The sequence below is a fragment of the Tyto alba genome, unplaced genomic scaffold, assembly GCF_018691265.1.
Source record: "Tyto alba isolate M040663 unplaced genomic scaffold, T.alba_DEE_v4.0 Super-Scaffold_23, whole genome shotgun sequence".
Lineage (NCBI taxonomy): Eukaryota > Metazoa > Chordata > Aves > Strigiformes > Tytonidae > Tyto > Tyto alba.
In genome coordinates this window covers 15,588,979-15,661,067 of record NW_024881297.1, presented here as the reverse complement: position 1 = coordinate 15,661,067, position 72,089 = coordinate 15,588,979, and the positions used below count along the sequence as shown (strand labels likewise).

Here is a 72,089-nt window from a genome sequence, read left to right as displayed (position 1 = left end):
AAAAGAAGCATGAAAACTTGGAATTGTGGATGACAGAATAGCAGTCAAGGCATGTTTCACCCTGTCAAATGTCACCCTATGCGCACTGCCACCTCTGCCTAGGGCTGAGAGCCATCACCCCAGGAGATGCCACAAGTACCCAGCAAACTGAAATAAATAGTAGCCCAGGGTGAAATAAATGTGCACCAACGTATCAGGTGTGCATATGGGAGCTCACGGGGTGCTTTCTCATCAGGGTACAACTAGCCAGCTTCAGGAAGGAGCGTAAGTACAGCTAAAGCTGGAGCACCCCCTCCTCTGGCAGGAGGGGTGTGCTGAGGGGGAATGAGCACAACTGTATTCCTGATGCTGATCCTGGGTCTGCAGTTCAATGATTGCTAGCTAATTACCCATCTTTACAAAACAGATAAACCATTTCAATCCTGATGTGACCCAAACCCCTTGAGCTGAGTCGTCTTCCCCCCAGAGCAGACCTCGGCACTAGATTTGCCGTCCACCAGAACATCACTCCCATCACTGCCCCAACATGGTGCACTGGGATGGCAGCGCAGCATCACTTCTTCACCTGTTCTAGGGGCTGGAGACATGGTCAGCTTGTGAGTCAAAGGGAGCTAAGGCAGAGAACACATGCCCAGTGCTGAAGATGAAGATGGTGCTGACACCTTAGGGGAAGTTCATATGAACAACCAGGCCAGCCAGGCTGTGACTTGCTGAGTGAGTTCAAGACAAGAATGTCCTGAACGGTGCAGTAACATCCTGAAGAGCCACAACTCTCAAATCCCAAGCAGACTGGCAACAGAGTGGTAAGTGTTAAGACTGTCAATATCAAATTATTATACCAATGTTCTCAACAAGCTCATATTGGTTAACTTCTGCACTAGGAAGGGATTGAGCTCAGCCCTGTGAGAGTCACCTGCCCTACCCAAAATTTATCCTGTCATTGGCAGTCTACACATGCTTGCTGCAGGAACTAGCAAGCTCTTCCAGCAAACCCTGTGGCTCTGCAGAACGGCCAGATACTTGATTTTAGTAGATTTAAGAATTTTAGCAATGTAGAGATTCATTTAAAATCATACATAGAACACGTGAAATCAGGCCTCAAAATCAGGTCTCTTGAGGCTTAAACTACTGTCCCAACTACCGAAAGATGTTTTTCTTCAGTTTCTCTTGTATCAGTATAGGAGAGCAGAAACCTACACTGTACCAATTGGAATTAGGAGCAATACATACAGGCTGGTAAGGGATGTTAGATGTCTTATGCTGCTGGCAATTACAGTGCAGGTAATTACAGAATTAAGATTACAAATCTGAAGAATTTAATGTTCTGTGTTTATGCAGCTATATTTGAGAATCACTTTGTGTATCTGAATATTATGGGACAAAAGCATAAATTAACAAGGTACCTACTGTTCAATCTTCAGCACAAGTTTGAAAGTTAACATCAGCCTCTGGATATCGTGCATGCATTTATTCTATAACTGATAATGTTTAGTTCTGTATATCTTTTCTTGTGAGAGCGTGAAGCCCCTAGGCTTTTGGTTAATAAAGGCATGTATCCTGGAGTGAAAAATGAAAACAGGGTTATCATCAGACTCAATCATCTAACATTTGCAAGCTCAGCAAAGAAAATCTGTTCAGATGTGTGAACCATGGTGAAAACAAATACATTGACAGTTCAAAATTGATTCTAGATTTTACACAATTTATGGCTAAGAAGAGGCTTCAGAATGTTTCAATAATGTCTGGTGTTTGCTTTGCTTTCCAGTATTAATGATTTCTCATTTGCCATGCTTTTCTGAATTCTGAATTGCGTCAAAGAAAAACCTTCATGGTTTAGATCTTATCAGTGTTAGAACTAGCCAAATGTCAGTAATTACAGCTAGAGGTTAAAAATTAAAGAGCTGACTTGTCCGTCAAAGTTTCTGACATATCACATGGGCATCACCCTGATGTATGGAATTCTGGGTGGCTTTTCTGTCAGGCCTGCATAAACTTTAACTGGTACCTAAGAAACATACACTGAATTGTTTCTCCTTTTCATTGCCAGAGACGTGTCATATAAATTGATAAAATTCAAAATGCATATCTACAATACAGAGTATATTCAGGAAATAATTGATTTTTATGCATAGACTAAAAGTCAAGAAATATTGTGGTGATGTTTTCTAAAACTAGAGTTTTGTTAGCATTATATGAGGTGCTTCAATCTTCTATTTGTCACAAAATAACAGTATACTTATGAGAAAAGTGACATATTACACAGGAAGAAAAAGCATGTACTTACAACAGGTAAGCAAATCATTAATTTGTTAGAATTTCATTGATTTTTAGTTGTAATCGACTGAAAATGCCGTATATGACTAAGAGAAAATATCCACTTTATTTGACAACTTATATTTTTAGCATCTACACTATTTATGGGAAAAGCTTCTGTTGATTTTACAATATTACTATATTTGGGGATGTTACACCATTCACATGAATAATATTTTTGGTTTCCTGTATTGCTTTACATCTCAGGGAATCCAGAAGTCCTTTACAATTATGTATAATATTTACTTAATCAAACAAATAGTTGACTGAATTTTAAAAAGCTGTATTTCAAGAAGATTAGTAGCTAATTTTACCTAAAACCAGTTGGCTTCATAAGCCACTATTAAAGTTAAACAATCATTTTGAAGAGTACATAAAATACCATTTATTTTCTCTTACTCTGCTCAGGTATTTTGCTGGAATGTGTTGTGGTTTGAGCCTGGTCAGCAGCCAACCACCCCACAGCCGCTCACCCACCCTCCACCCCACACCTGGGAATGGGGGAGGGAATTGGAGGGGTGAAGGGAGACTCGCAGGTTGAGAGAGAAACAGTTTAATAATGGTTATAACATGAAAACAATAACAGAAAATATAAACGGATGATGCACAACACAATTGCTCACCACCTGCTGACCAGTACCCAGCCCGTTCCTGGCTAGCGATCCCAAAGTACCAAGATCCCACAATCGCAATCCTGGAAGCGAGGGAAAGCGAGAGAGAGAGCAAGAGAGAGAGCGAGCCCCTTCCCAACTGCCCCTTCTCTACGTAGTGAGCATGACGTTCCATGATATGGAATATTTCATTGGCCAATTTGGGTCCGGTGCTCTGGCCGTGCTCCCTCCCTGCTCCCTGTGCACTTGCATGTGGGCAGGACATGGGGAGTTGGAGAGACCTGGAAATCTCAGCAGCAGCTGAAAACATCAGTGTGCTATCAGCATTCTTCTCATACCAAACCCCATGCTGAATACAAACCATAACACTATTCTAGTTACCAAAACGAAACATCAACTCTATTCCAGCCCAAACCAGGATAGAATGACAACAGTTTTTAAGTCTAGTTTTTAATAGTTTCCATAAAATGCTTTTGTGTCCTTAGAAGTTTGTATCTACACCTGTGGTGGATGCAGAAGGCATCCATGCTTCACTGGTGACACCACCCATCTGGAAGTACTGGAGAGCTTGCATGGCAGCACGGGAAGGCATGGCTGGGGCCTCCACCCTGCAGCTACAACCAGGTCATGGTGCTCTCTGGTTGCTCCTGGGCTTTGTCTTGACTCAGCTCCTGAGGCCTCATGGCGCAATACCGTATTTTGTGGACTTAATCGAGTCTTGGTACAGGATAATCGGTATACACTGTCAATGGGATAACAATAATTTAGGAAGACAAACGTTAATACGTGTCTTCTTTTATCACAGAAATAGTATCCTGTTGTTGAAAACCCCAATGTGCAATGTAGTAGTGTAGACCACTGAACCAAAACGATCTTCAAAAACCCATGGGTAAAATATTCCTTATTTAAGAGATTCAGTTACGAAATAAGTTTAAAAAAGCATAATATAAATTCAGATTTCTGCTAGAAAAAGATGAAGAGTGTAAGTAGCACTCATATTTAGAACATATCCTTAATATACTGATCATACGTATTCCTGGTCCTTCTCATGTGTCTGGATTTTAACTAATTAATCATGACAGGCAAAGTTTTGAACCTGGAAAAGAAGAACGTCCTAGAAATGCCTTAAAATTAAGGGTTGAGGATCTCACAACAAAAGACATTTTCAAATCTAGACCTCTTTGTTCTGTTTCATTAGCAGGCTTAAGCTTTTTTTGGCTCAGTTTTCCAACTTGTGAATCCCAGTTCTATGTTTATAAATATGTGCTTAACTGAATGAGAAACTTTGTGTTCAACATACTGTTACTGATTCCCATATTAGAACTGGATATTGAGTGAAAACACCCCAAGCTATTTTTTGATCTTATGGTTCATCTATATGGTGCACTGCTAGATGCTCAAGAGCAATTCCGTCACGCATTTACAAATTCATTTTGTAAAATACAAAAACAAAAAACAAATCAAGAAACAAATCAGACCAAAAAACAACTGTTAAAGTTTTCATATAAATTATTCCATGCAATGATCTGTTATATTGTTTAGTGGATATTTTCCTGCAGTGTTTAAATTATCTTGGAATTTATCAAATTTAAATTAGAATTATCTAAAACTATAACTGCAGTTCTAGTTTTAAATTCTGTTTTCTTAGCTTCATATCTTATTGTGAATTCATGTTCTACTTTGCTAGATTGAAAGATTTTCCTAAGCAGGGCTTTACAGAGGAGATATCCTGTTAATTTGAGGACTAACATGTTTTCCAGATTTCAGCTCATTCCTGAAGCATGTTTCTGAAACCTCTTCAGTTTTATTTTGCTCGTTCTGAAGTGCAAACAGCGGAAATGTACACAGCAGTTTTCTCATCAGTGCTGTACAGAGATGTCTTCTTACAGAACAGTGTTTTGCTTGTATACCTGGAAAATATTAGGGTCACAGGGTCATACTGCAAATTCACAGCAATTCTTTACAAAGGTACACTTTTCTAAAATACCCTCTTTTAACATGACAAGACTTACATGAATTTCCTGACTTGCTTAAAATTAAATGTGCACTCACGCATTTCCCTAAAATGTGAAACAGATTTATCAGCACAATAAAAAGCCCTCTGTTATCCCACCTTACCATCTTAGGCAGGGTTTTATGCAGTGACTGAAAGAACTGTGCTTTCAGGGCCATCAAAGAGAAACAGACTAATGAAAGGCTGTGGAAGGAAAAAATGTTAAGTTAGTACCTCAAAGATGTGCTTTCTTGTTGTTTTCTTTTTTCTATCGCTGTTCTTTTTCTTAGATCCAATTAGATCCAATGGCTGACGATGGATAGAATGGCACTGTGTCCTCAACATCACTATGGAAATAAAATGAATCAAGAAAATATTTTCTTCAGGCCAAAAAAAAAATGGTAAGTGTACTACAAAACAAAATCTATTAGCTTCAACCGATTGCTGCAGGAGCCAAATAATTTTTCAGGCACAATCCACTTAATGCTGTAGTAGCAGGTGTCACGATCTACAGCAAGAAACTAAACAGTTTTTAGTATATAAAAGAATACATAGTCTGATGTTGGAAAGTAATACATGTTCCCGAGACAAATATCAGGTAGAACCAAAAGTGGTTGCAGGAAGAACGGCATTCATAGAAAGAAATGTATATACTGTAGACTATAGCATAGGCTTTTGGTGTTCTAGAAGGACCACTGAAATGATAGGCATGATGAAATCAACTCCTGTGGGAGCAGAAAACCTAAAATTCCTCATGTAAGATTGAACTGCATACAATTCTCCAGCAGTTGCTGAGTTAGGGTTGTATTATGTGACCAACTCTGGGCATGTGTTTCCTGGAAGACGCTGGTTATATCCAGGCTGTGGGAAGATCTAGAGAGCACGTGCTGCTGTCCCCAGTGCCGTGACCCATGTCATCAGCCACGTGACGCGGTGCAGTAGCACAGTAGCTTGGGAGACAGGCTGGAGTTCAGCCATCAACAGCTTTCAATGCTTCCTCTTCACGCCCTCTTGTATGTGTTCTGTGGCTCTTGATTATATGAAGATCCTGATAGGACAAAGGTAGGCTGATGACCCTGTAATGGTCAGAACAAAGAAAGGGCTTGCCTTGTTGTCATGGCTTGAGCCTGGTCAGCAGCCAACCACCCCACAGCCGCTCACCCACCCTCCACCCCACACCTGGGAATGGGGGAGGGAATTGGAGGGGTGAAGGGAGACTCGCAGGTTGAGAGAGAAACAGTTTAATAATGGTTATAACATGAAAACAATGACAGTAACAGAAAATATAAATGGGCAATGCACAACGCAATTGCTCACCACTCGCTGACCAATACCAGCCCGTTCCCGGCTAGTGATCCCAAAGTACCAAGATCCCGCAATCACAATCCCAGAAGTGAGAGAGAGAGAGACTGAGAGAGAGCCACTCCTCTATATAGAGAGCATGACATTCCATGATATGGAATATTTCATTGGCCAATTTGGGTCCGGTGCTCTGGCCGTGCTCCCTCCCTGCTCCCTGTGCACTTGCGCATGGGCAGGACATGGGGAGTTGGAGAGACCTGGAAATCTCAGCAGCAGCTGAAAACATCAGTGTGCTATCAGCATTCTTCTCATACCAAACCCCATGCTGAATCCAAAACACAGCACTATTCTAGTTACCAAAACAAAACATTAACTCTATTCCAACTCAAACCAGGACACTTGTGTTCTCTGGTTTTCCTTTTTTTAAATTTTTCAATTGTTCATTAAATTGTTTTTTACAGTCATTTTCCATGACAGTACAATATGGTATTTGTACAAACGTGCAGCACTCTAGCGTTTAATAGATTGCATCATATTATAAAAATGATGCTTAATATTAAAAAAGTATTTCAAATGGTATCTAGTGTGACCTAGTGACACGGAAAATGTATTTATATAAACAAGATGGAAAATACAAACATAGAAGTAACATTTAATTGTACCATTCTAAAATTAAGAAAAAAAAAAAAGAAACAAAAAAAACCCCCAACAACAAAACAAAACAACCAAATTTTGTGGTATTTATGTGATATGATGTTACTCCTAAACTAACCACAGTTTACGATGTTAGAAGTTTTGTATGTTGACAAACAGTATGAACGGAATAGCTGGATGTTACAATATCCTTATCATTTTGATATTTTTCAACCAAATTAGAATTTGAGAAATTCAGAGAGTAACTGACTAATTTTCACTTATATGTTACATACTGATAGACAGAAAGCTAGCTACATTATCCTTCCAGAAAGCTTGTCCGGCAAAAATTTGCTCTTGGTCTTTCTTCTTTTCCTTGATACTGTTCCTTTTTTTTTGAAATCTGTAATTCTGTAACCTAAAATACACACATTTTAAGATGCAGCGTAGAATTATTTATGTGGTCAAATTGTATTATTTCCTGTTTAAAGAAATAAGTACCTGATCAGGTCACAGATTCCCTATAATGAAGAATGTAACAATAAAAAAAAGCAAATCTGTTATAAGATTTAAGTTGCTTTATTCCACTTAAGTGTGAAATATCCATCAAAGCTGCTATTTGCTTTTGTTTATTTGCCTGTAGATTATGTTGTATTGTTGTGGAATTCAAAAGAAAATTGACACAGAATTCTTTGGACATCAATCTCCAAATAATCTTTCACCTTTTAACAGTAAGGTAGCTGGAAGAGGATTATCGCCACTAACATTTTCTCACACTCAGGAATTAGTTCGGGTTGAAGAAGCCTATATATTCACAGTTATAAAAAGACCATTCTGATAATCTAATGTGACTCCTTAGCATAGTCCAACAATTTCTTCAGCACACCAGTAGCAAGTGGCTGAGCTATAACGTTATTTCAAGTACTTATGTAATGTGTAGGATAAGAAAGAGAGAATTTATTGAAATCTTCTGAAGAAACTAAAATATACAGTAGTAAATCCTGCCTTTCTCATGACAACTTAGACCATGTCCAAATAGTTTGGAGCATCCCACAAACACTCAAAAGTCCTGTAGCAACAAGATAGCTTAACATCACAGGACTTGGCCCTGAAAGATTCATTGCTGTAAATAATTTTTAGTTTCAGTAGTTTGTACCCTAGAAATAAAAATGTCCAAAAGATACTGCTTGGGCTTTTGGTAGGGTGTTTTGTCAGTTTGGTGAGAAACAGCTGATTTTTGATGGCCTGCCAGAAGGCCATCCAAGATTGCACAAAGTGACTATAAGGTCAAATGTGGAAGCAGAGTAAAAGAAGAAGAAGAAAAATTTTAAAATCTCTCAACAATGAGAAGTGTCCAAATAAAAGATGATGATTATGGTCATAAATCAGACATCACCATCACCCTTAAGTCAGCAACTGTCAAAAAAATTTTCCTTTGCCAGAAACATGCTCTTCATTTGTGAGTGCCCTTCATGTGTGGGCCAAATACATCTCAGGGAAAGGAGAAACCAGAAACCTGAGAGACTGCAAGCAGAAGCTGTGAGAAACAAGGCACAATTTTGCCCGTGAAAATTATCAAGAATGGTGGTTTAAGGCTATCCATTTAGGACTGGCTGCAACTTTCCTAACAAAAAATGTTTTCTTTTTTTAAATAGTAATTTGATACACTGATTTGTTAAGGATGTCCTGAATCGTCTCACTAGGTGCAATTTTCTGTGAATTTAGGAGCAGAACATTGTCAAAGGGTTACCCTTCCTGTCACTAATGAATAGGGAAAAGTAAGTATAGGTGGGGCGCAGCTGTATTTCTGTCTTCTAGAAAAAGGTAACAAATCCTTGGCATAATTTCTCCCAGGGAAACACAGGACAACCTACGTGACTCTGCAGGTTTGTGTTGGGATATCGAGTGATGGACAGCCATAGCTACTTTTATTTTATTTTGTCTTTGTGTGGGGGGGTGCACCTTTCCTGCTGCTTACAGCTAAGAATTAGCTGAACAAAATGCCACTGAGAATGAACCATTGGATCTGAAATATATTGTGATTTAGCAAAATCATGGTGATTTTTTTTGTCTAACTGGGAATCATAACGTGGTTTATAGGACCAGCAATTTTCTTGTGAAAAGCTTGGAGGCATTCTATTACCACTGCAAGCCTCATCTTGCTTCTGTGAGTAGCTCTCTTGCAATATATTGCCCATTACTGCTTTTGCAACGTGCTGAACAGACCCATTCTCCTGTTAATCTTTTTTTTTTTTTTTAATTCTCCTGTTAATCTTTTTCTTCAGAGTTTTTAATGCATGTATGAGTGTGTCAGTTTTGAGGCTGCTGCTTGCTGGCTGTCATCTGCATGAGCTTCACAGATCATTCCTTTTCTTCACAGCTGAAGATCTGTGAGAAGATTCAAGTGACTGCTGACATCCTTTCAATTTGTCTTAGTCTCAACAGGGTTTTATCTTGTTGCTTCTTAAGTTCAGCAGAGCCAGGAAAAAAATGGGAAGCACACTGTGCACTTGAAGTCACAAGACATGTGGAAGGGAGGAGAGGAAGCACACTTCAGAGACATTGGTACAATGCAAGAGAGAGATACATCCAAACGTTTAAATCATATGTAACTGGTGAGCTGCTGCTGCCCTGTTGTGTCTTTCTCCTCATAGCAGTTACGTTCTTTTTATCCACAATGCCTCTGAAGCACTGACTGTCCTCCAGCTGACCAGTCTACTACACTATCTTAATTGAAGTTCTGACTACAACTACAACTCAAGTTTTACAAGAGTACTGTGGAACTGGAAGCAAGCATCTAGTCTCTATCTAGATACTAGGAGCAGGGCAGCTTGTAAACTGATGAGTAGAATCAGATCTTCTGCAAGAATACATTACAGGAAAAACTGCATGTTTTCCCCCTAGTTACTTATGTTCTTTCTCTTATAATCTCGATTCATTGCAAATAGAAATTTTACTACTGGAAGTCAAAGATAATATCCAGAATGCATAATTTTGCCATTTAAAGAAGATTGATAAAATAGCCTACCATTATTGAAAGACAAGGATTTATTTCATATCTGTTGTAATCCTATTGACTTCCTTTTTATTCATATACATTTTCCTCATGATGTGGAATTCACTTTGGAAACATTTTTCTCAAATATAAGTGAAGGCACCTTCACTGAAATTAGCCATCAGGGAGTTACTCATAACTTGCACTAAAATATAATGTATCTCTGAATCGAAGCCCTTTAAATATTTGGAAATATTATTATCACCTTCAGCATCTTTGGGCCAGGTCCTTTGTCAGTAACTGAAGGTAAATTTCTTTCTGACTTTTCAAGTTACTTCACTGTAGTAATGAAAAAAATCCTTTCCCTTACCGCACAGGAATCTCCCATTACAGCAGGATGGAGCAGTCATCCTGTTATGTCATCTGTTATCCAGAGCAGGATATGGTAACATAACTTACTAGTCTTTGAGTTCAACAATCATTTATTTATTATGCTGTAAGTATTTACAGAAGCTGTATCTGATTTATATAAATCTCCAAGTGTATACTCCTTTATGAGAATTTCTGGTTGTAAATTCCATATTCCTCTCATTGTGTTTTCATTTTTAATTTACTACATTCCCCCAAAGGCTTTCCTTTAACTAGTTTGCTTGTTGTAAATTCAGCAGTGATATTCTTTAAATAAACAGAAGCACAGAACATAATTTCCTGGTAACACTGTTTAGAAAATGGATCAGAATAAGGCCCCAAAGCTATTCTGATGATGAATTAATTATAAGATTCCAGGAAAAACACAACATTGACATTTTACAAGTTTTGGCATGCAGCCTTGTATAATGGTACACACTTAATAAAGTTGTTGTGATGCTTATAGCATGAATAAAGATTTAACTCTCTAGGAATCAAAAAGTATTTCAGCATAATGTAAACTTAAATGGTAACCTTCTATGCTTATTTCTCCATTTAAATTATGGAAATAAAGATAGCTATCTTTATTATGCAAACAGAACAAGAGTGGATCTTAAAATACTGAGCCCATGTTAAAATATCTTGACTGGCTTTTTCTCTTGAGTATAAAATTTCAGCAACTTTTGCTTTAACAGTAAAAGTTTTCTGTTTTTTTATCATTAGAATGATCAAGAAAAAATCATAGTAGTTCATGGTTTTCCTCTTGCTATTTCAGTAACAGTTTGTTCCTTTTCTGATTTACATTTACACATTTTCAACTAGTCTGTCTATAATACTCACATACTTCTGTATCTTTAGCTGAGCAATTCTCCCATATTTAAAACTCTCAAAATTCCTGGAAAACCAAGGTATGTTATCCCTGTTGTGCAGTTTGAGAACACAGACGAATACACCCAAACCCGGAATGCCCACGGGAATTATCATTGCAACTACTACAAATTAGATTACCAATACAGCTTTCAGTATTTCACCTAAAGAAAGCTGACTGTTCTTGGCAGGAAGGACAACAAAAAATGTAGATGAGAACCGCATGTAATGAAAGTAAAGCCCTTTAGCACTGTTAAAATTTTTACTAGATGCTTAAGTTCTTTTGAGAAACCTTCACCACTAAAGATGCAGATCCTCAAACGCATTTCTTAAATGTCTGCCTCCACACCTCTCACTGTAGGAAAATTACTTGAACATAAGACTGATAAAGTAAGTTTCTAGTCCTGTTTTCAGAATACTTGTACTGGGAGCTCGTGTGCTCTGTGCAGGCAGGCACAGACACCTCGCTGCTTCGAGGTGCCATTCTCTCACTGACTGGGGAAACTGGGACCGCCGGGCCCCGCTCCTCGCCCCCCGGCGCCGCCATTTTGTGCGGCCACCGCCCCCGGGCGCGCTGGTCCCGTTCCCGCTTCCCCCTTCCAGCCGGGTCGGGCCCCGGCCCCCGGAGCCGAGCCGAGCCGAGCCGAGCCGAGCCGCGTCGCCGAGAGGGGCCGCGGGCGGCGATGGCGGCGGCTTCCAGGGCTGACGGAGCTTCGCCCGGGAGCGCGGAGCTCGGGCTGTGGGCAGGGCGGGCCGGCGGCCCGGCTGCGGAGCGCCCGGCTTCCCGCCCCCGCTGCGGCGTGTCGGCAGCTGCCCGGGGGCCCCCAGCGACCGGCCCGGGCCCGCGGCGCTGGGTGGCAGGAACCTCGGAGGCTCCCGGTAGTTAAACTCTAATGACGCGAGTAGGAAAATTCGAGCGCAGGGTTGTGACTGAAGAGAAACGTGGCTTACAGTTGCTGAGGAAGGAAGCTGAAACTTAGGATACAGTGGTAGGAGTTGTTTGCTTTTCCCTCTCTTTGAAGAAAGCAAGATGGAGTAGTCGCGTCTATTTTTGCCACTTTTGTTAGTGTAGGAAGCATTCCTCAGGCTTTCTCAAGTTGTAGGAGCTGTACAGGGTCATTAACATTACACTTTGCCTAACTTAATTAACTATTTTGAGAGCAGGAATGTATTATAGCAGGAAGATGGCTGTGATATGCTGCAGTCTGTTATCATGTTAATTGGGTTAATCCTAGGTTGGTTATCTTGCATGATTTGTGTGGTCCATAGCCTAAAAATCTTGACCATACGTGGACTGTCACAGAAATCGTGGCCTCGTTAAAGTCTGTGAGATAGGGGAGCTGAATCATTTGAGTGTGACTAACACCTGTAAGATCCTTATTCACATTCAGCACCATAGGAAGGGGGGGCTTTATAGTAGCTCAATATTCTGCTGTTTCTGCATCTAGCCCTGGCCAAGGAAGCACCAGAGACTGTGAGTAATAAAAATAAATTTGCTAAATTTTTTAATAATATTATAAAACCCAAATGATGTTGCGACAAGGGTTTTAATTAGCTCTTGTTCTAATTTGTCTGCTTTTTTTTGACTCTGATATTACTTGGGCTTGGAAATAACCTTGATTCTGATGATACTGATTTTCAGTCCCAACACTTCCTGCACAAAGCCAAAATACTACATTATACATTGAGTTGTTACACAAATTATCTGGACAAAGGATCTCCTTCCAGAGAACGACATAGATTATGGGAGCCTGTGCATGAATTAATAACTGCATTATCTTCTCCTTGGACACTGGATAACTTGGATTGTTACTTAAGTCAGAGTAGTAGAAACTCACATAGGCCAAGGATACAGATATTTTTGGCTTCTTGGCAATGGGCTGTTTATAACATTATCTCAGATTTCACTGTGAATTTCTGAAGTTTTTTTTACCCATGTTATCCATAGGACAGCTTGGCAGAAATTGAGTATTTGGCTTCAAAATCTGAATCGGTAATACTATGTTAATTGCAGGTTTTTCTGATGAACGTGTTAGATGTAATGTTTCACAACCATGCTATGGCATTTTTGATGATGCTGTAAGTAAGAACTAAATAGCACATTCCCACAGCAAAAATTTTCTGAGCCACAGTCAACCCTCCAATAAGCAAATATAAGAAATTGAGATTTTTTTTTTCCACTTATTGCAGAGTTAAATTAGTATCAAGCATCAGTACAAACAGTCCTTTATTGCAGTTGCACTCCTTTTAAACTCTCATTAAATTTGTAATCTTTTTCTGTCCCATGGGGGTTGAATCCAACCATTCCATCACCGTTTCAAACATTTGTTCCAGCGGGTGTTGCGTAAACAGCCACATCTTGCTTGCCACCTTTTGAATCCTTTCTATTGTTTTCAAAATCTTACACATTTCTATATTTTTTAATTTCTCTTTCTCACTACTATTTATCAATAAGAATCTCAGAGAAAATGCTGTTTCTTAATGAGCTCAAGGAGCAGACATGTTTTGATTTCCTATTCAGTTTAACAGTCTCAATATTTACCTTTTTTTAGTATGCTTAAGCACTCATATGTATGCACACATACATTCTGTCTCTTTAATGTTTTATGGTTTTCTGATAGTCTTCCTTTTTCCTTCCACACGATTATTTGATACCACACAGTATTGGCTTTCATCAAGGAGAAAAATGAGGAGTGTTTTGGTTAAATGACTACTTGTAACCTGGAGTTTTGGATGTCGTTACAGTCTGTGTTCTACAGATTGGTGTAACTCTGAGAAAGGCACTGCAATTGCATCTTAGGTTTGCTGAGGTACCTCTGTAAGCAAACATCAGTTTACCCTCCATGTTTATGATTGGCCTGCATGGTGAATATAAGCTATGAGTACAAGAGTAATGTTGGTTTTAGATTAATTTTACAAGAAATTGGCTAAACATTTTGGTGTTTAGAAAATTATTAAGAAGATATCAATATATTTCTATTAATTAAAAAAATATTGCACTACTGTCAGACAGCTATTAGTTCTAGTAAAAGGATATAAAAGAAAGAGCTCTATGCGTCTGAGCAATACATTTATTTCTCAGTCTAGGCTCTCAGCATGTTCCATTTACACAAGAGAAAACCCTTCAATTATAAGATCCTTAATTTACCCAGGAATTTTCGTAAGGAAAATGATTAATTACTTTATGCAATCAGTTTTACAGATAATCACAGTTCTTTATTTAAACTGAGAAAGCAAAAGGGGATCTTATGAATAAAACATAAAGGAAGAAAGAAAAAAAAGCTTTTAGTTTAATCAATATGAAGTCAGCATTGAAATATTTCTTCAAATATACAAATCTTGTTAAAATTATGCCTTTGTTCATATTAATTATGGAATTATTTTGTGTTAATACAGTTGGAACATGGACTTTAGCACAAATTGTAAACAAAGCTTCTGTTGAAGTGGCCTATTGTTGTATACTCCTGAGTATTTTTATTCAGTTCAGTTGACCGTAACAACCAGAACCACATTGCACATGGAAATAGATAACCAATACTGAGAAGCAGAAAAGGGTTCTTGTGGTTATGCATACTTGACGTTTTCAGTGAGCTGTTGGCTTTTATGCTGTCCAAAACAGTAGTGGGAAAGACTTTATCTTCTTGAGAGAACCACGACCTTAAAGTGAGAGGTGTAAGTTGCATCCACTGAGGCACGTAGCATTTTCTGTAGCTCTTAAGCCAGTGTCTTCTCCAGAGTTTGCATGTTAGAGCGGGTTTACACAAGCAAGCAGAGGAGTACCTGCATTGGCTTTTGTTAGCTAGCTACTGTTCAGGTCACCCAAGAACTTTGTGTTATGAACACAACCATAGATATCCAAGTAATTTTACTGTGAAAACCAAAAGTACTTATGGTTTTAGATGGCAAATATGCATCCTGCTTCAGAAGTGCTATTTGGTACTTGAGTGCCTAAATTCTGCAGGCCTTTGGTACTGGTAGCCTAAGTAGCATATGAGTGAAGTATTCTAGACACTGGAAGAAAATAGAGAAAGAAAACTTTCCCACATTCTGACCATCCAGTTCTCATGCTATCCACCATTTTATCTGATGTAGCTGAGTAATTAATCTGGTACAGGGTGTATTTGGTGTTGTTACTACTAGTGGACCAGGAATTTAGGTGGCCAGAGACAGAACAAAGCAATGTGCTCTTCAGCACTAAGGTTTACACTGCTCTTACTGGAACAGAGATGTAAGAAACATCAGCTCATGTTTTAGAGGATGATACCTGTTTGCATTAAATGCTATGCAGAAAGAACAGTTTCAACTGTAATTAGAGGTGCTGCACAGGGGGAGATTTGAAGAAATGTGCCTAGGTTAGGGGCAATAGCATTCCTAACTACCCAGATCATGTTTATGCATCTTGGATTGAACACATAGGGCTCTTGTTTTGGTAGATAACAAAAGTAGCTATTTGCAGTGGTAGATGGTGTTGCCATTCTGCTGCAGCGGTGTCCTGCTTGTAAAGCATTCTGAAAGTCTTGTTAAAGCAGTTAGGTTTCAGCTGAGAGGCATCTTGCTTGTGGCATGGGCATTTGTCATCCTGTAGCTCTGATGGACAGATAATGTTTCGCTCTTATTTAAAATTTTCATCTACAGTGCAGTTGTGCCAATTGATAGAGTTTCTTTCTGGAACTGTGGACTGCTAGGATTTTTTCTTTTAGTAAGAATTGATTATTCTTCTAGCTTTTCCTAGAAGGAGTTATTCATATTTAAAACATTTCTTACCAGAATGGATATCTTCTCTAAGGAATACTTTGGTACGTTGGTTTTCTGTTTTTGTATTGACTCAGCCCCTGAGGATAACACTTCTATTTGGAACTATGGCTTGAGTGGGTTTGTAGGCTCAATTTAAACGTCAAATTTGAGTGATGGGGTATGACAATGAAGAGAGTGGCAAAAAAAAATTGTCTGAAAGCTATTAAACTTTTTGCAGTGATGATTGCCTCAGTCTCTAAAAGAGAAAGAAAACTACCTGTATTACCTAAAAAAAAAAGAAAAAACTCTCATACCTGTATTCCATGAATTATGCACAATTTTGCATCTATCCATTACTCTTTCCATTCTGGGAACATATGTTAATAGAGAGCATGCTATTGATTTATTAACTGTTTACATAGTCACCATACATAGCAGTCCTCATTTTTTTTTTCCCCAGTCTCTAGCTCACAGAATACATTTGGTCATTTGGTGCTCTCTCTTCTTTCTTTTCCAGTTTGAGAAATCCTTTACGCATGCTAGGGAAGAAGGAAGTGCATGGTGAGTTACTATCTGTCCTGGTTTGGGCTGGAATAGAGTTAGTGTTTCTTTTTGGTAACTAAAATAGTGCTGTGTTTTGGATTCAGCATGGGGTTTGGTATGAGAAGAATGCTGATAGCACACTGATGTTTTCAGCTGCTGCTGAGATTTCCAGGTCTCTCTAACTCTCCATGTCCTGCCCGTGCGCAAGTGCACAGGGAGCAGGGAGGGAGCACGGCCAGAGCACCGGACCCAAATTGGCCGATGAAATATTCCATATCATGGAATGTCATGCTCTCTATATAGAGGAGTGGCTCTCTCTTAATCTCTCTCTCTCTCACTTCTGGGATTGTGATTGCGGGATCTTGGTGCTTTGGGATCGCTAGCCAGGAACGGGCTGGTATTGCTCAGCGGGTGGTGAGCAATTATGTTGTGCATTGCCCATTTATATTTTCTGTTACTGTCATTGTTTTCATGTTATAACCATTATTAAACTGTTTCTCTCTCAACCTGCGAGTCTCCCTTCACCCCTCCAATTCCCTCCCCCATTCCCAGGTGTGGGGTGGAGGGTGGGTGAGCGGCTGTGGGGTGGTTGGCTGCTGACCAGGCTCAAGCCACGACTCTATCCTTCTTGCTCCTAAGGGAAAGAATAGTATTACTTTACAAGGAAGTGGTCTGCAAACACATTTAAAATAGGAGCTTTTTAGTCCTTTCCCAGCTTGTCCCTCAGTTTGCCTGTGACCTTGAGTCAAATAATCTTTTCATTTTCTTGCCAGTGTGAGTCCCCATCTGTCACAGAGCTCCAGAAGAGCTGAGACTGGAAGCATGCAAGGCTCCTTCTTCATGTCTGAAGAACGCCTCAACTGCCTCTTCTTCCTGATGAGGCAGTCTCCACCAGACATGCACAACAATATCTTCCATGTGTCCTGTCTTTCCATGCTCTCCAAGGAAGTGGTATGGTAACCTGAATCTTGACCCACCAAAGCTTGGTTTGTGTTATCTTCAACCAGCTGAGCTCTGCTGATACTCCTGTGCTCGATATAGGATACATGGTGTGTGTTCTTACTCCCCCATCACTGCCTCTACTGTTGCCTCGTCTAGACCAAAGGTTTTGCAGGTACCAGTTCTGCCTTGAGAGATGCTTACAAAGCAATGGGTATACATACTACAACATGTATATTTAATTCACAGTGAAAGCTGATGACTGTGATGTTTTTGAAACAGGAAGTATGAAGCTTAATTCTTCTGTGTGATCTCTCTTTGGTGAGTTCTTGTTTTAATTTTTGCTATTGGTGCTCTCAAACTTTGCTTTATATTTAATTAAAAAAACCCCAGGAGTGATTCCTAATGATTTGATCTAGATTTTTGTCACTCAGGTCTGGGTGATGCTGCTAAAAACAAAATGAGATGCTAGACAGCATAGATTTTAAATTGCTGTTTTGTCTTCTACTAACATGTACTTTTTGTTGATGGAGGAAAGATAAGAGATGAAAGATCTAAGGGCTTGTATACTAACATTTTAATTTAAAGAGCCTGCATACGGAGCTTAGTCTGAAACTACACTGTAAGACACACTTTTGTATGTTTTATGCATTAACACACCATCTGCTTTTCATGGAAGAAGAGGGTACAGGAGGCTTTTCTGTAGCAATCCTTTTTAAACTAAACAAACCATGCTTTATATTGGCATAGTCCTTTGAGGAAAGATGCAACATTAATTGGAGAAAGCACCTTAGACAATTATTGCTTTATAATTTTCAGAAGCCTCGGAACCTTATTTGGTGCAAACCAAAAAAAAAAAAATTACTGGAATAAATGGATCTGCACAGAGACCTACTAAGTTCAACCAATTTTTTCCTTTGTACCTGTTCCACGTAATACAGAAGAGTTTTGTGGATTTTTTTACTGCTGAAAAAAACTGCCCTAGCAAGTTTTTTTGGGGAAAAAAATAATGTAAGGTAAATGTGCCAGCGGCTCGTGAAATAACCGTAAACAACGTAACCCTATTTAATATACAAATCTGTTTCCTTGAAAGTATTCTACCTACAAGTTTGGGATGCTGAACTCCTGAAGGATCATCTGAAAAGCCACACCCAAGTGAGTGTGTTGTAAGAATACATATGACCCTATGTGCCAGGTTAGAATAGCAGAGGAAGTGTAACACTGTTATTTTTGAATACCAGAATTGGGAAGTTCCCAATTCCCATGTTAGTATGTGTCAATCATGCTGTGTATATGACATCAGATATTTCATTAGCATCAAAATCTCAGTTGTAGTTGCTGCTTAACAGTTCCTGCAAGTTTTGATTTTGGTTTATGGTTGTAGGTTGCACAAGGCGATCATTGGTAACAATGTAACAAAGCTTCCAGAGGTAACAGGGACAGTAACAGACAATCATAGTAGGGGAGCAGTAGGTAGCCACATCTATCCTGTTCTCAAGTATGGAGGTAAAAAAAAATGTAGAAATAAGCTGTTGTGAAAAGGATACTTGAGAAGATTATGTATCAAAAAAGGGAATGATCAATAAAGGCTTTTCTTAGGATGTTGTGACAAATGGCTAAGTGTTGTGAAATGTGGGCAGGCAAAGAAGAACGAATTAGGGATTCATTGGTAATTGAAACTGTTGATAAGGAACTGTCATTAAGGTCCAGAGTACAATCTGATAGCAGAGGAAGCTATTCATATAGCTCCTCACACTCGGTTCATTAGCAAACAAAATACTGATCCAGGGAACTGCTAAGAGAGTGGACATGTTTGCTCACAGTCAAAAAAAAACAAAACAAAACAAAAACAACCAAAAACATGTTACATAAAGATAATGGAGGTAACAGTGCAGTGTGTGTAGCATAAAAAACAAATGTGCTTTTATCCACATGGCAGAAAGGGGAAAAAGTCCAGCATACAACAGAACATGCAGCAAGCAAGTTGTTGTTTATCAGTCAAAATACAGGGAAGAAAGAGCACTTTAAAATGTTAAATTATATATAAAGATTTGCATGAGACTACATCAGTGTGCTGGGCTACAAAATGCCAAGATTAAAATGATGCTGAAACCTCAGTTTGACTTCAGTGGAGCTATGATAGTTTACACAGTCTGTAGTCTGACATTTTATATGGTGGTCTGAAAGCTACCTCACTTTCAAAACAGCTTTGTAGGAACACACATTTACCACTCTTATTCTCATGTCCCCCATAAAAGCATACCTTTCATAGAGCTGTAAAACTTAATGTTAACTGCAGATTTGTCACTACCCGCCCCCCGCCTCTTTTGCATCACCTCTGCACTATAAATATTTCAAAGGATAGTGACTGGGAGAATGCAAAAATAGGAATAATTAACAGTGTTCTTAGAAGACAAAAGAGAAGCACAGAATGTATTTTAAAAAATCGATTTCTATTAAGAATCAAGAAAATAATACAGTACATTGCTAGGTAAACAAAAATACAATTAAATAGTCATGATTCTTTGTTAGCATGAAATTTGTCCACAAATTTCAGGATTGCAGTCGTCAGATAAAGCATTTAGCCCTTAGATTCATCAAATCTTTGTGCAGTTATATCAGATAATGAGAATGGTGACTCTGTCCACACAGATTACTATCAAATAAGTAATTCTGATCTAGCTAATAAAAAAATCTGCTCTCATTTAGTGTTTGTTGTCAATGAAATCCATAAGTTCCAGAAAGATTGGGAAGCTTTATGCTACCAAATACGGGGTTTTGGGTTTCATTTTGCATTCTCAAGAACAGATTTTTAACCTAGTCATTACTGGATTAAAACATTATTTATACCAATGTGTGCAGACTAAATACCAAATACATAAATGCATTTGTATATATCGCATTTACAGCACGAGTGCATTTAATTATTTTTTTTTGCTTCCAAGCAATAACTGAGTCAAGAAAGAGGCATGATGTTGAAAATGAATTTTGCACAAAGCTGTGATTCTGTGAAGAACATGATCCTCATCTGAAGAGTCCTTTGATCTGGCAGAATGCTTGTAAGCAGTGAATTACCTGATCAACAGCTAAAGTTCAGTTAAGCACCTCTTTTACATCAATACCTTTGATGAGACCTGATATTTATCTGGTAATGTGAACTAGTATGTCCACACTCTGCTTTCCAAATATACTTGCAGGAAAGAGCTGGATTATGCTGTGAAGTACTGCTCCTTCACCCCCTCATGTGCCTGTCAGCAGGAGGTCAGCAGTGAAGAGCCTGGAAGCCTTCCTGGCTCCTGGATCTCTGCCCTCACACTGCTAGCATCCTGGCCATGCCTTGGCTGACCACCAGTTCTCCCACTCCCGTAGACTGTAATTCATTGCAAAGGGAAGAGGAGCTGGTGTGAATGGCTGGGAGATTGGCTTTGGGCTGGGCTGTGGTGTGCAGCTGCCCTGCTGTCTAGGTGGAGGTTGTGGGCATGCAGAGAGACAACTGCAGGAAGAGGTGTACCAGAGCTCTGTTGCTCTCTCGTCCAAACCTGCATATCTCATACCAGAGACCCTACAGCATGGTGGAAGGACATTTTTGTTGCTAACAGGTCCAGTTGCGGTGAGGTACAGAAACCCAGAAATCATTATTATTTTCTTCTTGGCTTTGGCTGAAGTGACGGCTACCTTATTTGTTTACATAAGTATTTCTGAATCATTTAATATTTGGTTGTATTAACACTGGGAGGGCAGAGTTTAATCATTGTTCTAGTTAGTTTCTGTAAGTTATCTATAGTCATGTCTTGGGTCAGACACCTGCATGTTAGATGGGTGGTCCAATCAGCAGAGGTGGGGTTCTTATCATTAAACATTATCAGAATATGCTGCATAAGTGTTCAGACTACAAAAGTACAAAGAATAAGATGTATTCCCATTTCTTGTGTTTAAGTACTAACCTTATTTGTGTCAAGTGCTTGAAATCACATGCAGTACTATATTGATGGCAATGTCATAAATAAGATTTTATATAGGTGTTTGTGCCTTAAAATGGATGGTAAGGGATTTACATTAGTCACACCAGCCTGGATTAAGGCAGGGACATACAAGGGTGCTCTGGATTTGTGCATCCAAAGAAAAGCTCATGACAATTTCACATAACTACAGCTTTCCTAGAGGCCAGGTTGCTGGTTTAATTCATTTACTCATTTATTTGGGTTTAAAAACTCCACACCAAAAAGTGTCCTTCCAGTCTCTGAGGCCCCTTAACAGACACTTGAAACAAAATAAAGGTGAGTTACACTATTAATCACTGTTACATGAGCAGCACTAGATATTTAGGAGTTTCCTTGTTTGACTTCTAAAGTTTCTTAATAAAAATATACCTGTTTGGGCAGAATTTGTGTTAGTGGTCATTGGCCTTATTCACCTTTCTTCTGTTTACACTTAAATTGCAATTTTGAAGTGAAGAAAACAACACTTAAAGCATGGAAACTGTTGCCATTGCTCTCCATTACACTGTGGATGCTACCCAGTGTGTAAAAGTTACAAAGGGAATAATTATACAATTTGTATTCTTTTTAGGTCCAAATTAGCAGGTGCTTTGAGGTAAAACATGGATGAATTTCCCATAACCAGACTGATGTCGCATACAAGATAGCTAAGAAGTGCCTGCGGTTATCTTCAAATGAAGTTATATTAGAATTGTGTCCAATATTCTTTATTACAAGGTGAAGACACTCAGAGCAAATAGAAAGCAATGGGGTTTTTTATTCTTCGTAGCCTTTGTTCAAGCTCTGCTTTGTAATGTTACTTATTTTTTTTATTTTATAAAAATTAACTTTTGAGAGTGATATTTTAAACTGCTTATAACCTTTTATTTCCTAACAGTTAGTCCACGTTTTAAAAATACAGGGACTGTGTGTGGTGGGTTTTTTTAGCTCTGAGTACATGGCAGCAGCCAGCTGCATCAAGACTGCTGCGATGTTTGGTGGTACCAGCCAATGACCTTGTCACCAGAGCCAGCACACCCTCACACCGCCTCCCATTGCACATAGTCCACACTGTTCTGCCCTGCATTTTTCCCTTGGATGATGGTATGGCTGTTCTCACTTCCCAGTGCAATAGTTTTGAGAAGGCCAGCTCTGATACACATTTACACTCTAACAGTTGTCTACAAGGAAGAAAAATATCCTGTGCATCCCTACTTTCTTTTCATGGTCCCTGTGGTCAAACTGTACTGCATGTCATTCGTGTCATATAGACTGTATCTATAATTATCTGCTTGATCTTACTTTACAGGTTCCCAAGATCCAGGTCAGCCACTCATACTGTGTACTCAGTTTCCTTCCTGTAACGAGAATGTGGCTGTTTATTCTCTTTTTTTCCTGAAACTACTTAGATACGGATTTTAGAGTACAGCTTACACACCCACCCTTAGTTTGGATGTGTAATTGTTCCTATATATAATAATAGGGACATTCCTGTAATAATGCAGGTGAGGGAGTTAAGTTTATATCTGAGTTCTTCCATGTTGCTTTGCTACTTGGGCACAGACTACTGCTTATATACAGACCGAATCCGTCGTATTGTTATGACTGCATCATTAGGAAGCCAAATAGTTGGTTTACAAAACACAGAGATTTGTGAATTACTTTGATCACTGTTTATCTATAACAACTGTTTGTAATTTTAAACTTTGTGCTTTTAGAAACTTTACTATACAAACCATGGTTTTTATATGATGAAAAGACATGGGTAATTTTTCCATGTGGGTGTATTATTTTCCATACCAGATTTATTGATTCTTTCAAAATGTATTACATTGTCCCTTTAATTTTACTTAGTTATGAAAGTTCAAAACACACTTGGGACAAAGTCTGATGGTTTAGTTTCACACAACTGCTCCAAATGCGTGAATTAGATGCTTACCAAATACAATATTAAAATAAACTGAACATGAAATATATCAACATTTTCTATCTGAAATTAATGGAGACGTTAATTAAAATCAGATTAGATATGAATGTATTATACATATTGTTGTCTCTATGCATAATTATTTTCAAAAAGCACTTAGAAGTATTTAGTATGTCTATATTATTCTAGTCAAGGGCAAAATTTAGCTCTTCTCCAACAATTTCAAGAACACATGAGCATAGGAGCTTCTCTCTGAAAGTGACAATACCTGTTAGCAAAAAGAGTAACACTGACATGCCACATGATGTGAAATAGTGATGGACTCTCTGCGTTTGGGTGCTTACATGAGCAATGCTCAGCATCTTCAACTGGCCACACTATTTGATCTGACTGGTAAAAGTGGCTTACCATCATAAAGGACAGGGGAATAGAGTAAAAACTATTTTAGTATCTCCTGAACTGTTTCTGCGTGAGTTAACTTGGGACCAGAGGCAGTTCTTCACAGTTTCTGGTGTCTACTGCCCCTTCTCTTCATTTTGCTAATGACAGTGCAACACAGTAAGTCGGTTCACTGATTTTTTTCTTTCTTTTTCCAAAATTGTCTGTCTTTGAATAGAAACATAGCCATTTTTGAAATATATCTGATTAGGTAGTATTTATTGGATAGCATTTACCAGAACACCATCAACTTGTCTTCGTACAGCTGCCTGCTCGTTCATTCAAATTTGCATTTGTCTAATAGCAATGGGAGATAGTCTGTGCTCCTTCTGCAAACTTTTGATAAATCTTTTTAACAATCTAGCAATCTCAACATCAGTATTTTCTCCATTTTTTATAGAGGCTTTTTCTTCTTATAGAATGATAAAGAAAGTTCACTTTTCTTAAGTCTTATGCAATCCCATGACCAATCTGCAATCTCAGTGCTGCCTAGCATTCTTACTTTCTGTGGATCTTGAGTGTTCATTTCATAGCTTAATGTATGTTTGAAGAGAGTGAGGAAAAGAGAGAGTATGAGAAGGAAAACCATTGTTTGTGTAAAGAAGCCTTGGTATATTGAAAAGAAAAATTAATTATTCTGTGGAATTCTGTGTGATTTCTCTGTTGAGTTATACAGCACTTCAGTGGGTATTAGCTAAAAGCATAACCTAAATGCAAAAATGTAAACATACAATTTCATTTTTTGCTTCGCTGATTTCCACATTTTTTAGAAAGAACAATGGTATCATTGAAATCACATCAGAAATATGCTAAAAACATTAAACATCTTTAAGTACCAATGAACAGAAGGAAGATGGAGACAAAAACTCAGAAGCATGTAAAGATACAAAAAAATAAATCTCAAGATTCGAGGGAATAAAATGAAGCCCCAACTTAGAATGATATTTTTATAATGATGTCTTCTTTTCCCTTGCTACTGCTTAGCCACAAAGTAAACGTGCTGAAAGTGAAATTAACTCTGACATACCCACCTCATATCATCTAAATATAGGTTGACATGAAATAGCCAATAGAATCAATTGAATCAGTAGTCTGTTCATTTGAAATTCTATTCAGAAAAGCACAGAAGAAAACTGAAAATCTCAATTATGAAAAGGAATAGCAGCATTGAAGAATAAGGCCTATTTGTGACTGAAGTCTGAAAAAGCTTCATTATGTGTTCCATCTGCATATTTTGCAGATGTTTATTTATATTTATGTTCACTGTGAAGGAAAACTCCCTTTTAATTCCAGTTTATATAGCACTTAGAAGACAGAGTTTGTATTAAAAGAAGTCGGAGGTCATGCTGAGAGGCAGCATAAACCACAGATAGATGTAAGATACTCATTCCTTCTCTCCTAGCCTGTAATAGTCTTCTAAGCTATTTTGTCATCTCATCTCATTCTGCTGTTCACAAGCATGTTGTGTGAAGCAGCCATGCCAAAATTAAAGGAAAATTGTAGGTTGTAAAATGTGTACATAACATTATGGTGTTTTTCCTACCTAGTAGCAGAAAAACACCCTTGAACTGTCTAGTCAAAAAGGAATAGGTATGAAGAAACACTGGGTCAGAATTCAATGTCACATAATAGTCTAAGTTACATTTCCCTACTTAAACATAATTTTTCAGTGTTTTTTTCTAGACAAAGATCCGAGAATGTCTTCACACTTTCATGTATTGTGGAGACTACATGCTTCCTAAATTTTCATTACTTCAACTGTTCACACATTCTGTAACGTTTCTGTTTAATCTTACTCTTTTCCTCACCTCATTTGATCCATTTTTGTAAAGTTACTTTCTTTTAGATAAGGCCTGTTTCAATGCAGAGGAAAACTACTGCTGAATATTGACTAAAAATCATGATTCTTACTATGCTTACTATGTTTTTCTGTATTTTAGCAGTAAGTCTGTACATAGCCCTTCAAAAAAACCCTGATGTCTTTTAAAAAACTATACATATTTCAAGAAAATGGAAATGAACAGAAGTCCTTCATATTAATTCCTTTTTAAAGTCTGATCTCCTTGTTAATTTTTGTGTACAGTCCAGCTGAAAATATCTTGCCTTTTTGACTGTAAAACAGAGGACATTTGCATAGTTGTCTAAAGTGTTTAACAATTCGTGCCTTCCCTGTGAAATTAAGCTGATCTGATTTCAGTTGAAGAAGAGATTGAGTGTTTCCTTATTCTGAGTGATACTTGTTCCTTGCAGAAAGCCAGGCAGAGTGGTCAAAGGAGGAAGCAAGCTCAAAGCTGCACTGCTCACTGCTGTTAATGAGACTGCTCTGAGTGAATGGGTTGGTTTCTCTTTTATTTAGTTCACCTTGTTTCCTTTTAGAGTTTTTTTTGTGTGTGTATTGTCCAAAACAAAACCAAATATATGTTAAATTTGAGTTAAAAGACTAGGAAGCCTTACCAGTTTGTTTTTGGATGCAAAACAAGCAAAGAACCTCAGAAATTGAGTAATACTTATGGTTTGTTTTTTCACATATGTTAAAGAAACATTTAATTGTAACAGAAGATCCAAAGACAATGGCAACAAGCACTTATTTTCCTGAAAGCTGTGACACAGATGATGTCTGTTATTACTGAGATCTAGCTGTAACCCATCCATCTGTTAATCTTCTTGTGGGTGTTATAGCAGAGTATTTGTAACTGAAGGCTGCGTCAAAAAAAAGACTTTACTACTTTATAATAACCTTACATGAGCACAGGATAAGCTATTTATTATTATCTTTTATTTTTTGAAATTAGTGGGTTTGTACATTTCCATGACCTTTCATTTAGAGAAACAGTCTTGTACTGTCAATGGATTTTTGCACTTACTAGGTCCTAAAAGAATTTAGTCAAAATGAAGCAGTGTGCTTCATGTCTGTAAGATGCATCCTTTAAAATTCATTTTAGTAACTTTAAATTAAATGCATCACAGGCATCTGAAGAGGGAAAAAAAACAAGTCATGAGCAACAAGCCACAATCTTTCAACATATTTTGCATCCAATTCAGGCAGATGTTTGGCCTCAAGACATGTAAAGTGGATGGATTTGATTCTCTCTTGATCTCCCGGAATCTTGAACTGGGGAGATGAGAGAAGCTCAGTGGGAAATTAGCTACATAAAGGAACTAGATAAGTAGAAGCAAAACACTGGAGAATATTGTTATATGTAAATATAAGACTAAATATATATTTTCACCAATTGTATAAATTATATTAAATCATGGACATGGTAATAACTTGTCTCTAAAATGATGTGATAACCCTACTGGGTTATAATCAGAATACTTCTAATGATGGATGAGACTTTATTTCATTTGTTTACAAATCTGAGTAGCAACTAGTCTTAGACTAGTCTGAAGAAGAACTAAAGTCCTCTCTTCCATGTTGTAGTGTACTGAATATGTTATTTGATTGCAAAATATATTTTATTACCTTAACGAAGAACAACTGTATTAAACAGTTGAGCCTGACATACAGTTTGCAGACCCTGGGCAAAATCTGAAACATCTTAATTCCCCCAACTTGATTGTTGCAATGCCTTGGAGTAGCACTGTCTACTTTAGGCACCCACTGTGCCAGTACAGACAGTGAAGATGCATAAGTACCTCGGAACTAATCCAAAAATCCCACAGGAGAGTGGAGCAAATCAGTTAGGAAAAGCAGGCACAGGGACATGCCTAATTTCTGGCCTCTATGTGAACCCGAGACATGCACCCCACAGCCAGTCCTTAACTATCTTCACCTGTCTGAAATCAGAAAACAAGGACTGTGCACACACTGCATGCTCTGTAGCAGTGGCTAGCTAAGCTTGGCTCATCCTTGCTAAAATACAGCCACAGAAAACCCCCCAAACCTGTTCATCTTAAGTATAATCACAAAATTCAATCATTGACTCAAAATATGGGAAATCTGGATTAATTTCTGTTGGGGGTGAGGACGAAGATTTTTTCCTTCTTCTTCCAACTTTCAAATGATCAAATAAGAAGGATCAATGTAACGCTTTTTTTTTTTTTTTCCTTACATATTTATGTTTAACAATTTTAAATTATGAGAATATTTTTAATACAACTTTTTGGGTGAATTTTATTTACATAATATCAGCAATAGAGAAACCTGGAAGACAAAAGCACTATACAAGGTGAGAAGAGAATTGACTTTTTTTGGCGCAACAGCCAAGAATGGCACTCAGACCATGAAAGTTGCCAGCAGAGCCCATCTGTTAAGCAACAGAGTAAATCAGATGCTGCAAGTTTCCAGTGATTCAGGAAAACACTGGGAAGAGGCAAATAGAGGCAGGAAGGTCATGCTCACCTCGAAGGTCTAACAGAGCTTTTTCTGTCTATAACCTGCTCTTAAGTTGGTCCTTTCCCACACAGCACTGTGATTGATCAGTTCACTTGAAATGGACCCAGTCTTTGTGTCCCTGGCTGTGTCTGGTCAGATTTCTGAAACTCCTAGGGCTCGAAGGTGCAAACATGCCACTCTGTTGGAACATGGTTCTTGAAAGATTTCAGTGGCTGGGATCTTATGAATGCTTCTTGTTCACACGCACAGACACTACCTTGAGACTCCAATGAGCTAGAAACTTCAAGTCTTTAGTTCACTTATTTGGACAGAAATAAAAAAAAAAAAAAAAAAAAAAAAAAGAGTAGAAATTCTGTTTTGAGCACGGATACCTTATTTCACATGCACCTGAGGGACCTTTGAAGGCACAAGTCCTGAGGAAACATTGTTGCCAACGATCCTATTTCTCTTATTAATCTAGGCTCTATCACTTTCAGATCCTGCATTTACAATGAGCGTTTACGCGAGTGATGATTGAAGATTCAAGCTCTTGTTTGGCTTCTCTCTCTCTGTCAGGTATGTTGCCTGTATTATTCAGTTACTTTAACAGGGCAAGACTTCTATAAAATATTCATGTTCCATGGAACTAGGTCATTAGTTGAGGGATAATTAAAAATAGTGAATTAAACTGATCTCAGTAGCTTCTCGGTTGCAGGCATTCAGCGAGGAGTCTTGTACATTCCCCAGATTTGACCACTGCCTGTCCTGGAAGAGCTGACTTCAGCTTGGCCTGTGGGACAGTTTTCCACTCACAGCCAAGAAAGAGTGATGTTACACACAGGTATATCCTATTCTGTCATACTGGGTTTTTTCCACTTGCAGCAGTTGATGTGCGTAGGACTTTAGTTTAGGTTAGGGCATATGTAAAAAGGATTGTGCAGGAGATATGCTAATGTATCCTGCAGTGCTGCATTGCTTCTGGTACATCTTTTTAACTTTGATGTGACTCAAAACCGTTTCAGTACATTTTAAGACAATATTCCATGTTCTTTCTAATGTAAAACTGCCCACTGGAGTCTGTAATCAGGCCCATGTATGCAGGCTTTCGAGGAGTTTTACAGAGCTTGTAAGCTTGCTGACTGCTGTCTAGTTGCTTTATTCTGACACTACTTACTCACCACACATCCGATGTCAAAAGCATGCAAGATTTTACATTGTCAAGACTTTACTATTGGACTTGGTAAGCTTTTCCTGGCATGCAATTTAGGCTGTTAATTGTTATGAAGAGTTGTAGTCCAAAATAGCATCTTATTAAAACCAAAAAAATAGAAAGAAAAATTAGCCCTGCTTGATCAAGTCACAGAAAAGAACCGAGCAGAAAATTTCAGTGCAGAAAAGAGAGTGAACTGAAACTAATAAATGTATAATTCCCACAATGCAGTACATATCTAAGCTTCAAGAAATCTTGGAGTTACATTTAGAATTAGATTCCTTATCTTAATACCTACCAAATTTCAAAAGCTATATTACTGCCTTTTGTATGAAAAGTACTAGCAAAGAAAAAATACGATGCATATGTGGTCTCCCCAATGGAGAATAAAGTAATAATACAGTAGAGCCCTTTTCTATTGAATTGTCTGACACAGTAAATGTTTCTAAACCCCTGGATACCATTATTTAACTTTTTTCTGTCTTTCAACAGAAAAAAAGAAATTCCTATTGCACATTGTGAACAATAATTTTACAAATCGTATTCTAAAGGACATATAATTCTATGCATTCATAACCACCTAATTCTCTTTGCAAGAGACCTTAATTCACAATTGCATCAAGCAAAACATAAGAGTAAAAAACTGTGTGTGTATATATATGTTATCTGTACAATGAAGCATGCATCTTTAGTTTCCACTGCAAATGTGTAAATTTTTTTTCTTCTGTTGCATGCCTTTCTCACTCCATTATAAGATATGCTGATATGTACTTGTCCTGGACCAGGGTCTCAGAAAATGCTGACCAGAAAAAAGTAGTGCAGCTGGAATGTGAAAATATCTGTAAATTACTCCAGTTTTGCTAATCCATAGTTGAGAAAAGCTATTCTGCAGAGAAACTTAGAATGAAACTGATTTGACTAACTGTCATTTTGTTCAGATCTTGGTAACATGACCAGCTTTTTATGCAAATAACAAAACTCATTCAGTCAATTAAATTGAATTATTGGAATGAGTTATTTTCTGTGAATACTTTGTGAAACCCAACTGTCTAGTTTTAGCCTAGCTGAAGGGACAACAGACGTCAAAGCTCAGTTCTGCATCTTTCTGGCACATTTATTTTTATCTACGTTGAGAGCCCACAGCACAGAGTAGAGTGTGGTTATCAAATGTCTGGCAGAATACTGACTGTCTTTACCTTTCTTTTGCTTTCTGTATAAAAAGTGGAAGCCTTATTTAGCTCACAAAGTGTGTATTGGTCCCACACCGCTTTTGTATCTTGAGCATACTGGCATCAAATTCTGAAGTAATATTGATGCCACACTGATGGCACACTGCCAGTTTTTGCCTTAAGGGCATATTGTTTTGTGAAGCTTTTAGAATTCAGTAAATGCACAATATAAACATACAGTATCAAGTATCTTATAATTTGAAATCGGATTTTGCAGAGAGAGTAGAAATTAATTTACTAGCCACGTTTGTCATAGTTAACCACTCTAGAAGTGTACAGTTCAGCACACCTGCCATTTATACCTCTGCCTATGAAGTGTAATTTTCAGCTGGTTTTCAGGGATGTCTATGTAGTATGCATTTAGAAAATTGCTAATGGAATGAGGTTCAAGCTCATCCAGTTTAACATTGAGCTTATTATTATGATGTTTGTAAGAATATTTAGAAATTTGCTCAACCTAGATGATCTGGAACAGCTTCTTGTATGTGTCTGGCAGTAATAAAAGTTAGAAATTGTATAAGTTTATGGAAAAGACTTGAGTAAATGAAAAGTGAAATTAAAAGATAATTATTTAGACTGTATCCACTATATTGAAGTGTGTAAGGCTGGATTAGCAGTGTTTGTTACCAGCCTCTGTTCATGTTCTTTGACATTTTGCTAGAAAATGTTTTTTCAGAGTTTTAAATCACTTAAGTAATCATTTGATGAGATACTAAAGGATATTGTAGAAAAAAAAGACAAATATTTAAAGTCTTTTCAGTAAGCAAATGGATTTCTAAATTTTTCATAGAGCTGGGAAAGTTTCTGTTAAACAAAACTAATTTTAACTAAAATATGCCACAGTAAAATGGGAAAGACCCTGTGCATATAACTACATTTAAAATATGAATAAAAATATATATGCTTTAAAATGAACCTAGAAAAGGTAAATATTTGCTCATAATATATTTAGCTGAATAAAAATTGACATCTGTGAAGATTTTCTAGGCAGTCTTCCTTTCATAGATAATTGTTGGGCATTTGCTGAACAGTCAGTAAAAACAGGAGGCAAATGTGATCATTGCCTCCATTGAATATGCAACTTTGATTTTTTCTAGGTACACTCATTTTGTTCCTCTGTATCAATGTCCAACTCTTCTACAAGGCAACAATGACTTCTGTGTCAGAGATTTCTCCTGGAGTGAAAGGTATAGCTCTTGTATCTATCTATCTGGAAAATTCACATAAAATTTCCTGATCAGCTGTCACTCTGCATCTCTCCTTCCCAAACACTGAGAATTCTTTGAGAAGATGGAGAACAGTTTGTGTTGTTCTGGGAGAACACTTTGTAGTGTCCATGATAGCAAATTGAGGTGGTTAAGTACAGACTTATGTAATGCCGTATTGTAAATAAGCTGAAGTATCCAAGGCATGCATGTAGGTGCTTGTATGGTAACAGGCATGACTCAGTTCTATTACACGTTTACAAGTTCTTCCTCTTGCTAAGGAATCTCCAAAGAGAATCTATTTGAATTCTGCTAGTTCTACACCACTGTTTTCATTAGAAGTGACTGCAAACAGGATCTGTGTGCATTCCCAGCCTCACCCCTCTGAGCAGCACCCATGTCAGTACTGCTCTGTCTCATGAATTTAGACTGAACTGCAGAACTAGACTTCCCAGCATGATATGCTGCCTGCCTTGGCTTGAGCTCACGCTTATGAACATGACACCAATAACAGCAGTCCCGTCAATGTGTCTATCCTTAGTGGCTTCCGAGAAACCTTAGTATCTTAGGGATTTGCTTATTTTCATGGCTGATTTCCACATCTTGTTGGGCTGCAAAAAATTCCTTTCCCTGGAGCCAGACTTATGCAGAGTGATGGCTTCACCACCTAATAATTTTTGCATGTATAAGAATGAATCTTGAAGAAAAGACTGCAAGGCAATGCATATGACTCATAACCATAACACCTTTAAACATAAATATCCATGGAAAAAAAGCTAATCATTAAATCCCAAAAACACTTTCTGACTTTGAAATATACCTAGAAAATATATGTGCCTATGGTTGATTATCTGTCTGTGGCTTTTATTTCACTATTAAAATTAAAAGCAGGATAGCTTTTGGTAGTAGTTGAGATTTTATAATACACTTAACTTTACACAGCGTGCTTCTGTATTCTGAATCACATCATCATGCTCCCTCAGTCCAAGCAGTTCTACCTGAGGGCATAAAGTTGATCAGCTTGTGTCTTCCTAGTGCATAAGATTGATCAAAGCAAACCGTTAATCAAATAGGTACGAAAATTAGAAATAATAATATGAGGTGTTAGATAACACAATCTGCATGCAATAGGACCTTGATCTCTCAGGAAATTAAAATAATTTAACAAAAACGCCATATTTAACAGAATGCATGATAGAATTAAGAATGAAAATCTAGCCTATTAATCATGCAAGAAATTGCAATTAAATTATATTTGTTAATTTCATAGTGATGAGTTTTTAAATTAAATCATTAACCATTTGTTTGACTCTTCCATGCAATTATAATTCAGATGTGAGTGAAATGCAGTTTTCAGGGGTTAAAAACCATTTCTATACCATGTATTTAATCTCCTATAAAAGAGTTTCTTGGGGAAAAACAAAAAAAAAAATGAAACACAGATCTCAAAGTATGTATTGGTTTGTCTCTTTCAATATTTTTCTCTTGGTTCCTTTGGTTCTTTGTATTTCATCTACCCCAAGCAGCATGGTAGTTTTGTCTTATTCAGTATGCTTTTATTTAAATACAAAAAAAAAAAATTATTCCTTTTCCAGATTTTGATTCTTTTGTGATGAAAGTATTTGAATTTTCTATGTGTATTTGGAAACAGAATTTTTAACTTATTAGTGGAAAACAATGAAGGGTACTGTATTTGTAAAGGCAAGTGGTACTCTGGAGCTAGGCTTACTAGTTCCTCTGCAGTTTTAAAGGCATCAAGGTTACTTTTAAACTTTGCTACTACAACCTGAACATTGCAAATGTAAACTGGAAATTACCCTAAATTACATTTAAGCTTTGAATATAAAGTGAAAGAAATATTGGGGAAAAAGAATATGACCTCAGTATATCTGTTGAAACATTCCATGTTACCATCATTGCTAACAAGTAAGTTGTCTTCAGTGTTCAGGGAGAGCTGTGAAAGCCCATCCCTACTAATTGGAGATAAAATTGCACAGGTAAAACCAGAGGGATGTAAATTTCTGGTCAGGGATTAAATTAGTATATGATCTTCAAAGAACTTTAAGATTAGCTCAGATTTTCTGACATTCACAAAAAGCTGAATTCATGCTAGAGCCTTTGGAAGGAATTCACGTAGAACCTCTATCTGTCCCCTTGTTTTCACAAAATATATAGGAACTGATTCTCTCTGAAACCTCAGTCTCCCTGATACTTTGTTGAATTGAGCTCGGGCACTACTTTTAAAAGGGTTTCTGACAGTTAGAGAAGGATGAAGAGACAGACACATGCACAAAAAACTCAGATTGTGATTATATATTTTTCATTTACTTAGGAAACATATTTTAAAATCCATAATTACATGCACCACCAGTCCACATAAATTTTACTGAATGTTCAGGTCTTTTGGTTGGTAGTAACTAGGGAGAAAGAGCTAGATGTTCACAAAAGAAGTAGAAGAGTCTGATGTCCTGCTGTAAAAAAATCACATACCTCTCTTGCTTATGTGAGAAGGGTTTTTCCAGTAAAGATGTGCTAATAGGCACATCAGAGACCCAGGATACAACTGTCAATTCTTGTCATCAGTATGTAATTCAGGCCAGAACAAATGCCTGACATGGGACAGTAGATTGATTAATAAAAGCTTGATGTACATAGCAAAACAAAGGCAGATGGGGGATGCATTTGTTTCATAAATACAGCCTTGGGATAATCGTTTTCCCTCTCTGTCTGATCTCTTACCATTCAGAATAAAAGCAGTAATGTAACTAAAACATAAGAAATGTTTGTATTTTAAACTTATTGATTAGATAATGTACTTATGAGTTAGTGTGAATTTAGTCTTTACTAATTTAAACTGCCTTGAAATTATGAATCTAATCTAAGTAATTGATGATGTACCTTATCTAGATAATACCTCAAGAGACAGATTCTTCCCTAGACAGTGCTCTAACATGTTACATGGTTTTTTAGGATGAGAGAAATTGTTTCCATGAGGTGCTCATGTCTCTCTTCACTAAGAAGAGAGCCTAGTAATGAAAACAAGGTGCTTAAGTTTTTAGTTATCAGAAATTAAATGAGCTGACTGCTCCCCTTAAGAAGCCTTTGAAAATTGTAAAAAATAATTACAAGTCCAGAATCTGACCCAACTTCCATATTAATTGCTAGTTTACCTTGGATTGTCTCCAGTTTTACCTAGATTAACTTCAGTTGTATGTTGGAAACACATGCATCTTTCACATACTAATGGCATCTGATGTGGAAAAAAAAATCTCATCAAATTGCAATAATAAGATGATACTTCACTAGGAAATTTAATTTTAATATAGTGAGAGAAGTTGTAGTCTTACATAAATGTAATGAGGGTAACTTCATGGCTATGTTATGAAGGTTTGCTGTATTTGTCTTCCAGAACAGTTGACAAACCTTTACAATTTTCATCAGTTATAGTATTGAGAAGTCCAGTATTATTTGTGTAATAAAATATATTTGTTCCATCCTATACACCATGTTATATTAAAACATGGTAATTTTTTTATTTCCTTGTTTCAAATGGCAAATGGTACTATTGAAGGAATCTCATCCTGAATGAATCTTCACACTTAGAAAATAGTATTAAGTTATAACATATATTTTTAAGGTAGACAATTTCTAAAGATACGCCTTACTCTCTTTTCTTACAGTATTCTCCAACGAGTTTTGATTCAGAGCAACTGTTTACTACTAAGTGATTTCTTGTTTTAGTAACGTAACATGAAGATTATGTTTCATAACATTCTCAGATATCTTCTGTCTGGATTCTGTTTAAGGAGTATTCCAAATTTTCTCAGCATCAACATAATTTACACATTTTTGTTATGCTAATAGGAATGTAGCATTATGCATTGTGCCCTTTATCCCAGTGGATTTTGTTCCATCCATTTTGCTTGTGTTTCTAATCTGATAACAGAATATATTAAAAACATCTGTCCTTGTGTTACAAGTATTTGTTATTTGTAGGAGATAGGAAATAGAAATATGAAATTAATTTTCATTATGAATTGCACTTGCCCTCGGAAGAAGTGCTAGAGATTGCATATTTTTCTGCTTCAGAGTAAGAAATGAGATTATATCATATTATGTTGATTAGAAATTCACTGCTAATATGAAACCTGTACTTGCTAGGAAAAAAACACCCAACATTTGTTTTTATGCATTGGGAGAGTGTTAGGATTTCTCTGTCTCTCTGAAGGCAAGTACAGTCATGATTTCAATCAATTTTAGTATATATAACAATTAAAGTGTATCACAAGTTGTATGAAACAACTCAGACAATGGTTTACTTTATTGGATTAAATTTATGAATTAGTTATATTTGTATATGTCTGCAATCTTTTGACATCAAAGAAGTTAAAACAAGTTTAGGTAAGCCAATATTAAGAGACTTTTTTTTGTCAAAATGAAGAGTGCGTCAGATTCTAATGCTAAACTGGCTATACTTATCCGATGAGCTTTTTACTGTAATATGTTGCTTTTTTTTTTTTTTTTTTTTTCCTGCAGAAGGAAATACATAAGATTTATTAGCTCCATCCTGGCAGCCTTTAAATCATTACAGTCTTTCAGAAATGAAGTTGTGGACAGTGGCAAGAAACTGAACTCTAACTCTTCTGTAGGAGAATGTAGGACTTCTTTTCTAGCAAAAATAGTTCATTATCCCTCTCCTTCTTAACACTTTTAATTTCCGTATTGAATTCATACATCGCAACAGAGCCACGTGAATACTTTTCTAACTCAAGAAGTCATGAAAGTCAAGCTGGTTGTTTTTCCCGGCAAAGTTTGTTGTACTCAAATGGGTGGATATCCAAGTCTTTTTGCAGTAAAGCCTTTTTGTTTAAGAGTTATATTTTGTCACTGTTATCTGACTCCAAGAGATAATTCAGATTATATCAAACCCCAAAATACTGAAGTAATAAAAATGACAGCTATGCTGCCTGATCGACAGTGCAAACTGTAGCGCTAAAATGTTTTTAAATGCTCTAAAATTCCAAGTTAACTAGACCTCTATATTATGTGAGTTAATAGAGTTTATTGCTTGGAATTTTGCAATAAGTCTTAATCCAGTTATGCACACCATCATATAATGTGAATAATATCTTAGAAATCCTGTAATACAAATCTTTAATTCATATAAGTGATGCAGGTCATATTGTTGTGCTGTCCTGGGAAATGGCTGTGCTTAGCTATAGATAAAGTTTCCCAAGTTTCTGTAATAAACACCATCACTAAAAATTCTTTGCCTGTTAGTATGGAAATATTCATATTCCGTCTAATATTAGTCTAAAATGTAATCGTTCTATGAAAACTAAGGCAAGAAGTTGCAAGAGGAGGCTAGAAAAAATAACATAGGTTCTTGATTATAGTAAGTAAATCTTTTTGTTCTATTTGAGCAGCTTTTACACCCAAAACTTCTTATTGTACAGGCTGGAAAATTTACAGTATTTGCTCCCTATTATTCAGTCACAAGTCAGACTCTAAACTTAAACCAATACCCAGTCTACCTAAATGTTGCCTAGAGAAATTCAGTGTCTGTTGTATTCTGCATGTTAGTATACTGCTTATATACTGCTGTGGGAGAATAAAAGACAATAGGCAATTTAATTTCCATTTGAAGTCAATGATTTACTACACCAAACTGCAAATTTGAAGGCCATTTGCAAAGAGCTTCCTCGTGTGTACTGCTTAGGTCAGGAGCTGTGCTCTGCAGTGTGGTGCTCTCCTGGGAGCTCATGAATCCAGCCTGAAGGAAGAAATGAGGAAAGGTACTAGCAAGTTACCTACAGTTTGCCTCCCAGTCCCACCAGTGCCACTGACCAGTGTTCGAGTATGCATGTGTTAGTGTGAGCAGAGAGAGAGGAGGAGGAGACACTTCCCAGCTCTACAGAGGTACCTGCCTTGGTGTGTCCTGCTCCCCAGATAATACTAAAAAGTTAGAATGGTTGTACTCTGCTGTCATGTGGGGATATGAATGAGGAGGGAAATCCTCTAGTTCCAGCTCTCTCTTTATACGTTTGTCAGGCACTTTGGCACAAAGTGTGCTTGCGATGAGTTAGTGGGTGAGTGGATGGGAAGGAGCAGGGCTGAAATGGAGATGATTTCTAAAGAGAAAGAGAATTTCTTGCAGAGTGAAATATGGACATACAGGTACATTTACGAAAACTATATTAGCTGGTGTTCTGAATGAAACTTCTGTAAATATAAGCATTTATGGATAAAAACATTTAGTTTCACAATTAATTGGAAAATTATTTAAACTAACAGAAGCTGGATAAATAGATCTAAATCACACTGCAAATAAAATAAGTTGCTTCCTTACTCTGGCATTCCCAGTTTACTGAATACTTTGTAACAACAATATTTTCGTAATATAATGTAGCATGTTCTCTTGTCTCAGCTCTAAAGGTCAGATGTTTTACATGACTTGAGTATTTCTGTAGCAGTGGAAGCATAAGAAAACATTTAGTATATAAATAACAAAGTATCATTATGTAAGCCCAAGTGAGTAAAGGAAGAAAATAAGATAAAGATACTGACAAGACTGCAAATGATGAATCTTCACTCAGCAAATGGTAAAGAGGTACATGGCTCAGCCCTGCAGTTTTAAGATAGTAACAATCTAGTACTTTTAGAGATTGAAATATCAGAGGAAAATATTACAATAGTTGATCATTTATTAGCAGTTAACTGCTGCAAATGGAAAATACCTAAGTGTTATTTTATTCTTCAGATATATGGTGAACTGATAAAAATATACAACTTTCATTAAGAAATGTAACAAAGTATCAGCTTTTAGTTAAGACTACAGAAATTTTCTGTGGAATTACAGATTTGTATGCTTATAATGGAGTTAATTTCAATCCAATGTGTACAGTTTGAAGTGTGCTTCAATCCATGACAGCAAGCGAAGGACCGAAGAGCCAGCTCCCAGCTGCGGCTAATTGACTGACCATTAATATTTGGGATATGAGGTTTCACTCATGGAAGAAGATTGCAGCTGCCAGGGAGACTGAGAACTGCCCTGGGGGTGAGCATAAGCAGGAGACTGGCAGAAAGATGACTGAGGACTGAGATTGCCAGAAACACGACAGAAGAAAAGCTGCTTTCCTCAGCTTTGCACGTCTCTCCAAAATGCATCTCATTTTAGATGCAACTTGGACTTGGTAGCCCTACTGAAGCTCTTCCCATTAGGATGTTTTTTTTTTTGTTCCAAAGGCAATTGGCTGTGGGATACAGCCAAAACACACTACCAAAGAGCAGCAGGAATAACAGATGCAAATACTGATGCCGGATACCAAGTCAGCCAAGTCAGGCAGACACAAAACAATGCAATGTGGAGCTTCTGTCACATTATGAGAACAGTGCTACAGAAAGGGATGTGATGGCAGTGTAACACTGAGCAATCAAATAACAAACAATCTTGAACTTGACAGCAGAGTGTGACCTTTGCTCAGAATGTCTAAGGACAGGCTTGGAAGCTATGTTTTAAGGGTTATGTATTAGCCCAACCATAGTCCTATGCTTTTCTTGGAGGTTTTCCTGGAAGCTGTCTTCATTGCCAGTTCTATCCTGAGTTATGGACTATTCATTGGATTGCAAAAATAGAGACAAAGGTGTGAAAAAACAGGCAGAGGCTGTTGATGTTTAGCAAAAAATGTATATGCTTGCAGATAACCTCAGGGTAAACAGAGAGATGTACAAATGCTCTATATTCAAACTAATGAAATAGAAAACCTATAATGAGCTCATTATTTTGCTGTTTCAAAGATTTTTAGTCCTCACTTAATGCAGGTGAAATTAAATGTGGTCCTGTTTAAGAACAGAAGTGATTCCTATTCTCTTAGCAGAGTCTGAGGATGCATATCAAAATTTCATCATAAATCAATGGAGTTGGATTATGACAAAGTGAGGTTAGCTATTTAGTTGTTTTTCATTTTTTTTTTTTTAATCAGCCCTATTTTTAACTTTTAAAAGTGTTGTTAAAAGCTACAAAAAGTACTTTTTGAAGGAACTTTCACTCCTATTGATAGAGATCCACTCCTTTCCTTACCCCAGTCCCAGGAGAAAAAGAAAGGGGTGAAAAAAGAATAGAGAAAAGCTAATGGGTATCAAGATTATGATGGGTGACAGACACTTATAAAACTGCTATAGAATTCAGACTGCAAAATGATTTTCTGGCATCTTGATTCTTCATCATATGTCAGCTCTTCAAGGTAGAAGCAGAATACAGTAGCAGAATACAGCAGCAGAATAAAGAATTGTGCCAATGAATATAAGAGAATGGTAAACAGATTTTATGATTAGAGAGATGGTCTTCCTCACTTTGTCCTGGAAATTTTGCTGCTTAAATTTAAGATGAAATGTCTTGTTAAATAGTTAAGCCAATCTGCTTCCCCAAATTTGAAGTTTTCTGGGAAGGAATTATTGGTTTAGCAAACATCTATGGTAGGATATTTAAGGTAAGAAAACATTCTGCCACTCTTACTTTCCTGTTTACTTTTTTCAAGCGGTTGGGAAGGTGCTTAGTTCTTCTGCTATCTTGGGTATTTGCTGGGGAAGCTGGTATCTACAAGGATAACTGTGACTTCTTTATAAAGAGGTGATGGACTAAAAGCCCCACTGACTGCTTTCTTCCTGCTTCTTGTAATAGAGAAAGCCCTATGTGCAGGAGGTCTGAAGCGTGAAAGTAGTGGGGTTTATTTTGAAAGAATAAGGAGGATAAGAAAATCAAAGATGTTTGCATTATTCTGCCACTGGAGAACATTAAGATTTTATGGAAGATTCAGAGTTTTTAGTCTATACCTTCTAATTCCCATACGAAGTTAACAGACTTAAAAAAATCATTAACCTTTCCCACTAGCTCTTACTGGGATGGAGTTAACTTTTTTCATAGTAGTCCATACAGTGCTGTGCTTTGTATTTGTGGCTAAAATAGTGTGATAACACACCAATGCTTTGGCTACTGAACACTGCTTGCACAGTTTCAAGGCATTCTCTCTCCACTCCCCACCCCCATGGAGTAGGCTGGGGGTGAGCAAGAGGTTGGGGGTGGGGACATAGCTGGGACAGCTGATCCAAATTGACCAAAGGGATATTCCATACCATATGTCGGTGTGCTCAGCAATAAAATATCGAAGAAAGGAGGAGGAAAAGGGGGCGTTTGTGGTTATGGTGTTTGTCTTTCCAGGCAACCATTAACCCGTGACGAGGCTGTGCTTTCCTGGAAGTGGCTAAACACCTGCCTGACAGTGGGAAGCAGCAAATTAATTTCTCTGGTTTGTTTTCCTTGCGTACACACCTTTTGATTTCTGTATTAGACTGTCATTATCTCGTTCCATGAATCTTCTTGCCTGCCATCTGTTTTCTCCCCCTCCCTCAGGAAATGCAAGTGAATGAGAAGCTGGATGGCTGTTGGCTGGCCTCACCCCACCCAGACCTTTTGTTAGTATTACAGAAGGAGGAAGGAGAAACAAAAATACGTCTAAAATGTAAAGCTTAGATGATATTTCCATTCTAATAGCAGTAGAGTACTTTTAAAAAGTCCTGATTGCAGATGGTGTTCTGTGTCGTGCTGGAGGAAAAGTGGTGAAGCTATGACAGTGTTGATGTGCGAGAGCTGCTGTTGCTGCTGTTGTTGTCTGAGTCCAGTCCTGCTTTCTTGAAAATGGACAAAGCAAAGAGTTTTCATGTGAGTAGGAAGACGAAGGAGTAACATGGAGGGGACAGAGCTTCCATTTCGGGACTCATGCTGATAGCCTGACACTGAAACAGAGGCATAGGAGGTACTGTTACAAGACTGCCAAAGATCTGGCAAATTCACCGGAGCATCAAGGTGCCTCAGGCATTGATTTTTAGCTTGCTTTAGTGACAGATTCACAGGAGCAATGCAAGGAATCATTCTTTGCTGGCTAAACCTGATTATCTTTAAAGAAAAGGCAAAGGAGGAAGAAATAATATAAAAAGAGTGAGTTTGGGTAATAGAAAAGAACAGAAATCCAATTCTATCAATATAGGCCCACAAAACTTGGAGAAATGTGGTAATCTTTCTCTCTGGACCAGTAAGATGTGGCTGTCCCTGAAGAATAGGATGGCAGAGGTTCAATCACAGTGTATTAAAGGAAAATAAGTAAAGCTTGCTTTTTCTTACTGGTTTCCTAGGATTGTCTTGAAATTAAGGATGCAAAATTATATACCATTTTGTCACAAAATAATCCTAGTTTCAGCTTCACTGTTTCATTTGATTTCTGTATTGTTTTTGTTTACAGTAGTCTTGCACTATCATCAAATGCTTCAGTAAGTCATGGCCTCGATTTCAGTGTTTGGTCTGTTTCAGTGCCCTTTCTGAATTTTACAGACAGTTAAAGGTAGTGGAGTGAATTTATAATTGTTTTGCTTTGAACAAGTTAAGGTGTAGATCCCCTTAGACAACTAATACGCCCTTGTTACTATCTCTTTCTTGTCACCTTTGGCTACATCACAGGTATTAAATTGGTAATGATCTTTCTGAGGCATAAGAGAGAGGAAGAGTGGACTCTCATTCAATACATTATTTGTATTTCATGTAAAACTAGGAGAACTGAGAATTCTTTATTTCTTAGACTGGGGAAAGCATAAAGGCAGCCAAGGAATGGAAAGTACCTCTTATTTAGGGGTTTTAAATGAAAAATACTTAATGTGGATTAATGCTGTCAGATGATCTGGGGAGATGAGCTGAAATTGCCTGGAAAAAGAGTCAGGCCAACAGGAAGAGTACAGCTCTTAGCGTGGACTGCCCTGTGTCTGAGCACCTTGATCCACAAGCCAGAAGAATTTGCAGTTACTGTCACTTATAAATATATCTTAAAGCATAATCTCAAACAGTTTGGATAAGATAGGAAGAAGGATGAGTTATTTACTATTTCCTTACTGGGAAGTTTGATGTGTCTTTTCTGAATCACCTTGGGTTATTAACTCTCAAAAACACGGTTAGATGAATGAGGGTGGTATATCCATTAATGTGTAACTTATTGCATAAGTGGGATTCATTTCATGTTATCACTTACTTTAATATAACAATCATTATTAAAGACCTGAAATTAATTATTTTCAACCTTTAAGCAAAGGTGATGGCATATGAAAGTACAAAAAATAAGTAGCAAAAGTAAGTCTTTCCTTCAACTATACTTTCATTTCACAGAATGCCAATTACTGCAAAGTAGTTCTTATTTTAATCAGCAGTGAAACATAGTTACTAAACTTAAGCTTAGAGTGCCTAAGAAATAGGATTGCTTTTTTTCTACAACAAATGACTGGTCATTATTTATATTTCCATATAATCTTTAATCACTGTGGAAAGAATTGTGAATGTTAAAAGACATAAAATAAAATAATTTATATCAGTGTTCCTTAATAGAATGAATCAAGTATTATACAGTACAGAAGCTGGTTTCAAAATTACTGTGAGAACACAATAAGCAAAAACCGTATTTATAAAACATAAACTGTAATGTCAAAGTAGTGACATTATCAGGTTAATTTAGTCTGTGTCTAACTGACCAAAAATGCCAGTATTTAGAAATGGTTGCACATGGCCTTCTTAAAAGGAAATTGGATTCACTCTGATATTGTTTATTTTATGTAGCTCGAGGGAGTGCACAAATCTGAAGCCATAGGCTATAGTCTTACTAGATCTCCTAAACCAGAATAAGTTTAGAAGGTACCTCATGTGGAAAACTCAACATTAATGGGATTATGTGCTGTTGGTACAGCCTTCTTAATGGGTATAAACTGTCAGTAAAAGTAGTGGTTTTAATGTTACTTCATATATTTTTATATTCTTTAATAGAATAATTTAATCAGTGCAGTTCTGTGGTGCAGTTTTCTTTCTCAGAAAATGTATTGTTTCATCAGATTTAGAGGAGATTGTTAGCTCATAATATCCAGATAAAGTAGGATGGGAATACATAGTGTAGAAGCAGCTGGTTAAAAGAGGAATAGGTTGTTCTGCTCTTCCTTGTTCATTCATCAGGAAAACCCCTCACTGAGAGCCTTCATACCTTTTCACCTTCCTTTCTGCCATGCAGTTCAGATAATGTTTGAAGTCTGGGGGTCCAAATCCATCACCTGGTTTTGAAAACAGAAAATTTTCTCTTTGAGACAAATTTGTCAGGGGCTGCCTTTTGGCATCTGAGAGATTGGATGCATGATAAGGTAAAGTGTAGGGAGGCAATTTAACAAGATTTTAACTTAGCAAGTTGAGTCTGCAATACTGATGTAACTCACAAGTGATATCCAGTGAAGATCAATGTTGAAAAATACAGCTCACAGCATAAACATAAATAATAGTGCTGAGAGAGGACTAGTAGATCATGTACGTCTTCAGTATCAAAAAAAACCCCCAAAGACCTGTTTAGTGTATTTTCCTTTCATGTGGTTGGAGAATAAAGTAATCCAGATGTAGAATAACTCCTAAATGTTTGTCTGAATGAAAACCAATATCAGTATCATTAGTACAACATCATACACTGGAATATTCTACTAAACCCAAGAAATACCAAGGCCAGGGAAAGGATTTTGCAATTGAGTATAATAGTTTCTATCCCACATAGATGGATCACTATATGACATTTTATTCTAATCTCAAAAACTCTGGCGTTAAGGGTAAGACAATTTGTCTAGGGCTCAGACAAGGTGAGATTTAGCCTGCTCTCAAGCAAGGATCCAAGAAGACTGGAAAAGAGTCTTTTAATTGACTTAAAATAATTCAGAATAAATGAGAACATGACATGAGTCGACATGAGAAGTTTAGAGGTGAATGAGCACAGACTTGGAAATAACGTGAAAAACAATTAGGTTTCTCAATATGGTGAACTTGAGAAAAAAAAAAAAAAAAGCCCATCTTACTGTGTTTGACAGTTAAAGTGAGCTAATTGTGTAAGAGCAATGTAATATCACTGCACAAAGCCTAAATGGAATAACAGCAGTCTTGATGAGAAGATATGAGAAGGGATGATCTCAAGGCAATTTTGGATCCCTTGTATTTCTAAATTATGCTATTGCAGAAAGAAAAAATGATCACAACAAAAATTCCCACTTTGAAAATTCATTGAGGAGTAGGTTTTTATGGTTCGATGTACTTTTAAGAAAATCAGAGACAGCAGTGCATTATGGCTTTCCTCTAAAAGCAGGAAGCTGTGGAAGTGATCAATTTTATTTCTTTGGATGTGTTTAATCATTACTGAAAAGTGTTCATACTGGAAGATCATGAATCTAGACCTGGGAAATTGTTCATACTCCTTTTGAAAACTAATTACTTGTTATTCTGTTCTTGATAAATGATCTTATAGTAATAATTGAAAGATGAGCTGTGGATTTTCATCCCTGTACTTGTGCATTGACTAGCTTGTTTCAGGTGGAATGCTGTTGAGTAACTGAAGTTAAAAATTGCAATTCAGGAGTCTATGGAAAGATTTTCCATCTGAATCCTCTCTTAGGTTTCACAATATGAAGCGGCATACAGATTTTTAAGCATACATTGAAAACAGGGCTGTAGGTAAAAGCCTTAATTTTTGTTATGGATTTTATTATGTATTTTGCTGTTTGATTTTTCTGAAACATCATTTTAACATAGTGTTATAACAATGATTCCAATTAAAGAAGAATTGCTTTGTAATGAGATATAACAAAAACATCCTAAACTACTTATCATCTGTTGATGCAGTTATTGGGAAGAAAAAGATACCAGGTGAAAAGGCGTTAATTGGAATTTTTGTACTTTGATTGGTACCGTTGTAGTCCATCTGTATGTCTGAGGAAAAAGAAAGGCTTAGTTCTATGCTATAGCTTGAGAAAGAATGTGGTTTTCTGTCTCTTTATTTCCCGAAAGTCATATGGTGCATAACATACCTCTGCACAAATCCATTACATGGGAAGTAAGGGTTGCAACCTTCACTTGCTTCCAATTAAACTATGTTTAAGAACATAAGACTAAGATGGCTGTGGGGTCCTCACCAAACATGACTTTTCCCATTCTTATTTCAGTAGCTGACATTTCATTGTCAGCTGCTAACATGTTAAGTGGGGTAAGAAAGTTGTATTCTTCCATTTATTAAAAAAACCCAAAAAATTTTCTTGCTTCAGAAAAATACTTAATATAGAGAAGGAGACAAGAACAATATTTATGAAGACATCAAACTCACAGAGATGTGTTTCTCTTCACATGCTGGAGAATGTAGAAATCTTTTGGGTTTTTTCACATGTGAAAACTGAGAAGGAGCGGAAAGGTAAATCTGAATTCTCTTATAACCAAATACGTAAATAAATAAAATCCCTCTCAATTAAATGATGCTTGGTAACTCTATACCATTTTCATTTCAGATACAAAGGAAACAAAAGCATTTGTCATGAGTGCATTTTGATAAGAAAACCAGCTGAGCCCTGTTTTCTCTCATGATAAGTAAAATCCTAATAATCTTTAAATATATCTAAGTTATTAAGACCTGATCTGTGGTCAGTAGAAATAGCTTCATAACAATCAGAAAGATTTGTTTCAGATGTTAATTCCATATCTGAGTTTTTAAGATTAGTTTTATCACAACCTTGTACTATTGAACTCTTTGCCTATTTTTATTTTCTAATTTTGAGGATAGGTAGCATCATAATTAATTTGGGGGTTTTATTTGATGTGTGACTAACCAGTAAGGCTAAGCTTTTCTCAGTTTCTCAAGAAAGAGCAGAGTTAAAAAGTCCAAGTGCAGACTTTCATTAATATCTGACTAGGAAAAGCACCAGCCACTGCTTCCCTATTATTTTTCTAGGTTAAGATTTTTAAGCCTTTGATAAATCCCCAAGATTAATAAGTGAAAGAAAGAATATAAAATGTTTCATTGCACTCTCTGCAGCTAGCCTTCCACACTTTTATCAGTGTTTTAAGTCATACTGCTACTGCTAAACATGCACTATTTTATCACTGTTCTACCTACAAATCTGACAAGGGGTTATTCAATAAAAATCTGTAACATAATATATTATTTGGAAATGTGATTTTGTTACTGTGGTCAATTGCATCATCTGAAAAGGAATGACATACTAAAAAGTGCTTTGGAGAACAGTTTAATAATTTCCTTTCCGTTTCCTTGATTTGACACTTTTATAAGCAGCCTAAGTGTTGGAGCTAGCTGGATGCTTGCAGGAGTTAAGAAAATATATTACTGGGGGTTTTTCCTTCTTTTTTTTTTCTTTTTTTTTTTTAAAAAAAAAAAAAAACCAAAACCAAAAACAAAAACAGCCAACCAACCAAACAAAAAAACAACAAACAAAAAACCAAAAAAACCTATGCGAACATGGTGCAGGAGAATACATGACACTTCCTGCTCCTTTTAGAAATGGGGAAATCCTCTGTGGTAACTCAGTAGCGTGGTGCAGTGGTGCACAGTTACAGGCAGCCCACTTTGACCTGATGGCGCATGAGCACACCCCTCCTGATTGGGGTAAAGCTTTATGTTCTAGCTCTAGCAGACCATACACAGCAGAAAAACTGGGAAACTGTAGCAATGGGAAGAGTCGTTCTGCTGTGTTATATTTCTACCGGCTTCTGTTGGTATAGGATAGACACTTATGGCAAAGCAAACTGAAGATGATAAACCTTAACTTGCTTACTGTTCTTTAAGGCAGGTTGATGTAGAGTTTGCTGACTTGAATCAGACAGTCCTAAAGTGGTGGTTTCTTTTTTGTTTCTTCCTTTGTACTTCAAGTGTTTTGCTAATTAATTACTAGACAGATTCCTGGCTGCAACATCTTATCAAGAGAGCAAATGGCTCTGCATTGTATTGTTTATATTTTGTGTTAATTAGTTAAAGATGTTATAACCTTCACTATTGGATTATAGGGCAATCTGTGACAGAGTGGCTGTACTAAACTTGAAGAGCTTTTTCTATTTTTATCTTACCTCATTACCTGCTGTCTGATGTTAAATCAAGTAAGTGAAACTGGTAATGCCCTTGTGATAAGAAGGCATGGGTAGCATGCTTAAACACCTTGTTTTCTGAAGAGATATATGTTATGTTATGGAGAGCAGCTTCTTCTCCAGCTGCACAGAAAATAGATGAAATGTTGGAGGGATATTATTTTCATCATTGTTTCTTCCCTCTTACACCACTTTACTTTCTACCTAGTTAAAAATGATTATATAGCATGTGAATAAGTATAGTTTATGCATTTATGCTTTCTGAGTATGCTGAAATGAACACAGGTTATTGATCTTTTCAGCACTCCACAACTGAGCTCTAGGTGGAGTCAAAAATAAATAATACAGTGATTCCTATAGAAAACCGTTATCTGCTGCCCTGTGTCTGACAATAAAATATTTTTTAAGCATCTATTAGTCCACCCATCTAGACCATACCGTCCTTGCAAAGATGCTTTGGGATGTTTTCTTGAAAGCTTTGCTGAAATTAAGGTAGATGACTTCTAACAACTGTCCTCTCATCCACAGACCTAGTCATATTATAGAAGGCAGGCTGGTCAAGTATTTTCTCCAAAGGAGCGATGTTGGTACCAAAGTTCAAGAACAGAATCACGATGAAGCACTTCAGTTCTCAGTGTTAAAATCTCCCAGCCAAATAAAATTATGAATGATGAAATAATTTATAGAAAATTGGAAAATGTTCAACTTTCCCCCTTCTCTATGTAGTATAGACTGTTATTAGAACATTCCTACAGAAATGAAAAATGCTACTTTTAAAAAATGAACGATTGCTGTCTTTATTCTGATGAATGTTGTGTGCAGTGAACAGTAATATTTAGTGAGCCTTCCTCCATTAAGTGTATAACCTTGTAAATAGCAAGAGCAGATATTTCCAGTAGCTTTTTAAGTCTCAAAAAAAGATGGAATTTAAGTTTTCAAAGTTTCCCTGCTGGTTGCCTTTCAAGTTTTCCTTGAAGAGTATTCTTACTTTACATAGGTGCCTATCTGCTTGCTTGACAGATTGTGATCTAGGTACAACCCATTCTCCAGTGGCTGGGATTCTGATTTCTACTCTGGGTGCTGGATGCTTGAAATATATATGTTGAAGTATGTATGTTGAAATAGCCAGTGTTTTATGTCTAAGTCATATTTTGGAAATAGGCCTATATTCCTAATATATGTAATAGCTGAAATTATTTTTTTAACATTCATAACAGCCTTTCTATAGCTCAGATAAAAACATGAGGGCATTTAAAAAGGAATAATCGGTTCTAAGTTTTTCATGACAACCATGTGAAACTATTAATGCAATGATTTGTTAAACTTTGAGCTTAAAAACATATATAACTTGGAAAATGCAGTCCGAGACTAAAGTTAGATAAATTATACCTTATAGTGAATACAAAAACTGTATAAATCATCAGTGAATTTGCTTGTTATAGGCTCAAAAATTACTAAGATACTCATTCAGACCTTCAGAGTTGTGAAGCTTGCGGCAGTGTAAAAAATCAGAATCTCTTGATGGTGCAAAAAAGAATGGCTGAATGTCAATTGCATGCGTCTGTGTGTATGGCAACAACCTGGCAAATGAAGAAGTGGGGTGAAATGGGGTGGCATTTATTAAACACTAGATATAATGCTTGATATATTTATATATTAAACATAGATTTTCAGTTAGCGCTTTGAAAATTAGTGACAAAATTGTAGTAGGTACCTGTTTCATTCTTAAAGAATTTTTACAGTTTTTCCCAAGTAGGCTCTCAACTTTGTGATTAAAACACATGGAGAAAAAAAAATGTAATACGAATGTGATATATGTGAAAGCGAGGTTAAATTTCTTAATTGCTTTTATATTCTTAAAGAAGGACACAAATACCTGATACTGTTAAAAAATGAATAGCATGAAGGAAACAATTCATTTGAGCTCTTGGGTTTTAAAATGTGCAGATAACCAATACTGACCAATTTTTTAGAGGAGGAATTATAAGCAGGCTGTGGTCTGTATGGTAAATCTCATCCTGAAAAAACTTAGATGGATGAGTCATAAGCCTCTGAAAATGAGATTTCTAATGGAAACACCAAATCAACTTTTACTATAGTGTCAGGAATATGACATTATAATAAAGTACACTGATGTATCTGTATTTGCCTTTTGCAAACATAATGAAACTGACTTCAGCATAGAAGGTGCCAGGGTGTTCCATCCACATCTGCTGTTTTACAGTATAATATAACAATATTCAGACATATAATGCTAGGTGTTATGTATTCGCACTAGGATGGAAGACGACCAACAGAATTTTTTTAATCATGACTAGAATAACAACTCTGCAAGTTGCTGTGTGGAATACGGCATCTACCCTCATCCACAAGGGGACAAGTTGGAAGTCATCACTGCTTTTTATAGCAAATATTAATGACAACAGTAGTAATGCATACTGGGGCACTGTTTGGCTCATCTCCTGCCTGACCTAGCACAGGCTCAATGTGAACCCATCCATCCTGCGCTACTTCATTGCTGGCATCAGTTTCAAATGTCTGCCACTGCTCTTGGCAGGACTTGGGCTTTTCGTTGTCCTGTGCTCCCAACTAGGGACTGCAGTTCAGGAACCTGAGTCCAGGACTTGGGTGAAAGCACACGAACAGCCGTGTTGGGTCCCACTGATCCATAACTTGGGCGGAGGACAGGAACTGAAGACATATTTGCCCAGTGCACTCTTTTGATTCTCCACTGATCTGTGCCTCAAGAATTTCCAGTGACGTCTTTCTGTTTGATAGCTCTTGATATTTTTTTTTCTTCCATCTAGTTGTATTTTATTCGCTGATGGGAGGACTTGGACCTGTGCCCAGCAGGCACAGTGAGGGCCAGTGCCCTGTGAGGGTGGGTCACTGGAGAGGCGAGAGGCTCCAGGGTGGCCGCTTAGAGAGCTCAGGGCCCTTTGCCAACATCTGCAGTAAGAGCAGCTGCCCTCCCACTGCCCCACAGTGGAAGTTCTCGCTGCTGGCAGAGCCAATGACACTCATACAAAGAGGAGGCAGCACGCACAAAGCAGCTCTTGGTGAGAAGTGCAGGAATTGCTCTGCAGATGCTTTTTCCAGGCAAAGCAGAGTGAGTTAGTCAGGAGGGATCTTCGCTGTCTGCTGCATATTCGTCTCCTCGGGGCCAACCTGCTGCTGCACCCGCAGGAGACAGCTGAGTTTGTCCATGCTGCTGCTGCAGAATTTAAGTTTTCCACTTTCAGGGATGGGAATGTAACGCTGTTGTGTCTTTTGTAGCAGGAAAAATGTAATTTTTGCTTGTGTGGAAGAAAGGCTTGAGCCAGCTGTCTGGTGAAATTTCCTCTGCTTCCTTGTGAACTATACCCTATGCCAAAATCATGGTAGCCGTACTTCTGGCAGAGTCTGTCTTCATCGTGTATGTTCAGACCAGGACTGTCACCCAGCCTAGCCCAAGGATTGCAGACATTCCTCTAGTTGGTTCCTCAGACAGCAAGACAAGCAGAGACTGACAGCAAGACAGGCAGACACTAACTAAGCCAAGCTAAGGCTCTACAGGTTAAACAAGCTGAAAAAGTAGGGAGGCTTAAGGGAGGGAACAATGTTTATCTAGACTACTAAATACAGTACAAACAAAATTTGTTAGCAAAAGATGTTGGGATATTGGTCACATTTGTTTTATTTATGAGTCATTCCTGTTAACAGAATTCAGTTACTGATTATTAGACTCAGTAATTTTCTCCTGCTGCAATCTCCATACTTACTTTGGCTGTTCCTTCTTTTGAAACTTAACAAAATATAAATTAATTTTCATTCTGAATTTTCATTTTCTGTAACATATTTTGGGTTTGCTTTACAGAGAAATGAAGGATTTCTATTACATGTCTGAAATGGTACTTTGGTACATAAAATCAGTGTAAAATCAACATAAAAATGGGGTAAATAGCTAAGAAAATCTGCAGTTATGGATAACTGAGAAATTTAGAAGTTACTATTCTAATTAACCTTGTAAAATGAAAAATAAGCAAAAATTGCATTGTAATTGCTTAGCAGAAGCATCTACTTCAGTTAAGACACCGAAAATAAGTTGGCTAGATGATTTTTTGCACAAGCAGGTGCTGTTCCATTACAATCCTAGTAAGAAAGGCACTCAGACTCTGTAAAGTATAATTTAAAATGGTATTTATTAGAGCTAGTGCTATAGAGAAATGGAGACTACTTTAGATAATCCCATGTCCTTTTAATCCTGGGAACCCCAAAGGTACGCAGCACCAAACGTGTCTGATCAGGGTGCAGCATGCCATGGGAATCCCATCCCTGAAAAAGGGTGCCCCATTTTGGTTGTTACAGCTCTTACAGTATTTTCCTACAAGAAAGCAACCCTTGGTCACTTCTACTGTGAGGTAACAAAGATGCTCACATGGGAACTTGTGCCAGCTTTGTCACTTGGATAATTTTAGATGGTTTTCTTGAGATATCTTTAGTGTATACTAAACTGAGATTCAAAATCTGATAAAATAATTGCTCTCATTATATTTTTTTTTATTCCAGGAAAAGACAAAATAGCACACTCTCTAGACTTCTGTTTTCCAGAATTAATCCTGTCCATGAAGTGTACATAGACTATGTCGGCATCTATGGGACTACTGCAAAAAGCTGTTAAGTGAAAGGAGAATCAGCCAGTCCTTTATTTTGGTCTAGAAAATTTAGGTTTCCCTCATAGCTAATAGATCATGATAAACAACTATAAAAAATAACTTTAAAGATATGTTAGATTGGAAACCAAAATGTATAGACTTCCTCTTAAAGGAATCCTATCCTTCAGAACATTGTTTCTTCTTTTTTAAAAAATTTCAGAAAGCCTTGGAGTGATTTAGGTACCTAAATATTTTAAGCATTTTCAGGTGGCCTGGGGCATCCCAGATATCTGCCAGCAGCTGGCAGATAAAACACAGACTTGACAGGACATGCTTACCTTCATGTGGCAGCAGCTATGTGAAAAGACACCAGACACCTACATTCAAGCACCCAAACTGCTCCCCGCACATTGTAATTGTTAGCATTTCTGTTGCAACTGAGTAGAACATTTTGACCAATGTATACAACTGAGTTTTTAAAATCAAGCAGCTAAAGACATACTATACGCTGCAGCTTTCAAAACTGTAGTAGGAGGCCCAAGTTTGGAAAAAGTCTGGTTTCCATTCATAACTCCATCTGTATAATGATTATAAGGGACTCAATCCATTAGCTATTGATTGTAATGCTCGTTGGATTGTGTCTCAAAGTGCTTGTACTTTTTTAGTGATTTTTGCAATTAGCTTAATCTTTGCACAGCAGTGATCCAGACACAAAATTCCCACTGGTTAAAATAAAGACATCTTTTAAAAAAAAGGTCAAATATGTCAAAGATCCTTAGCTGGCATGTTTTCTCTTATAAACAGAAAATTAGAAGAACTGCCTTGTCATCCCCTTTTCATTAATATGTGTACTCAAAGAGTTTGCTTTTCAAAGAATTTATTTATATACGCATAAGCATAAAGTGCTACCAGAGAACAAAATGTCAAAAGAAATATTTTCCCCATGCACACAAACATTCAGAGCCTTTTCTTGAATTCAGATTCACTTGAGAACCAATAAAAGATATCTGGAAGGCAGCGAATGCAATTACTTCTTAACACCCCTTCCTCTGGCTCCAAATGTCAAAGATGCATAGAGACAAATGTTTAAATTAACTGAGAAAAATTTTCTCTTGTTCTGAAATATTAACTTTTAGACCTTTATTCATTCTCTTAGTATGTTATTATTTTATTTGTTTGGAAGCTCTGGAAAAGACATTTTTATGATCAAGAGTTTCAAATCTTAAGTAATATATTCTAGGCAGGAGCTGTCACAATGTATTAGCCTGAGTATGACGATGTTATTCAACTAGTGATCTGAAGCATGATGTTATTCAACTGCTTTCCTATTAGTGAATTTAATTGTGCCCAAAATCATGAGGCAGTTGGGTAATTCAGACACTTTGATAATGCTGTAGGATAATTTCTATTTTATTCTATTTTTATGGCTTCACGTTGGCCATACTTGCCCTTTGTAGCTGATTGAAGCATAGGATTTATATTTTGCAGGAAATTTTTGATATTAATAACAGAACAAAAATATCCCTTTTCAAAATAGAAAGGTAGGGGTTTTTTCTTTTAATTTCTTGAAAAAACAAAGATTAGGAATTACATATAATGTAATAAAACTGACCATGTTCTCCCATACTAAGGTAGACATCCTTTGGTTATAACCCAGTACAATTACTGTAGTCTTGGAAAATGCTGTGTCAGAACTCACCAGGAAGTTTTATCTCCTTGGTCATGGTTTAATGCTTATCTTTGCTTGTCTCATCCCTCTACTTCTATGAGAATATCCAGGAGCTTGGGGAGATCATGATGAGAAGATCATACCAAGAGCTCCACTTTCATTTCCCATATGCAGCACATGTGCACCAATTCTGTTTCTCTGCAGTAACTAGCTCCATGTCTCAGTAGCAGGTATCTGTTTCCAGCATGATGGGGCTAAATTTCCACAAATCTGCCACAGCTGTGGATAGAAAGAATGCTCAGGTGCAGAGGCAGCCTAGTAACTTACTTTTACAATACTCAGCTGTACAGCAGTATAGCTGTAAAAGTGGTGGTGGTGAAAGTGCATAAATTAGCAACAAATTGGTCACTTAACTATTTGAGCAGCCAGACATTAAGCTTTTGGCCCACCTTCTGGATATGGTTTGGCACTGTAAAAGCACTGTAAAAAATAGCTAATCCTCTTCATGGCATTGGCTCCTGCCTCAAGGAATCATATTAGGGTTCTCTGTGATGCTCCTGCATGTGCTTCTTCTCAGGTATGGCTGGAGTCTGCGTTCTGGTGGAGGAGAAGCTCCTGAGGCTGCCATCCCTGCAACCTGGGGGGGGGGGGGGACCGTAACACTGCATGTGGCTCTGATTCCACAGCCCCCAGAGCTCCTGAGGAGGGTAAGTCGTAAATAGGGGCTTTTCTCATGAGGAAAACCAAGCCAAAGGAATCATGCTTGTATGATTTTGTTGCCTCTCAATTGCTATCTTTTAAAAGTTTTGAAGGTAGTTCTTCACATTTTAGGCTTAACAATTGAGTCACAACAACTATATTTTTCATTTGATTACTGTACCACATAATAATGAGGTTTATAATAACTTCTGTGCTCTGTGAATATAATTTACAAACATAGATTCCTTACATCTGTTCCATCCCCAGCCCTATTATGCCTTGATAAATTTGACATGCCTGCTCTTGCTAAAATAATGGAATTTCCACTTTTACTAGTAGAATGAACTTTAGAAAGTGTTTAATCATAGATGTTGTGCTCTGGAGGACCTTCAGAACTCAACTAATTTGGAAAGTTGATATTCTGAAGACAAAATAGTGTCTTAGTTATTAAAGGAAATTATCTGTACAGGAGGAAAAAAAGCTTTAAGTCTTTTCCTTCCAAATCTCAAGTGGTTAATGCATGACTCTGCATGAATCGGAAGGATTCATTTGATTCCCATGCTGACCGCTTCCAGAAAATTTAATTTCTCTATCTCAAACATATTATTTTTCTCTAATATAAAAGAGCACTAACCTGAACCTTATTGTGCCCTTTTACAATTAGTCACCCTTTTGTTGCATTAATCTTTTAGAGTAAATGGAAGGATTAGTGTTTGAACACAATACAAAGTGAAGTCTGAATACAAAATAATTGTGAACACTCTCTGTATTTTAGTTTGTATTATACTGAGCTACTGATAAGGTTTTGACTTCATTTAATCTCTGATTTTGGTTTTGATCCCAAGGGTCAAGAATTAGAACAAGTATTCTGTTTATAGACTTAGTAGAGATCAGGGGTGTGTTGTAATTACATCTGAGAATAGGAGATAAGCTTTTATCCTTAATAAGGCTGATTATTAAAAGGATACATATGGCTAATTCACTAATGATAATTCTAAAATATAAGTGTCTCCTTAAAGGGAAGATTGGGATACCTTCAGCTCTGGTTCCTTCCAGAAAGCTCCAGAATAACAGTTTGCTTACAAAATCACTCCAGTTGCAAACTGGTTTGACTGTTGTCAGAATCTTTATTCTGTTTTTTATTTTTTTTTTTAAATGGATCTAAATTGGAAAGCTAGAAATGAAGATAAAATCATTTTAAAAACTGTTAATGGTGGGTCATGTCTCAGTATACCTTTGTGAAACTAATTCCAAATGACAGTCTTTGTTACTTAATGCCAAGAAAGAAGGAATTTTAAAACATGGGTGATGACACTAGGTTTTTGGTTTTCATCTGCTTTTTTCCAGTTGTGATACTGTTTGATAGGGAACTGTAGCGTGTAGGAACTTCTATATGTGTATATATTGCCTCAAGTGTAAATGGTTTTCTATTTCTGTTATAACAAAGTCCTTGAAAATAATCTCTGTTTGATTTCAAAGTGTTTTCCTGTTTTGCACATTGGGAAAGTGAGTCCTTATTTCACCAATTCCATTTCCATGATGGTTTTGATACATGTTTTTTGATGATACATGAAAGGAAGTATAGTGACTTTATTAGAATTTTGCAAATCTGCTTATTATACATGACAAGTTATGTACAAGCTTGCAGTTTTCCATATATAGTACAATGTGGTAGCTTCAAGAATACAAATTTAAATCAGAAACCGAGTGAAATTCAGCTGAACTTCCCATGAATATGGTGAGCAGATCTTTTAAGAATTTTAGCAGATCTTCAGTCTGATGAAGAGATATCACAAAAATTACTTTGAGTTTGTTTCAATTCAGCCTTGGCCATTCCTGTATTGCTTATCTATTGTAATATTTGAGGTAAATTTACTTCATAAGCTTAATTAAGGTTGTATTTTGTCTGTTTAAGAGGTACCTTTATGTTCCCTGGAGTGCTGTAAAGAACTTCTGCATTCGAACTAATATCAATAACACAATTCACAATAGAGTATGCATTTATACTAAAAGCTATAAACGTTAGCTTATCAGGGGACACAATGTGCTGCTGCTTTAGTGATCAAATGAAGAATTAGGACTGTAGAAAAATAACCAAAAAGATCAGGAGAAATTGATAGGATGAAATTCCTCTATTCAGAGTGCTGGAATGATGGTGAATTGTGAACTAATTCATAAAAGCTGTGTACCATTTATAGAAAATGAGAAGAAACAAAAAGATTGCATTCATCAAATAAATCATTTGGAAAATCTGTTTCCAAAGAATGTGTATCGGTAGAAGTGAACGAATCCATGAATACAGTATAGATATACAGAAATTGTAAAGTGACACAAGTTCATTGTTTTAATGAACTACAGTGAATGAGTTTCTACAAATTACATTGTTTGACTTAACAAACCTATTCTGCTGTATTATTTTAGTTATTGATATGTGCAACAGAAAGACAGTGGAAAGATAACAAAGAATAGTAATCTTCACTGAAATGTAGAAAGTACAGTTCCTACCAGTCCAATTGGTGATAATGCCTGCCTGTTGAAAAAAATTTTTTTTTTTTTATGTATTAGAGAAAAACTTAATAGATGAAGTTGAAAGGCAAATTGTAAGAACTACTTGGAGGCAATAAGGGGCATCGAGTGTTGCAGTCAGTTGTGAACCTACTAAGGCAAAATTTAAATACTAAAAATACTGTCAATTCAAGTGTCACATTGATCACTCACTATTAAGAAATAGCAAAAAAGCTTCTTCATTCATTTGGTTAATTGAATTCTGTAATAAATACTAATAATGTTAATACCTTTTTTATCTAATGAGCTTCAATTTGTGAAGAAGTCGCCTGCCTGTTCTCTAAAACCTCTTAAAAGGACTATGTAAATTTAGAAGAAATCTACAAATGTTTATATTGGACAAATATGCTTAAATTCATTCTCAATGCAATATTATTACCAGAAAGGCTACTAGTACTCAGATAAATTATGCCATTTTCTGTAATAATGTATACTAAACTCTTTACAAGGTAGATGGCGTATGAAATGGTCACTTCTGTGTATTGCTCCAAACCCAGCACAATCTGTAATACTTTATTATTTCTGAAAGACTGTTCCTGAGTTCAGCCTTGGAGGAATAAACAATCCAAAGAAACACTAACTTGTTTCCAGGAAAAGAGGGAACTGCTCTATTACATCTAACTTGTTTAAATAAACAAATAACCACTTCAAACATGTTCAGAGCAATCTGCTATCATGACTATAACCTCCCAGGGATGGGGGTGAGATCTGTGATCTCCAAACTCTCCCACTTAATCACCTAGGTTGCTCTGTGTCCTTTGGCTAATCATATTATACATTTCATCTCGGCCAGCTAGATTATTGCAAAACTCCAGAGGCAGAGCTGGGATAACTATTCTGTTGCCTTCCAAACCTGAGGGAAGCCTTAGGGGAAAAAAAAAAAAAAAAAAAAGGCAAACTAGTCAAAGTCTTTCAAGACAACTTGTTCCCACAGAGAAGATCTAGGGTGGATTCCAGCTATTTGGTGTAATCATTCTTAACACTGGAACACTGCAAGGAGAGTTGAGATGATGGCATTAGTTTCTCGAGGTGACCAGTTTCTTGTTTGGAAGTGTTAATGTCAGTGTGGATGGTGGTACTCTGTGCTGATGCTCAAAGTCTCCTGGTAAAACTCTCAAAGAGGCAATGGAAATATATATTTAGTTTTGTGAAGGCATTTCACAGTGGGTAAGCAAAAGGCCAGAAGCTCTGACCTTCCTAATGAAATTGCTTCTTTTTCCAGCAAAGGGGCTCCCCCTTCACACCTCCCCCGCCCCCCAAACTCTGTTAATGTTGCACAATATGTAGACTTATCAAGGCACACATACATCCCCACCCCAAATTACATATTTGCATATAAACTACTATCAAAAGGAATACCTTGTAATAGCAAATGTTCAAATGTTCCCTCACTACAGCCAGAGGTGCTCTGATAATGAAACATTTTCTTCTATAGATGTCAAAAGGATATTGTGTGGACAAGCTAAAATTTGGACATTAGGGATTTGGCCTGAGTTTTCTCAAAAAAAAAAAAAAAAAAGATTGAAGAATTTGATTCTATAGCAAAAGTGCACTCTTATTTCCTTTGGCTTGTAAGTAACATATTCTGAACTTTCCCCAGTATTAGTTATCTCTCTAGTTAAGGTGAGAGCCATCAAGAGTCTTTTCCAAGGACTTCTATTCCTGGGTTCTTCTGTGAAAGGCAATTTGTTAACTTTATAGCTCTACATTTCAAGAACTCACAGGAATGCCCCAAGAAAGTCTAGGATATTCCTAAACAGGCTGTGCTGACTATATTTGTTCCTTCATTTTACCATTACTAAAGATGTTTTATCAACATGATAACTTATAGAATAGTCTGGTCAATTGATAAAAATCCACTTTACATGAAATACTAAAGAATTTGCATATAAATAGGTTTTTATATTTAAATGCCCTGTGGGTGAATGTGATCCAATATCCCTCAGAAATCAAAATCCTGAACTGTCTCATTTAAAGTTTGCTTGCTAAAAATAAGGTGAAGTTGGACAGCTTTTGATTAGCATGACATTCCTTTCTGGAGAGTGCTTACAACACCAACAAATCACAATTCAATTAAACTGTGGCCCGTATAGTACTTTCAGTGTATTCTTTTTGGTTTCTTTTTCCGGCATTCACGCTTACCCTATTTTTTTCTTGATTCATTTGGCAAGACTTTGCATGTTAAGTCCCATGAGAGAGACAGATGAGGGAACATTTTAAAAACTTGATTGCAAATCTTGCTGCTTAAGACACAGGCATTACCCATGTCTGCCATTATGTCAGCTGGCTCTTTAACTATGAAATAAAGAAGTAACAATTAGGCTGTATTTACATTTCTCTAGTGGCATTGTTTGCTCCCCTATAATTAAAGGCTCTGCCAGCTTTTCAATTACAAACTCCTATTTTTAGGGCAGTAAAAAAAAGCTTAACACACAAATCCACGCCAGTGCTTTTCAAGCAGCGAAACCCAGCCCACTCAGTGCAGGTGATAAACTGGTGGAAGCCGGGGGGTCCGGGAAGCCGGGGGAGCTCCGGGCCCTGCTCCAGCCGCTCCAGGGAAATCCTGGGGCACGGCTGCCCTGATCCTACGGCACCTACGTCCCGCCCGCGGCTCCGAGATGAGCTATGGCACGTGGGGCAGTATCCCCCTCCTCTCCCAGGACCTGATGCCCTTCTTAACGTCGGCCACCTCTCCTGTAGCTTGTACCTTTCCACGTTAAACTGCAGATTCATCAGTATGTTTTTGCAAGGCGTGTATGTGCACTCCCATGCGCACCCTGAATTATGTATCCTTGATTACAGTCTCCTCAAAGAGTGATATTTGCGGCGGCTGCCCATTCCCCATCCAGGAGCAGTCTGTGGATGTGCCCCCTGGGCGCTGAGCTGCTGCATGTTCTGCAGCATCTTCTCTGGCTGTACCTGGCCTTTTTTTTAAAAAAAAAATCTGAAGATAATTGGAGAAAAATAACTGAGAAAACTAACCTCTCTTGAGCAAGTGGTTTAATGTAGCATGAAAATTGCATTTAAATTTAAACACTAAACAAAGTCATATCGGTTGGATTAATACCCTGAATGTTTTTAGGCATTACAAAGTAAAGCTGAGTGGAAAATGAGCAGCCAAGAAGAGATCCTAGGAAATTTCCACAGAGATGTTTTCTTAGAGGATTGACACTCAGCATTTTGGTTGATTATCCTGAGTATATTTGCTTTTTCCAGTGAGCAGGTGAGAAATGTGTTTCCTATATACTGTCAACACACTGGGCTGCCGGGAGCTCAGTCTCCCAGTAGCTCTGGTTCTGAGACCCCTTCTCACCAGCTCTAGGATGCATCAAAACCCAGAAATAGTACTGGTGCTCAGCATGGGGAGATAAACTAGGAGTCAGCAGTGGGAAGCACCCTTTCTTCTGCTAGCTAAACTGCCAAGCGAGTTTGGAAGGACCTTAGGACAGATAAAGTGGCAGATGATGCAGGAGCAGGTACTGAGGGCTTGCCACCATTTGTGGCAGGAGTCTGGCAAAAGCCAACAGGACCGGGGACAAACATCTCCCCCAGTATGTGTTTGCCCATGGGAGGAATGCTTGTAGAAAGAAGGGTGAAATGTGAATGTATATTAATTTGAAAATTAATGAATTACAATTATTTTTCGTTCATGGCCATTAGGTATTAAGGTGTGTGATGCACCCTTCATGGACTCCTTTAAATGGATGCAAAGCATGACCTACATCTTTAATCTCTGAGTCTATATTAATGCTTTTTTTCTCTAGGTATGTGCTGTGTATACTGGGAGCACTCAAGCTTTGATTAAACTAAATTCAATCCCTGAATCTTTCTAATGAACTGTAAAAACTCACTCTAATTTACATTCAAACTTCACTATGCTCTCCATACTGTAATTATATTAGTAATGATCTATCTGAAGGCTTCTTAAGTTTTATAGGACTTTTACTTGTAATTATAAAAATATGGAAAAGAGATAAGGCAATAAGAAAGAATGAAAAGAAAAAGAAGAAAGCTAGGAGAGGACAACAGAAAAGAATCTGGAAGGACAGCAGGAGAAGAAACTGTAGTAGCATGGTATTGTAATTGTAAAGCCCTGTCAGAATCACTTTCTTGCATAAATAAATTAAAGCATCAAAAGAAAAAAATCTTACTGTTTTATGAAAGTAGCAGCCTTCCCATTTAAAGTTCAAGTCATTAGAGAATATTTTGTGGGTTTTCCTCCTATTCTGTGAGCAGTATGAGAACTACCATTTAGATATCTACAAAGAGTTAAATTCTAGCTGGCTATGAATTACCTCAATTTTAAGTCAAGCTCCTGGGATAGGTTTAAAATGCTAATTCTACTTTTTTTTTTTTTTTTTTCCTCTGTGCTTTTGATGAACAATTTCTCATGCTCATTTCAATGAGAAATGATGTCAAAGTGTTCAAAAAAACAAGTGTTTCAATTCTAAGCATATCCCTGGAGATAACACTGATATGAAAGTAATTTTTTATCCAGTTAGGATTTGAATTGTAACTCTTTGTGGTTTTTAAATCTAAACTTGAAAATACATAGTAATAGTTATTATGGTATCTTGGCAGGTTAATGTAGTATGTCATATCTTATTTGTGTCCTGTGGTACGACGTACAATACACACTGAATTTCATTGCTACTTAAAAATGTTCTGGTGCTTTATGATGTGCATTACATTGCAGAAATGGGAATTAAACATTAACAAAGTTGCAAGAATATGAGTCTTTTCTGGCTCATTGTAAAGTAATATGATAAAAATTCAAACCTTAATATTTTCTGACTTTGTTTTTTGGATCTTTGTTTTGTTTTGTTTTTTCTCCATGGAATGTTTTCTCTCTTTATTAATGTTTAAATAAAACACACACAGATAGATTAGGCTTTATTTTGAAATTGATTTCCTCCTTCTATAACTCCCTCCTGCTCTTTCTTGAGGTGCTGCTTGAAAATTCTGTTTCTGAAATAAAGTTTGGGGTGTCTTTTCCTGTAAACACTTTGCAATCATGACATGAATAGTGCCATGCCTAAAAAAAAAAAGAAAAAGAAAAGAAAAAATATTATCTTGTTTTGATAACATTTTTTTTTCTGAGGGATTATGCAAACCTTTCATTGTCATTGATATTATTATGCTCCCAGTGATTTGCCCTGTTGTCTTAATTCCTGTTACCAGTTACTAAGAGACAAAGAAGCTCTTGAGGATCAACATAGCATACTTTCTCAAATTATTAGTCTTATTTTCTTCTTTATTGCATTTTCATTCTCCTAAACCTTGTCAGTGAACAGAGTTTTTATTATTGTGACAATAAGATGGGATAAAGAAAAATATTCGAAGTCGCAGGAAGGGTTTAAAGAGAGGTTGACAGTCAAAGGGACTGACAAGGGAAATGAATGTAGTTATGGAGTGTTGGATGGACAGGAAGATGAACATAAGAAATGGGAAGACTACATAAATGATTAACAATAATAACTTGTGTAAATAATGTGTGACTGAAATATGAGACAGGTCTCTACCCCCAGGCACTGACAAGCTTTTAGACATAGGACAGCAAATAATGGTAAATAACTTGCTGTTCAGGGAGAATGATTATCACCATGTGATGTCTAATGAGAGGCTGGCATGTTGAAAATATCCTGTTATGTTTTTAGCTGTATTTAGAAAATAAGAACTGAATAAAATGTGAATAAATGCACAGGAAAAGATGCGAAGCAGACAGCAATGTTAAAAGGCCAACCATAAGCATGTGTAGCAAAGAGGGATTCAGTGCTAGCCAAGGAAGGTAATTCTAGTGTAGGGGGGTGGTATTAACTAAGGTTGCCCAAGAAATCTGTTTGATTTAGCAATTTTTTGGATTTGGGAAAGAAGAAATGAGATGTAACAAAACTGCATGCAAAACATAAGAGAAAATTACTTGATGTTGTGGATAAAAAAGATAAAAAAAATCAAGAGCTCACTGAAAGGTTGATAGAGCAAAAGGACTGAAGGAGTGTGCTTTGCAGCAAGGAAATGGATGAACAGCTGAAGAAGAATGGTTATGTGAAGTGAGAGATGGTCAAGAGTGGACAAGAGCAGCATTAGCAATTGGAAAGGAGTGATTTGGGAATCAGTGACCCTTATTCGGGATTCTTGTCACCTATGAAAGTCCAGGGTGTCTTCATTGTTATAGGGGGAGGAAACAAACATTGCCCAGAGAGGAAGAAATCTGATTCAAAATGTTTGGACTATGCTGCTTCTATGAAAAATAAAGTGGAAAAAAAAGAGAAAGAACAATCATTATCTTATGTGCTGACTATATATTTGTTTCATGGATAGTTAAAAAAAGATATTGAAGTTGTATTTAAATATAAAATAACATTAATTAAAAATTCTAATGTGTTTTTCAATGTTACTTTAACTTTAGTGTTGGGAGTTTACCAGGCAAATTGAGGTACATAGATGACTAAAGCAAAAGAGGTTGGCTTCAACTCTGCTGAAGTAATTTACAGCTGTCTCTGCAATTGGCTTACTTTCTTTAAGATGACAGAGTGTCATTTTTATAACTGTATAACTGTTATCATACATCATTATGTAAATTCACAATACCATATAGAAGGATAAATGACAACATACACTTTCACTTAGGCCAAAATAAATACTTGTTATTGTCAAATGCATTTTGTTCATCCTTGATCTCACCTCTCTGGGAGTAGAGAAAAGATGAGACTACTTGTCTGAACAGTTAATAAATAATTTAAAAGCAGAGTAGCAAGAACATTATCCTAAAATCCACACAGAAATAGAAATCAAATTTGTGTACAAATACAAATTAACTTTTGAGGCACCCATATTTCATGAACAAATACCAGTATTTGTTTATACAGACATGTAACGATTTGTAGTTTGAATTATAGGAGCAGAAAAATAATTTGAATTGACAGCAACACATTCTGCCTTCAACTTGTGTGGATTTGATAAAGCCTCAAAGTCTCGTTACGATTGTCTTGAGATCTTAGAGGCATTGCTTAAGAGTCCAAGAGCAGACATCAAGACTTAACACACTACTTGGAGGGCTCAGAATACCTCAATGGAAAATAAATCAACACCTTAAATAAAGGGGTTTTTAATTAAATACTTAGTAGGTGGAGTAAGGGAAAGTTTAGATGTCTTACTGAAGTAAGCACAGGTCAATGGCAGGTTGAGAAAGAATAACCAAGTCTTCTGGATCCTTAAACTTCAAGGGGCAATGTATTAACTTGGGGTCAATTTTGAGGTTAGTTACTGTAAAAAAGCAGTAAGAGAATGTTGTTAATATTTCAGTATCAAGCTTCACATTCCTTATTGCATAGAATTTGGTACCAGAGCCATATTTCCAAAATGAGATTAAAGCAACTTTCTCTGTCAGCTAGACTGTCAACCAATGAGATCCTCTTTTATATGTTTTTTTTAATTGCTCTGTCATCTTCAGCTAAATTCTCAAAGATGTGCAATTCTTTCAGTTTCCATGAAAAAATAGATACACGGAGTCCACAGTCTGGAAAAGCCTGCAAGATCAGTTTCTTTCTTCCATGTAATGCACTGATTCTTCAGACAGCAAGTGCACAGTGACACAGAGGAATGCTGCACTTCACATAAGAAAGGAGCGTGCTTGAATTCAGTCATTCAAGGCTGAAGGTAATGACATTTTTTCTGGTGCTGTTGTCCAAAGTACATGACTGAGATATGGGGACAAACAGTGAGGGAGAGGGAAAGACTACTGGAAAAATCAGGATTAATGTCCTACGAAAGCAGTTTGAGTTTGCCATACAACCACCCCAAAATCACCAAGATCACAGAGGTTGGTGTGTAGGAGGTTTTATGAAGGGTAGATTCCATATCCCTAGCATGGTAGGCATGATTGAGGATCCAAAGTGCTCTCTGTCCTTAAGACATTGCACAACAGAATCTGATACTTTAAACTGGAGTTCTTAAAAATGAGCTTATAGGAGCTCAAACACTTTAGCAAAGGCAAGACTTGTATTTGCAAGAAATAAATAAGAACTGTGGTGGATTGCATGTTGTACAAACATTTGCAAGTGTTCTGAAATAACCATTCCCATAATTCTTCCAAATACAGGACAGAGGGGTTCAGCTCCATTTGCTGTCTGAAAGCTGCAGCTCCCATGTCCTGCAGACTGCCCATGGACAAGCTGTGTCCATCAGGGTGCTTTTTGAGGAACAAAGCCCAGGTGTGGCTCTGGAGGGCATGGTCCAGCCCAGCCTGGTGTTGAAAAATTTGGTCTTGACAGCATTTTCCAGGATGCTTGCTCCAGTCAGTGTGGGACTAAGCATGACTGGCATGACTGTGCATTAATTAAAGATACTTAAGTCACTGTTGAGATCATAATGATCACAATAAACAATCTAATCTTGAATTTTTGATTCTAAGCATTTTGTACCATTTCCTTCTGTTTAATGGTGGCTGCCATATTTAAAATTGAGGTTTTTCATGTTCAGTAATGGGAAACCTCAAACAGACTCCTTCCCTTTATTCTGAAACTGGGCTAATCAAAATCTTCTTTTCAGTCCTTAGGTAGGTATCTTTATGACAAAATCTGAGCCTGGCCACACAGTGGAGCCAGAAAGATTTATTCCCCAGTAAGCTACAGTACCACTGAGACTGACACTGTGTTTTAACTACGTATCTCAGAACTGCTGGTGGGGCAAATGGATCATAGTGTGGGTTTTATGCTTTCTTTTGTTGGTTTATGGATTTGTTCTGGAGCAAAGCCACCCATACTGTAAGTCAAATTATCAGTCCAACAGAGAGCACCAAAGAGCTCTGAGAGACCAGGTTTGAATAAGATTCTCATATAATCTAGACATAATAGCCCAGCTGGAACATATATTGCAAGGATCCTGCCTTTGAGGTTTGATTTTGTAGATTGAAGCTAAAGAAAATTCTGGCTATAATACAGTTGGTGTATAATACATCGTGTAATATTTGTGTAAATTAGCTTTTGCTGGATACATTTTCACATCTTCAGATATTATGTGAATTCTTTGCTCAAGCTTAAAACTAATTATAAAACCCTGCACAAGTGGTAACAGGAGTAGTTTAAAATCAAAAAGACATTCTATCTGTATCTGTGCAGCTGTGACTGAGTAACAACACCGAACATATAAAATCAGAAGGACATTACATCTTTGCAGGTTATATGTTACTAACATCTCTGTGTGACTAATTTGATGTGACTCAGACTCCTCATAAAAAGATTTGTCATTCAGTCAATTGCATTTCAGCTGCATTAAGTGACAAATCTAGTAAGCTGTCTGTTAATGGTTGGAAAGAACATGTTGTGGTTGTGCGATTGAATTCTGGAAATACTGACTAAACATTTTTTCATATCTTTGTAGCTGGTTAAATGGAGTGATAAATGTCTCTAATTTCAAACTGCAGTTTCAGGAAGATTAAAAACATAGCAATACTCCATCAGTTATCAATTACAACATAAGCTGTGTGCAGGATGACTTTGTGACCTGAAGCCTGCAAAACTGAAATGCAGAATAATTTTAGATACTACCTTCTTTAAATAAGAAGGCAGGCAAAAGACAAACAATTAGATGACAGCTACTTTAGTTGAGGCTAATTTTAGGTAAGTTTCTTTTTAACCAATTTTCCACTGAAATAGCTCAAGGTAGAAATGATCTTTAAAGTCAAAGCCTTGTTGCTTTTATGCATCTCTTTCAATTCAAAGTAAAAACAATATAATGAAACTACTGTTTTCTACAGTGATTGCAAATTCCAAATTATTTCCATAATGTTTAGCTGGAATAACTGAATAACTGAATTTTAACTTCTGTGGCTGCATGGAAAACAGTTTTGCAGTATGGAGAGGCATAAACTGGAGAGGTCTAACCTAAGATGCAGAAGAATACTGTGGCTTTGTAATGTATGTGTTAAATACTTCTCTGGAACTGTAATAATTGTACAATACCAGTAAAAATTACTCAAGTGAAAAATCCCATAATACTGAAAATAAGGGCATGAGCAGGCAAAAAAAAATGAGGAAGTGGCTGAGCTCTCACAACTCACATACTTGGTATCTTAAAAAAAAAAAAAAAAAAATTCCAGAGGAATTAGTTCTATAATTTCCTTGCATATTGTGAGTTAGATACCACTTTAGTCAGGTGGCCTAATCAAGGCCAGTCCAGTGATTAGAATGGGTCTTACACATTAAGGGCTTATAGTGACTTGTTCAGGAGGTAGGTCACTGTCTTTAGAAAGCATGGTAGAAGTCAGTGTAATTTGAATTACAGAATAGGAAATTAAGCCTAAACCCCCATGTAAACAGCAGGAAAATTCAGTAGGGAAAAGGAAAATGTGATAGAAAACCAAGGCCTGGCTGGTAAGGGGAGCAAAGTGTCCCTGTGCCTTTGAGATCTTATGGGGCTACTTAGAGGATTAAGGAATGATTTAAATTACCATGTTTGAGAAAAATGAAGGCTGGCAAGGAAGAGTCTCCCCCTTCATATCCATGAATAGCAGGAAGACCTATTTTTGGATATCATTCTGAGTTTGACCAGGAGCCTGGGTTTTAAAGATTCATTGGTATATACCTTGAAATAATTTTGTCTGAGCTGCTGTTTGCAAAATTCTGGTGCCTTGGAATTGATAGAAGACAAAAATGAATGACGTCTGTATTGGTAAAAGCATCTTACTGCCAGCATAGCTTCACTTTATTTAAAAGTAACTTAGAAGCTTATGAACTTGGCAAGCCTTTGCATTCTTTTATAACACATAATATGCTCAGGTGCAAAATTTCTCATTAACAGTGAAAACAGCTGAAATATTTAGAAAAAAAAAATAATGGGATCTTTTGTGCTATAAAGAAGAGGAGCATTTCTCCTCTTGCTCAACTTCCATACATCTGTAGGGATTTTACCATGGATAGCCATGCTCATTGTAGGATGGGGCCTTGAGCATAATACTATACTGCTTTGCTGTAATGTAAGAGCTAGGAAAGTGTCTGTATTTTTAAATGGAAGATTTTCATGGCTTTTGACAGTTAATCTGGCTTTTTCACCATCACTTCTTTCTCTAGCAATGTTAAATATATCCCCTAATTTTACATTATTTTTTTTTATATAACTATGAGTTGAGCTATTATTCAAGACTTCTGCTTGCACTCACTTACTAATTGCAGTAGCCATAAAAAGCTCTTACTAACTGCAAATTACCTATCATTGTACTCAGTTGTTTGAAATTACTGAAGCATTTCTCAATTTATGAGATCTGCAAGGATATAAACTGAAATACTTTAAAGAAGTTATAACCAGTCCAATAGCATTCATCATAACTTGCTCATCAGGTGGCTTATTGCACCACCTGTTACATTTATTCTACTTTTATAAATCTACATAAATAATTACTGTGTCTTTATACTGTGGCATGTACCATTTCATAGCTGCTCATTCCTCTTGGAAAACCTAATAGCATCAGTCTCCTTTAACATTCATACACTTCCAAAAGCATAAGTGCTATAGATCTGGGTTTATGATTTATAACTTCAGTCCTCTCATACTCTGGAAGCAATGGCATTATGGTTCAATTAAAAGTCACCTATCAAAACAAAAACTGGCACGTTACATATGACAGAAGCTTGTCCTGACAACATGAGCTGCATGGCAAAACGATGAATTGCTGCTCACTGTCCACAGTTTAATTAGGCAGCTGGAGATCCATCAGTGAACCAGGATTCAGATTCTGCTGAAGGCAACTTATCTGGCTGGAGTCACTGGTAGGTATTAGGATTTGTGGGGTGTTTCGGTTTGTTCCCCCTTACCCAGGCAAAGGATTAATTCAGAAAATTTGGAAGAGTTTATTACGATGCACAGCAGAGAAACAGATAAAAAGGATTTGGAGAAATTTTCCTTTACTCCCTTAATGACTACATAAGAAAGATAAAAGCTTCCCTGCTGTTAGACTTTGCATTAGGAGGACTAAAGTGCTTGAATTTGTAAGAAACATTAAAACCAGTAAGTCAACAAATACATCATACAGAGACGTGGAGAATGGACTGCTGAATTGTTATATGATTAATTTTAACAAGGGGATGATATGTTATAAGGTGGGGTTAGCACAGGCTAGAAACTGCTGCTAATGAGTGTTTTAAGTGATTTCTAGTTTAAATATACTTAGATATAAAACAGACTTTGGACATCTAGCTTTAGGATATTTCAAAGTTCTTTCCAGAGCAATGGCTGAAGGAGACAAGAGTCTAGATCATAACAACGTTAGCTCTGTGTTTCATCTAAAGGCCCTTTACCTTTCATGCCACTGTAATGTGTAGTGCAGGCAGAGAAAGAAAAAATACCACCAAAAGTTATGAAAGCTGAATAAAAATACTCTTTGCAGGGTGTATTCTACAGTAAGAATTGTAAAGGAATGCATAGTTGCATGTTTGCTGAGATTTGAAAGCATTCTGACATGGTAATGGTGCAATCCTTGCAGTCAGGATGAGTGTGCAAATGCTCAGTTCCTTTTAGTGGGAACTGTGTGATTAATGCCTTCTTTGAATAGCACACCTCAAAAGTCGACGTCAGACCTAATCTATGCATTAATATTCTTTTACAACAGGTTTAAATGTAGACTTAAGATTTAATGAGTTTGAAATCGAATAGACTTCTTTCTTCTACTTACCTCTACTTAGAAGCTGCAGGATTATATTCTCTTCTGGGACATCACAGCCTTCATTGATATCTTTTCTAGGTGTTTCTGTAGTGTTTATCATATATTTTTGTCAGATATTGCTAGTTTACAGTTGTTTCTGATTTATGTTTGCTTTTTGATAGTGGTCCATGTGGGAAGTTCCTCCATGCTTGACAGCTCAGTTGGTAGGACACGAGCACCTCAGTAGGACAAATCCCATCTTGGGGAAGGCCTTTTAGTGGTGTTGAATCTTCTTTGCAAATACAGAGATGCTTATCCCCAACAACCCCTCCTCTGACTGCCTCGGTTTGGTGCTGTTCATCTTAAGACTCTTCCAGTGCCTTATTTTCTGGTGACAAAGGTCGGAGGGAAGCACACTGAATTGAGAGATGATGAGTGGAAGACAGACAGTGGATGGGAAGTGTGGCTCAGCTGCAGTACTGCTGGGTTCTTGATGTAGTGCATTACAGTGACTTGATTTGATGACAATCCCCGTTAAATAGTTAGAAGATTTTCTCGCTTGTTGTTTTGAGTAGAGCTTGCCAGAATTTTTCTGATGGAGTATTTCTCAAAAATTGCTGATTCATTTAAAGTGGAATCTTTTGTGGAAATATGACAATTTGAAGAGAAATTAATTAAAAAATGAGAATGCTCCATTTTCACTTTTCAGAAAGGAGCAGTAGAATTTTCCATTTAAAAAAAAAAACCACCTTTCTGCAATTTTTTGAATTTTATGTGGTGTATATATGATTCCATTGTTTGCAAATATAAAAACTGAAGCTGGTATGAAATATTTTGTTTAGCAAAATAAGATATTTTGAATAATCAAAATATTTATAACATTTTATTTCAATTAAAAAATCTGGGGTTTGGCATTTTTCCATTTAAAAATGGTTTTGGTAGAATTATATTAAAATTTAAGTCTCGCAATTACTTTTTAGAACAGAAAGTAAGTTCACCAATTTTTTATTGAGCCTTGTAATTGATCCTTGAAAATGTTATTACCTTTTGTTATTTATTATATTTCATGTTTCTTGCTGTGTCCAACAAAATAGTTTAGGGATGCTTTCAAGACTCATTTTGTATTTTTCCCCTTTGATGGTGATCTGCAAAATGGTTTGTGGTTAATTTTATAATATCTAGGGATCAGAGTCTTAAATTAAACAAGTTCATAGTGGTTTTATAGCAGAAGTTACTTTAAGGTTTATTTTCATTTCCATGAGTTAGGGGCTGTTCTCATGGGAGTTCTCCTGTTGAAGCTCTAGTGTGTCTCACCCCAGGTCCTGTTGTTCTTGGCGAGATGCTTTTAGGGGTGAGAATCTTTTTTAGACTTAGTCTGGCTACATGTTAAAACTATTTTCTCCAGATAGCAAAATTAGGGGCATATCTAGTGAAAACAGAAGGGAATGTTCAGCTTATTGAGCACACACTGTGGGCTCAACTACGAAGCTATAGCAGAAGTCATTGCAAAGTCAGTGTTTGCTGGTTATTACTGCGTACCAGACAGCAGCAGTAGTTGACCTTATGGTGAACAATATGGTGAATATAAATTGAAGCATGGTCTTTCCCTGGTATCAAGATCTGGAACTACAACATGAGTTATTCTTTCTTTCTTGCATGAGGGAAAAAGTTACAATCTGAGCTGCAGCTACTTCTCATTTCTCTCCCTTACACTAGCATATTGCTCCAAGGACATTAGAGAGGTGGGCTCCATGAGCCATGATATCAAATGCCAGGCATGCTGTGGAGGAATTGTATGCATCATTTGCTTACTTCTGGCACCTATTTGGATGCCTGGAGAGGAGCTGTGCTGTTCCCAGTTTTCTTAGGGGAACTGGAGATCTTTTACTCTCTGAGCAGTACAATGTAGCCCTGACTTTGACATTCCAAAAACTCTTTTTAAAAAATAATAAATAAGAGACTTTCATAATTAGAGATTATGGCTAATCTCGAATACAACCATTTCTCTTAATCTAAGAATTTTAAAAGGGGATTCTGGTTTTGGCTATACATATAAATTTTTGACATCTCTTTTAACTTTGAGCAAAGTATAGCTGAAAACAGAAAACATCCTTATTAAATACCATTGTTCTAAAAGGATCGGTGGACTTTTCAACATTTTCATTCATCTGTGAGGTAATTTTTTTATTGACTGATGGTGTTTCAAGAGAATGGCTTATCCAGCCTTTTCCCAAACAATGTTTCTACATACTCTATATACTACTCCCAGG

At 37.0% G+C, this 72,089-nt stretch overlaps 2 long non-coding RNA genes across 3 annotated transcripts; both read left to right on the top strand.

Moving 5' to 3' along the window:
- Positions 1-11,820: 11,820 nt before the first annotated feature.
- Positions 11,821-17,653, top strand: LOC116962805. Of its 2 annotated transcripts, none has more exons than XR_004407828.2 (3): positions 11,821-12,111; positions 16,374-16,417; positions 17,173-17,653. It is a non-coding gene; the product is annotated as an uncharacterized LOC116962805 (long non-coding RNA). The 2 variants fall into 2 exon arrangements; XR_004407829.1 differs by lacking the exon at positions 11,821-12,111 and adding an exon at positions 12,420-12,596.
- An 8,208-nt stretch (positions 17,654-25,861) lies between these two features.
- LOC116962807 lies at positions 25,862-54,578 on the top strand. The gene is made up of 4 exons (XR_004407830.2): positions 25,862-26,015; positions 28,496-28,574; positions 31,535-31,624; positions 54,496-54,578. It is a non-coding gene; the product is annotated as an uncharacterized LOC116962807 (long non-coding RNA).
- Positions 54,579-72,089: the final 17,511 nt, after the last annotated feature.